Source organism: Megascapheus bottae, chromosome 11, assembly GCF_031878675.1.
Source record: "Megascapheus bottae isolate mThoBot1 chromosome 11, mThoBot2.hap1, whole genome shotgun sequence".
NCBI lineage: Eukaryota > Metazoa > Chordata > Mammalia > Rodentia > Geomyidae > Megascapheus > Megascapheus bottae.
This window is the reverse complement of record NC_143519.1, coordinates 59,201,650-59,273,738: the sequence shown is the minus strand read 5'-3', so window position 1 is coordinate 59,273,738 and position 72,089 is coordinate 59,201,650. Positions and strand designations below refer to the sequence as shown.

The 72,089-nt window shown below is 39.5% G+C and overlaps 1 protein-coding gene and 2 pseudogenes across 11 annotated transcripts; 2 read left to right on the top strand and 1 right to left on the bottom strand.

The window, feature by feature from the left end:
• Positions 1-23,310: 23,310 nt before the first annotated feature.
• Positions 23,311-25,420, bottom strand: LOC150057186 (E3 ubiquitin-protein ligase RNF139 pseudogene; annotated as a pseudogene).
• A 4,588-nt stretch (positions 25,421-30,008) lies between these two features.
• On the top strand, positions 30,009-57,138 carry LOC150057184 (uncharacterized). Of its 11 annotated transcripts, none has more exons than XR_016537148.1 (13): positions 30,009-30,152; positions 31,744-31,837; positions 33,804-33,877; positions 36,285-36,420; positions 39,446-39,641; positions 41,561-41,693; positions 44,155-44,292; positions 47,188-47,261; positions 47,621-47,735; positions 51,137-51,271; positions 53,091-53,319; positions 54,832-54,906; positions 56,492-57,138. XR_016537148.1 is itself a non-coding variant. In XM_090342363.1 (10 exons), exons 1-10 carry the CDS (start codon positions 30,066-30,068, stop codon positions 48,121-48,123), a joined length of 1,059 nt encoding a protein of 352 aa, XP_090198489.1. In that variant the 5' UTR covers positions 30,009-30,065; the 3' UTR covers positions 48,124-49,170. The 11 variants fall into 11 exon arrangements, 3 of the variants coding, with proteins under 3 accessions (XP_090198489.1, XP_090198491.1, XP_090198490.1); XR_016537147.1 differs by lacking the exon at positions 51,137-51,271 and adding an exon at positions 49,249-49,381 and having other exon boundaries at positions 30,012-30,152; XR_016537144.1 differs by lacking the exon at positions 51,137-51,271 and adding an exon at positions 49,249-49,369 and having other exon boundaries at positions 30,015-30,152; positions 47,621-47,795; positions 56,492-57,137.
• LOC150057185 (mitochondrial carrier homolog 2 pseudogene) lies at positions 51,601-52,570 on the top strand (annotated as a pseudogene).
• Positions 57,139-72,089: the final 14,951 nt, after the last annotated feature.

Here is a 72,089-nt window from a genome sequence, read left to right as displayed (position 1 = left end):
TTGGGCAGTTGTCAGCTAGAAAGATACCCATTATCCTGGTGTTTACGTTGTAATCAATTGGAAAGAAATTTTGCCAAAAGTCCAAGACTCATTTTTCACACTTAACAAATAACTATTCTTATGCCAGACTCAAAGGAACATAGGCTCAATGGTTTTTCTCATTTGTCATAATCAGTAGAAACCTTGGGCTCCCCTAGCAGAGATTTACAACAGAACAAACTGAGTAACATAAGGCCATATAGTATGATATTAAATGAAAGGACCTCCAGGATATAGAAAAAAAAGGCCATATAATGAGTGATTGTTGTCCTTAATGTACTATGTTATCTCTCATCTCTTTTGCTGTTCCAGGTTTATCTCATATTATTACAGTTTTTCACCTTGTTGTCTGATATATTGTACATATGCTTATTTTGTTATTTGAATAGGATAGGGAAGAGGGAAAAACAAAATGAGGGGCGGGCAGGGTTGGGGGAGGGAAACGGGGACCAAGACATGAGAAAGGGTATCAATGTTTGTGAAGTAGTGCACCTTCAATCTGCTGAATATAATGTAACATTTCTAGTAATTACAATAAAAATATATGGAAAAAAAGAATGATTGTTGTCCTTAATGTACTATTTTATCACTCATCTCTTTTGCTATCCCTTGGTTATCTCATATTGTTACAGTATCTCATTTTCTTATCTGATATATTGGATATATTTGTATTTGGTTATTTGAAATTGGGTAGGGAAGTGGGTAAAACCAAGATGGGAGGGTGGGGGTGAGGGTAATGGAGACCAAGACATGTGAAAGGGTATCAATGTATGCGAATTAATGTACCTTCTATGTGGCAAATATCATTTAACCCTTTTATTAATTACAATAAAAGTATTTTAAAAAAAAGAAATAGCTCTTCTTACCAGATACTTCTCCTTTAGGTAATCAAAAGCCTGGGATTTGGTAGGTCCATGTTCAAAGCCAACCCATCACGAAAGTCTGGGAGACTCCCTGTTCACAATAAGTAGCATTAAAGGAGGCAGGAAGTGTGCCTTATGAGATGAGGTCGAAGCCAGGCATGGTGTAGAAAGTTGAAATCGAGAGAGAGAGGAGAGAGAGAGAGAGAGAGAGAGAGAGAGAGAGAGAGAGAGAGAGAGAGAGAGAGAGAGAGAGAGAGAGAGAGAACAAGCAGCAAGTAGTTGTCCTTTTAATTTTTTTAAGCTTATTATACCTTTTTTCTTCCTAAGTGAAAGTTGTACATTGTGGTAAAACTTTCAGTATTTAAAACTAACGCACTGAATAAAATTCCATTGAGCTTTCTTGTCAGTGAAAGCTTTTTCTTAATGCATAGATCAATAAGCTCTTGTGTTTTTGTGTATCTAGGAAAATATTCTGTTTCTTTTTCTATTGCTGTTGATCCTAAGACTTTAATTCGAGGCACTGAGATGTTTTTCTTTTTTTTTCTTCTTTCTTTTTCTCTTGCCAGTTCCAAGGCTTGAACTCATAACTAGGGCCCCAAGCTCAAGACTCAGGACTAGAAAAAAAAAAGAAAGAAAATGAAAGAAAGAAAGAAAAAGAGGCATTTTCCTTGTGTTGTAACAGGCTAGTGCTCTACCACTTAAGGCACAGCACCACTTTCAGCTTTTTCTATGTATGTGGTACCTAGGAATTGAACCCAGGGTTTCGTGCATGCTAGGCAAACACTCTACCACTACGCCATGCTTCCGGCCCACTGAGGTGTTTTTACTCTTGGTTACCACTCACCTATTTGAGCCACAGCTCCACTACTGAATATTTGAAAGTTTATTAGAGATAAGTCTGCTAGATGTTGATTCCTAAACAGATTTCAAATATGGATTCTGAGATCTCGGCCTCCTGAGTAGTTAAGATTACAGATGCGAGCCAGTAGAGCCCAGCTGACCATTACTTTTTCTTTTGCTTAATTCAGTATTAGGATCCTTCTTATCATACAAATATCATCTTTTGATACATAAGCAAATTCTCTCCTGGAAAGTGTTTCTGTATTTTATTTCTATTAGTACTTTAAAAAAAATATGTATTTCGTTTAAGTCTATGGTGTCTTTGCTTAACTTTTGTTGAGTTGACCTGTCATTTGTTGAGAGTGGTATATTGATGTCTCCCACTATGATTGTGTTTGAGTCAATCTTGTTCTGTAATTCTAAGAGAGTTTGTTTGACGAATTTGGGTGCTCCCGTGTTGGGGGAGTAAATGTTTATAACTATAATATTATGGGCATGGATTGTACCCTTTACTAATATATAATGGCCATGTCTATCTTTATGTACTGATTTTACTGAGAAGTTAACTTTGTTGGAGATTAAGATTGCTACTCCTGGTTTTTTGCATGGTACATTGGAATGGAAAATTCGTTTCCATGCTTTCACTTGGAATTTGTTTCTGTCTTTGGCAGTGAGGTGGGTCTCTTGGAGGCAACATATGGATGGGTGGTATTTCTTAATCCAGTCTGTTGCTCTGTGTCTTTTGATTGGATTGTTCAGCCCATTCACATTTAGGGAAATTATGAAGAAGTGGTCAGTGTCCAATGTCATTATTTATTTTTACTTCTAAGTTTCTTTCTCTCTCTTTCCCCCCTTTTGTGTTTAGTGAATTATAGATATTTGCTTCTTGATGGGGGTTCTTGATGCTCTACAATTTGTTCTCGATTAATTAGTATTTTTTGTAACGCTGGTTTAGTGTGCACGTATTCATAAAGCTTCGCTTTGGAGTGAAATATTCTTGTTTCTCCCTCAAATGTAAATGCTAGTTTTGCTGCATATATCAGTCTGGGTTGGCAGTTGTTGGTCTTCAGGATATCAATGATGTTTTTCCAAGCTTTTCTTGCATTGAGAATTTGTGTGGAGAGATCTGCTGTAATTGGAATTTTTTTCCCCAATGTAGTATAGCTCTTTCTTTGTTTTTGCAGCATTTAAGATCAATTCCTCGGTATTTGGGTCTAGTGTCTTTACTATGATATGTCTACATGAGTTCCTTCTAGGATCTTGCCTGTTTGGAGTCCTGAAACCTTCAATAATGTGAGTATTTTCCCTTTGGAGGTTGGGGAAGTTCTCTGCTGTGATTTTGGTGAATAAGGGTTGCATACCTTTGTCCTGTTCTTGAGTTAATTGCTTGCTGAAATATTCTTACCAGCCGTACTTCTGTATATCTGTAAGGTTTTTCTATAGTCACATGCTTGAATGACATGAACAATGACCTGACAACAACCATGGCAGCAACAACAGTGGTTTCACATGAAAATCCGAAGAAAAGAGCTCAGTGATAAAGACACTGAAAACAACAAAGTTAACTTTTATGAACTGAAACATTTTTCCTTAATTAATTTTGAATACTAATTAAGGAATAGTAGCCATGAGTTATAGCTAAAATAGGATCTTTACATCTTTATCTTATGTATTTGCTTTTTAATTTTTCCTCTAAACTTTAAGGAGCAGAAAGAACTCCAGGTCTGAAATGAAAAAATTATCTCATTTGTATATTTGATGTATGGCATTGAATGTATTTTCTGAAATACATATACATTTTCAAATACTGTTATTTAATTTATAGATCACACACCAAATAAATGGAGCAGATGATTCTAATGTCTTCTCTCAGTTGTCTGAATTGGTCTCAGAAGAGTCTGCCTTGCCTCATTATGAGCATTTCTCCATAGAAAATATACCACTGAATACCTCTAAGGTCTTTTATTCTTCCCCGAGTTCTAAGGCTTGAACTGAGACTCAAGATGTGTCCCTGAGCCTTCTTTGCTCAAAGATAGGGATCTACCCCTGGAGGCACAGCCCATAGTTATCTTTCTCTGAGTATCTTGAAGAAGATGAGAGTCTTATGGACCTTCCTGCAGTGGCGCCCTTCTCCTCTGTGCTCTCCCATCCTCACTGGGGATCATACCGCTTCCAACTACAATACTGCAAGAACCATAGGTGCCTTTCACATTCACCCCAACTCCAGAGACCATGGTCAGTTTTGTAAATGCTAATCCCATATTTAGTGTACACCAGATCTTTTCAAGCAACATGGCCACAATGTTATAGCTCTCACTTCTCTAGATTTCTCATACATCTTCTCATATCCTCACCGGGGGATTCTTGTAGCAGAGCTTTCAGTATTCTCAAGGTTTTTTTAGGTGTTACTGATGCATGATGAACTATAAATGGTATGAAATTTACATTTTATGCTTTCACCTCTGAATTCTGTGTATGTTTAATCATGGCTGCTAAAGAAGTGAACACACATCAGTCACAAAAGTCTCTTCCTGCTCATTTATGTGGCTTTCTTGTGAACTTTACAAAAGCCAGGCGTGGTAACCCATATTTGTAATCTCAGTGTATCTGTGGCTAAGACCAGATTTGAAGTTCCAGACCAGCTGGAACTACATAGTGGGAACCTGTGTCAAAAATCAGCAGGGGTGGGCAGGAGTGGAAGAAAGGAAAGGTACAAAGAAGGGAAGTTCAAAAAGCTTTGTAACTTCTCATTGCCTTTAGCCATTAATTGAAGCTTCTGTTCTGTTTTCACAAGCACACTGTAGTGTAAGATTTGTTGTGAGTTTTAGCATTCTAGTTTGTCCATGCCTTCAATGCACATTGGTGTCCTTTTACTATATCACTGAAAACTGCTGATGTTTGCTGTCCTTCAAGGGGAGATTTGTGATTGTGTATACTTTTTGGTGAACTGCATTTCCATACTTTGCATCTACAAGAGTTCAGATTACCATAAGTCTAATAACTTTCTTTTTAGAGTGGATACTTCTGGCATTAATATGATCAGTGAGTGTGTGTGTGTGTGTGTGTGTGTGTGTGTGTGTGTGTGTAGATGTGTGTAGTAAGGCTTGAAATCCAATGTACAAATCTTGCTTGTTTTTTATTTATGGTGGCCTCTGTTCCACTTGAGCCTCCATTTTCTGGGTTTTGGATGGCCCATTGAAGATAAATGTCTCCTATATTTACCTGCCCCTGATAGCTATGAACCAACATTCTCTGAGCCTCCTGAGTAAATAGGATTATTAGAGATCAACTACTGGCATGCATATCTATTGACATGTGACTTTGATCTTTATTCACTTATAAGAAATGTCAGAGGAAAACAAATGACTTATCAATAGGATTACTCTGATAAAACACTGATGTTTAACACATGGGTTAACATTCGCTATGCTCATCAACCTTCTGTATGATTTCAATCTTTTATATCTGTAATATGCAATTAGATTTTTTGACCCCTGCTTTTGGCAATAATTAGGTCACTTACAAAAAAGTTGGTTCTTCCTTTCTTGGATTTATAAATTGTTGGATATTTCAGGACAGGATTTATTGAGGGTTAATTTTGATTTGCATTTCCTTTATGGCTAGGAATGTTGGATTGCACATCTCGGTTTCTTTGTCATTCTTAGCTCTTCCTCTGAGAAGTGTCTGCTCACTGTTTCTCATTCATTCACCTAACATGGAAAAGAAAGGAATGGTACAGACAACAGCTGCACTGATATGACTTTGAAAATAGCTCCTTGGTCTCTACATATCTTTATACAGATGTGTATTTATATGCAGATATCTAGCGTTTGATAGAAGACTTCACAAGTATGGTTCATTTTTGTTTGCTTTAGTCATGGGCCTTGAACTCATGGCCTGGGCTTTGTGTCAGTTCATCAGCTCAAGGATAGTACTCTATTGCTTTGAACCTCAGCATCAGTTTAAGTTTTCTGATGGTTTACTGGAGAAAGGAGTCTCTCAGATTGACGCAAGATCAAATAGCTCTTCCTTATCTAAAATCTCTGTCATACCCTGGGACTTATTGTGAGTGGCATACGTAGACTGTGATCATCTGACTAAGCATTGTGGTTGCAAGTACTTGACCTCACAACGGAAAATGTCTTTGACTTTGTCTACTGTTTCTGTTTCATTTCAAAATTGAACATAATTGCATCCCTGAGCAAGATATGGACAGGGTTTCGAGTATACTATGTATTGTTATATTCCAGAATGGCTTAACAGTCAGAGGACAAGTACATGGATATGCCAGGTATTTGGCTAGGAAGTTCAAGTATGATAATATTTGTTAGTATATTGTCATCATTTTCAACATTGCAAGTACACAAAATGTTAATTTGGACAGTATCAGAGAAATCATACTTTTTATCTACAGTGATAGGTATTGAAAGCATGGCCTTGTGCATGCTAGGCATGTGGTCTGCCAGTTGAGCGACATCTCCAGCTTAGGTTTCCCCTCTACCACTTCTCTCCGGTGGTGAGATATGAACTCAGAGCCTTGAACTTTCCAATTTAGTTTCAAAACCGAACACGAGGACATAGTGATACCAATACTCTGTCTTGTATACTGGTATTGTCTCAATATTCTAAAGCATTCAGATGACAAGGACATGGACTCAGCAGGTGCTTAGGTCCAGACAGGCACTGAGGACATTACTCCTTTCAGACCTGTATCTCCCAGTGCTGTCATGTAAATTGTTAGTGCCGAGGCTCTTACTTGCTGATTATTTGTTCTTGTACTTTAGAAAATGCGTACAACCCCTTTGAATTGGGTTTCATACACAGGTGGTTTGAGGAGGATTTTTTTAAGAGTTCTACTTCTCTGCTCAGTAGAAGAAGAATCCATCTCCTCACTGGTGTCTCAGTCATTCCCCCAACTTGTCGAAGGGCAGAATGGCACAGACAAAGGCTGCACTGCTGTGGCCTTCAAACTAGTTTCTTCTCTGTACATCTTTATACACCTTCTATCTATATTCGGGTGTCTGAACTTTTTTGGCTGACTCCTCTGGATGTATGTGTACTCTGCTCCTTATTATCAGCACTGAATTGTTAGATTCTACACAGTCAAATACTATGTGAATTTCTACACATACTTGTCCCCCCCAAATACCTATAATTCACCAAAAACTAAGTCTACAAGGCTGTATTTCCTACCTTTTCCTAGAAATGAGGTTTCTTGTTCCATTTAAGTATTCACCTCTGCTAAACAAAGCTTTTATGAAAGGATGACCAAGAGTTCATGCCTTACGAATATACACCAATGTTTCCTGTGGTTTTGTGGCTTATTTTCTAGTTCACTTGCTATGTGGGATACAAAGCTCATTTATCATGTGCATCTCTGCTTCCATGGCGCTTCTGTTCCTCCCTGCTGGCACCACTGTTGGCTCTCTGTCCAGCCTATCTGATGGATAAAGGATCTGCAGAACTCCCATCCAATCTGATGGAGGGCCTTTCAGTATAACAGAGGTGTGGGGTACAGAAAACTGATTCGTGCTCCATTAGCTACTCTGTATGTGAAGTCCACTTCCATTCCCACCAGTAAGTGTGAGCTGCATACATGCACTCTGGCCATCTGCATTTGACCTTGTAGCTCCTCCTATTTGACTTCCAAAGAGAACAGGAGAAACTGTCTTTCCACATAGTCTACTTTCGCTTATTTTCGAAACTCAATGTTAGGATGTACTGTTACTGATAGCCTGTCATGTGTACTGTCTATGGTTACAATACCCCATAAATTGTTTAACACTCAGGTGAAGACTACATGCACTCACTTGGCATTGATAGCTGGCCATGAATGGCCAGCTTACCCTTTTGGTCATCAATACCTTCACTGTGAAGGCATATAAGTCTAACACAGGTCATTAGTCCTCTGCGTTCAGGAAAAAAAATCCTATTTTCTATATACAGTGCTGGGTTTTGAAACCCTGGCCTCTCTATGTTAGTCCACAATCTTCTATTTGAGCTACATCTCCACCTCTTCTATCCCTGCCACGCCTCTCTGCAGTATTGAGGTTTGACTTCAGAAGCTTGTATTAGATGAACCTGTATAGCAGTGAGTTGAACTTTTGGCGTGAACCACTGTGCCCTCAGCAAGGCCAGGAATGGATTGATGAGGGAATGGCTCAACTTGATGATAATATTTACTGGGAGGGGTGGAGCCAAATGGTGCAAATTGGAAGGCATAAGAATGTCTTTGAAAGGCCATTTCCAATTCACCAACATAATGCTGATGGGAAATGAATAGTTCAAGACTTCAAACATCAGCAAGAAATAGAGACTCCTGGAGCATAATGCCATAAAAGCAATGTGCATGCATGCACACACACACGCACACAACACACACCCACTATAATTTCTTTGAGAATGGGATTTCACTAGAATACCCAGTCACAAAAGTATAATCAACGATTTTTCTTGACATAGCTCTTGTTCACATAATTGTCCTCATTATTCATATGAAAGAATGAAATTATACATAGTCAAGTACCATGTAAATTCATTTGAATTGATTTTGCACTCCCATTTACTTCAGTGTATCTAAGCACCATTTTATATGGTGTGTATGGAAAAGGATATTTCCTGGTTTTTTTCATAGACATGAGACTCTACAAAAGCAAAGTTTTATGCTGCAGTGATGAATATTTCTATCCTGGTTAACCAAACCATTGTTTAATGTCCTCTTGTTTAAATCATTTTAAAGCTAATATACTTCGTAGGAACTTATGCCCTTGCTCTACCTCTAAAATTCTGCTTGCATGTTCCCTCTTCTCACTCCTTGCTGTGCTAATGTTTCCTGTCTGACCTGCCTATCTGATAGAGAAAAGGAACTGTAGGTCAGAAGCAGAACTCTCATTGAATGGGGCAGTCAGAGTAGGAGAATGCTTTGGTATTAAGTGTTGATCCTGGGTTTGTTTGCTCCTTTGTTTCTTAGGGCCTTCTCACTTCATTGGCTTGTGACTTCCATATGTCCATTGTGGCAATCTTACTAAGCATTGTGTTTGCTTAGCAGTTGATTTCACAACAGACCATAAGCACTTATCCTTTGTCGTCTTCAGTTGTTTTCCATTTGTTTTTGTTGTATGGGAACTCAGTCAGTGAAAAACAGAGAAGCCAGATTTTGAGAGGCAGATTTTGGAGTCTTTATTGGAGAGCCAGTGACTGTAGGGAGACTTCTGTCTCCAAGACCTGCAGCCCAGCACAGAGCTTACACAAACCTTTAAAAGACAAAAACCACATGACTTGGGTATGGAGCAGTCATTCACTGGAGCCAATCTTCCCTAAAGCCAAACAGCATGACATCTCCATATTCTCTGAAGACAAGCTCTCCTTAAATTGGCTTGTTTCACTTTGAAGCTTTTGTAGCTGGATGAAAAGCTCTTATCACCCAGCTAGGTGTCAGGATGGCTGTGAGAACAAGGTGGTGGTGTGTAGACCCAGTCTCCTTATTTAATTTTCACATTTCAAACTATTTGCATGCTAGTGGTTATGGGCTGTTATATATCCTGTATATTCTTATCATATTCCAAAATGATTTAACACAAATGACAAGTCAACTCAACAATGCTCATGTCCAGTTGAGGAAGTGGCAATGGCTGTTAACAAGCTGTTTTCACCATTAACAAATTCAACACATACATGCAAAAAGGATCTGGAAGTAATTATGGAAGAAATCATACATCTTTCCATAGTGGATGGTCCACAGTAGTGTACCCTTGGACTTGAGCGTGTTTGGTATGTGCACTGCCACTTGAGATCCATCTGTAGCTCCTCCTCCACAGCACTTGGGTATTGAGATGGCAATTCAGAGCCCTGTAATAGACCAAGCTCTCAAGATAGAGTCATTATTTCACACGTGCTTGATTCCTCAATGATCCCCTTTGTGCTTCCCCATAATTTGATCTTGAGCATCCTGCTGTCTAACATCTAAAATAGTTTCTCCTCTAATGCCTGAAGCCAGGGGAAACAATTTTGAAGGAAACTCAGGGTAGACATGTGTCAGCATACAAATCCAATTCTTCAGCAAAATGGTGCCTGGAAGTATGGTGCCTGATTTTAGTGCATCAGCCATGAGGTAGAAGGTAGAATATCTGCAATGCCCTAGGCCAGAAGATATACTGGTAGAATACAGGCACATGTGCACACACACAAATACCTCAGGATTCTAGCCTTTCCCATGTTGCACCACATCATCTCCTGTCTATGTCTGGCTGGTGTGTAACTCCTGGCTCTGAGCCCTGTTCATCTGTCTCTGTTTTGGATGTGGTGCCACACCTATGGGAAACTCTATACCTTCTGGCTAGTGTCTTCCCCTTCTGGAGATGTATGAATCAGGAATTTGACACTCATCTGGGGAGAGCGGGGGCACACTGGGATGACTTCCATCCACTTCCTCATTCCCTCTTTGACCTCAAGAATCATATGTCCTTGTAGACTCCCTCTGTGTCCTTACTGGATTCCATGCACATCCTCACCACACTCATTTCCCTTAGGCTCACCCTATATGGCCGTAGGTTCATTGCTTTTGAGCTAATGTGATTCTCTGCTAGGAAAATCCTAGATGTATACTAATAATTACAAATGAGGGAAACCATGCAGCCTAGGTTTCTTTGAGTTGGCTTACTTCACTTAATATGATTTTTTCCAAGTCTTTCAACTTCCTTAAAAAATGGGGTGATGTCATTCTTCCTGATGGCAGCATTGAATTCCATTGTGTATACATACCACAACGTCTTGCTCAAATCTTCAACTGAGGGACATCTGGATTGGTTCCATATCTTAGGTATGGTAAGTAATGCTGCAATGAACGTGGTGGTGCTACTAGCTTTAACATGTACTTTTTATGGACATTTGGGAAAATGCCCAGGAGTGGAATTGCTAGGTGATAGGGGAGCTGTACATTAAGCCTTTTGAGGAATTGCCACACTGTTTTCCAGAGTGGTTGAACAAGTTTACAGACCTACTCACAATGCAGTAGACATCACTTCTGAACACATCTCTACCGGCAACTGTTACTATTCGATTTCTTGATAGTGGCCATTCTATCTGATGTGAGGTGGAATCTCAAAGTTGTTTGGATTTAGATTTCTTTTTTTTTCTTTTTTGCTACTACGGGGCTTGAGCTCAGGGCATAGAACTATCCTTTGGACTCTTTCAAGTCTAGCACTCTTACTACTTGAGCCTCAGCACCACTTTCTATGTATGTAGTACCGAGGAATCAAACCAAGGTCCTTGTGCATGCTAGGCAAGCACTCTACCACTAGGCCAATTTCCTGGGCCCTACATTTCTTTTATGACAAGAGATGTTGAGGATTTCTTCATGTGTCTATTGGCCATTCTTATTTCCTCTTCAGAGAAGTTTCTCTTTAAGTCTTTAACCCACCTTTAAATGGGATCCTTGTGGGTTTTTTTTTTGAGGATTTGTTTTTAAGAGAGTCAATACTTTGAGCCATTAGTATATTTTTGTTATGAGGTCCTTGTCTATTGTATGCCTAGTGAAGTCCTCCCACTCTCTGAGCTTTCTATTTGACTTGCTAGCTATATGTTTTGCATACAGAACCAAACCAGTTACTGCAGTCATATTTGTTCAAACATTCTTTATTATGTTGTGTTTCTGGGCCTTTATTAACCTGTGCTAAGGAGCCCTAGTGTGTCTCTTATTTATTCCTGTAAAGTTTCCAGGGTAGACACCCTTTACCTCAAGGTCTTTGAGCCACTGGGAATTAATTCTGGTGTAGGGTGATATATAAGGGTCCAATTTTGGCTTTGTACAGGTGCTTAATCATTTCTGCCAGCACCATTTGTTGACCAGGATATCTTTCTTCCATTCATATTTTTGCTCTCTTATCACAGATTAGTGGCATTAATTTCTGGGTCTTCAGTTCTATTCCCTTGGTCCTCTGGCCGGTTCTGGTACCAGTACCATGTTGTTTTGATTAGTATAGCTCTGTAATGGAGTCTGAAGTTTGGTATTGATATTCCTCCATCACCAATCATTCAGTCTTTCAGCTCTTTGTACCTTCATGTTGCAGGAAAAGAAAAAAATGTAATCTAATAGAATGTAAGAAAGGGCTGCCTCCTTTCCTTGAAAATCTGTTCAGGGCACTTTCCCCAATTCTCCTTGCAGGTCCTGGAGACTGCTACCCACCTAGGAAAAGAGAAAGGTCATGTGGTGGGTATCCTTGTGATCAACATTCTTCTTCCCATCTTTCTCCTTCTCTACCAACCAAGGTGTTCAAAAGTCATGGTAAAGAAAACAGGAAGGAGATTAGGAATGTAAAGAAACGGAGGGAAGTTAATAAAGGAAGCCTTGGGAAAGGAAGCAAGGAAGAAAGGATTTGGGAAGTAAGAATTGGCTTAAAAGGTTGTTTCCAAGGAGAGAAAGGAGGAAATGAAGACTACTGGGTTGAGGAAGGACCAGCTGGTATGAGTATGTCCTGGTTTGAGAAGGTAGAGCTTATTAGTAAAGTTAGTGAAGATGGTATGCAAGAAGAGGAAAAAGGGAGTTCCCACACACCCCTCCACAGAACTACTGCTGCCACAAGTTTCCCCCAGAGGAAGCTGGGGAGAACTGGTCAGGTAAGAGGGGATGTTACATCCCATACAGAGTCAGTTAGTGCTTCCCATTTCAAAATTAACCAGAGTCCAGATATCAAAAGTACAGACTTCATGAGCATGCCTATCTAATACTCATTCCTATCTGTCTTTTAACTGGGAAGGAACACATATCTACCACCTATTAGTTCTATTTATACTGAGTCTGCCATCCATATTCTTTACTCCAGAACATAACCAAGGCCTCCCACCTGGCCATTACCATTCTAATCCAGTCACAGATTCTGACTGGTTATTCTTAGATAGCCCTTGGCAAGATTGTCATTTTCACCATATTGATTCTTCAAATCCAGGAGGAAATCAAAGCAGAATTAAATGAATTGGCGTCTAGAAGAACTATAGAAAGAATCAACAAAACAAGGAGTTGGGTCTTTGACAAAAAGTAACAAAATTGACAGACCCTTAACAAATCTTACCAAAATGCCGAAATAAACAAAATCACAGATGAGAAAGGTAGTATCAGGACAGAAATTACCAAGATCCAGAGCATCATGAGGGAATACTTTTCAAACCTTTATACCAACAAGTTCTAGAATCTAGAAGAAATGGATGAATTTCTAGCCACTATTAACATACCCACACTGAACCAAGAAGACCTAATCCAACTAAACAGGCCTATGTCAAGCACTGAGATAGAAATGGCAATAAGAGACCTTCCACCTAAGAAAAGCCCAGAGCCAGATGGATTCACAGCTGAATTCTAAAAGGTCTTCAAAGCAGAGCTCACACCAATACTCCTCAAGGTCTTCAACGAAATTGAAAACAAAGGCTATTTGCCAAACTCATTCTATGAAGCCAGAATAACTGTCATCCCCAAACCAGACAGAGATTCATCAAAGAAAGAGAACTATAGACCCATTTCTTTGATGAATATTGATGCAAAATTTCTCAACAAAATACTGGCCAACCGTCTACAACAACTCATCAAAAAAATTATACACTATGAGCAAACAGGATTCATCACAGGGTTGCAACACAGCAACAGGAACAAGACCAAAAATCACATGATTGTCTCAATAGGTGCAGAAAAGGCATTTGACAAGATCCAACACCCCTTTACGCTAAAAGCTCTGGAGAAACTAGGAATCCATGGAACATTCCTCAGTATAATAAAGGCTGTGAATAACAAACCCACGGGTAGTATTATACTTATTGGCGAAAAGCTAAAGTAGCTTTCTTTTTTTCCTTATTCACTTTGCATCATAATGATAGGTAGGCTTTGGAGAAAAACCAAGGGAATCCAAAGGGCAAATCAGGAATGATGTCATTGAGCAGTTTTAATAAGTCTCCACTAGCACTGTCTCCTCCAGCTCTACTAAGCACCCAAAGAAATCTAGTGTATGTGTGTGTTTAAATTTGTCTTCTTTTGCTAACTGCTAAAAAGAACTTAAATGACATATTTAAGTTAAAAATGCATATTTATAAACTTGTCATGAACTACAGTATAAAATTTGGGGGCTGGGAAAGTGGCTAATGGTAGAGTGCTTGCCAAGCATGCATAAAGATCTGGGTTCGATTTCCTAATACCTCATACACAGAAAAATCCAGAAGTGGTGCTTGAAAAAAGTGGCCTTGAAAAAGCCCCAAAACAGTGGACAGGCCTGAGTTTAACCCCCAGGACTGGCAAAATAAAAAGAACGATTTTAACAAAGAAAAATTCAGATAAAAAAATAGAAGAGTGAATGTGATAATATTAGCAAATGTGTCATTTATATACATGTATATATAGTAATATCTTCAAAATTAGTCGAAGTTCTTCAGGGCAAAGGAAAATGCTATTAGAACAAAGATCTGGCAAAGAAGAATGTACAAAATGATTTAAATACTAAAGTCCTATGTTATGCTCATCTCTTCTCACACATCAATATCCTCAGCAATACAGGAGTAATTACAATCTCTGAAGAGAAAATCCTTAAGGATACCAGCTGCATATAGGATGGGAGGAATCCAGAGTATTCTAAGACACCTGCATTAACTCTGAAATAGGATGACGTTATATGAAAGTGGACTTAGAACTCAGGTGTCTAAAATTCTACATACTAGGAAGGTGTATTAGGAATGAATTAGAAGCTACTCTGGGCCACTTGGCAACATCCTGTGTCCAAATAAAGCAAGGAAAACAAAAAGCTAGGCATAGGTGGGTCATATATGTAATCCTAGATCTCAAGATGTTCATATCCAAAAATCATGGTTTGAGGCCAACCTAGAAATTCCATGATACTTGCTCCAATAAGCCAATTAAAAAAATGGAACTGGAGATATGGTTCAAGTGGCAAAGCAATAGTCTTGAGCAAAAAGAGCTCAAGGACAGCACTCAGACTGAGTTCAAGCCTCAAGACCAGCAATAAAAATGAATGCATGAATGAATAAATAAAGAAAGCAGAATAGCTAGAGGATATAGCTAAGAACTAGAAGGCATATCTAATAAGCACAAACCCTTGGCTTCAACCTCCAGTGAATACTTCCCCAAATGATAACTTTATATTCAATGTAAATAAATCCTTGTAAAATCTAGGAAAGTAAAATTAGGAGACAAATGTATTTGATATCCAAACAAATAAGATGAATATAGAGGGTGCAAAAATAAATGGAAAGGCAGAAATGGGAAACATTATGCAAGTGAAAACTCTGATGAGTAGAAAAGTTTACCAATACTACTAAAAATCGAGTATCACTTCTACTTTGTGTAAATATGTGAAGAAGCACAGTGTACTAAAAACCAATACCAAACTGTTGTCTACAGGAAAGCTCTTTTAAATTTAATACATTTTAGCATAAAAGAGATGGATTGGAAGAGTAAATACTGGCCAAAGAATTAAAATGTTCAGTGATAGCCAGGCACTCCTTACTCACATCTGTTAATCTTTTGCATTTAGAAGGCTGAAAACTGAGGATCAGAGTTCCAAGCCAGTTTTTGAAGAAAAGTACAAGATTCTTATCTCGAATTAAACACCTGAAGTAGAAAATAGAACAATGGCTGAAGGGTACAGTGTCAGACTTATAGTGGAAAAAATTAAAAAGTCAGAATCAGAGCCTAGGCCTGAGTTCAAACTCCTGGAGCCACCCCACAAAAGAAAGGAAAGAAGGAAGGAAGGAAGGAAGGAAGGAAGGAAGGAAGGAAGGAAGGAAGGACAGAAAAGAAGGAAGGAAAGAAAAGAAGGAAGGAAAGAAGGAAGGAAGCAAGCTAGCAAGCATGCTGCAATGTAAGATTCAGTGAAAAAGGAAGGATGCAATGAAAGTAATAAAATAGCATGTTGAATTCTGTGTGTGTGTGTGTGTGTGTGTGTGTGTGTGTGCATAGCTAGGATGACAGACTGCATCTCTGCCAAATTTAAAGATAAAAAGCCTTTTAAGCTGGGCACGGTGGCTCAAGCCTGTAATCCTAGCAAGTCAGGAGATTTTAATATGAGGATCACAGTTCCTTTATTGCCATCCTGGGCAATAAAGTCCATGAGACGCTTATCTCCAAAATTAACCACCACAAAACCAGAGGTGGTGTTGTGGTCAAGTGGTAGAACACTAGCCTTGAGCTGAAGTGCTCAGGAACAGTACCCAGGCCCAGAGTTCAAGCCCCAGGACCAAGAACCACAGCCTTTTAAACAAGCCATGTGGAATTGGCTCATGCCTGGAATCCTTGCTGAAAGGAGGCTGAGATTGGAGGATGACAGTTCCAACTCATCCTGGGAAAGTGAAGTCCTTGAGACTGTTACTGCCTAGTAAATACTCAAAAACCTGACATGACAGAGCCAATCTGAGTTAAAATGCTCAGAAACAGCACCCAGGCCTTGACTGAATTCAAGCCCCTGGTGCTCACACACACATGGATGCCTGGGGAAAAAAATCTGATGTATCCCTAAGCTGAGTTCGAACGCCCCAAGAGCTAAAGCTTGAACTGATAGAGGTGTTTTACTAGATTCTTTCCCTGGAAGTCAACTCAGTCAGGGCAACACATCTGGTGACTGAGGCCTCCAGGAAGGGAAGGGGGTGGGGCTATGCTAGGCGGAGACAGTCGCACAGGTTGTTTCTGATTGGCTGAGGGGAAGAGCGGCTTCAGGAGCTGACCAATGAGAAGCGTCCTTGGTAGGAGGCCCCTGGCGAGGGCGGTGGGGCTGTGTCTCCCAAAGGCTCCAGTTTTATTCCCTCTCTGCTGCCCGGTGGCCCAGTAGGTCACAGCCTGGGCTCTGCGGTCCGGAAGCTGAGCTGCGGTCCCGAGCGCGGCCTCTCGGGCTCTTCCCTGGACGCCAGTGCCCTCCACCCCGGGCCTCGGCCCCGCTGCTGACGTTTCCGGGTTAGACTCCCACAGACGTCAGGGCCCGGGCTGGTTTCAGAGCCGCCGCGGGGGTGTGGGGTGCAGTGCCTGTGGATCTCCGCGAGGACAGCGGGGTGCGCGGGGAGCGGGACGTGGTGAGTGCGGACGCCGGTCGGCGGTCAGGATCCTGGGCGGGGTGGGGGGCGGATCCGGAAGGCAGGGCCTCAGCTGGGTCTGGTAGGCCCTAGGGGGCCGGGTAGTGAAGAGCTCCTCCAGGTAGGGAAGGGCTCCTCAGCCCTCCAAGGCCTGCGAGAAGGGCTGGGGCGGGGCGGGGCTGGCAGCGGGCACCTGAGTCCTAGGAGTCCTGCCACCCGGTCCTGGCCATCCTGTCTGCTCCAGAGGAGGTGAAGTCACCACAGGCTGGGGCTTTTCCATCCTGGAAAAGACTCCTGGTGTAATGGTGGAGAGAACTGATGATTCATTTGTGACATCTGAATTTCCACCTGTCTCCCACATTGCCACCCTCCTTGGAAAGGGGGATCCATACGCACCCACGTGGTGGCGGTGGATGTTGGGGAGATCTGTTGTCCTCTCTGACCTGTAGGGATTTCAGACTTGTTTTATGATATTGGTTGTGTGTGTGTGTGTGTGTGTGAGTGTGCTCACACGCGCAGGTGTGGGCGCTAAATTCGGGGCCTGACTACTGCCCCTGAGCTTTTTCACTCAGGCTGGTGCTCTACCACTTGTGCCACAGCTGCCCTTCCTGCTTTCTGGTGGATAATTGGAGATAAGAGTCTCACTGATGTTCCTGCCTAATCTAGCTTTGAACCAGAAACTACACATGTCATCCTCCGGGGTAGCTAGCATTGCAGGCTGCCTGTGTCCCTGGCAACAAGCTAGATGTTGACTTTTGATTATCAGGGTTTTTTTATTGTGATTAATAAGGGTTACATTATATTCACCAGATGAAAGGTGCATAACTTCACAAACATTGATACTCTTTCTCATGACATGGTCCCCATTTCTCTTCCAACCTCCCCCCATCTTGATTTCCCCTCTTCCCTATCCAATTTCAAATAACCAATTAAGCACACATAAAATATATCAGATAACAAGGTGAAATATTGTAATAATATGAGAGAACCAAGGGATGGCAAAAGAGATGAGTTCCTGGTGCAGGTCTGCCAGGTCCAAGCCCCTAGCCCTGCCTCTAGGAATTCATGCAGACCTCTCCCTGAGGGTAGGTGGGGCCTCACCTCTTAAGAGTTTTCAGGAATTTCCTATCCTTCACCACAATTCTAAGGTGCTAACTTTGGACAAAGTTTTACAGCTTACTGGTCATAAGCTACATCTATGTCATACTTATAGTTCTCATCCATGACTCTTTTAGAACCCACCAAACTTCAGTGGACTGACTGTTTTTATTTACCTCAAATATCTTTCCTTTTAGATAGAAAAGAGTCAAACCTTCATTTCCACCAGGTATGTGAGGATGTTTGTGGGTGTTGAATGAACCTAGAATTGTAACATATACAGAAACATGTTTCCAGAATGAAGGGTTAAGAAGAAAAAAGGGGTTAGCAAGCAGGAACCAATAATCAGAAAGCCCAAGTTAGAACACTGAACCACTTTGTCTCTTGATGCCAACTTTGAAGGAGAAATGGGAGAAAGAAAGACAAAATTGTAAGGATAAACAGATTCTTTTTCTCAATGATTTACTTATATAGAATATTAGTCCTGTTTCTATATACATAACATGTCAAACTCAACTACCATGAAATTTCTAAAATGGACTCACATTTTTGTTTTGTTTTGTTTTCCCTTTTAGAAAAAAAGAAGGTAAAGATCACATGCTTTTCTTCTACTTTCTTCATTTCAATTTTTTTTTTTTTTTTGCCAGTCCTGGCCTTAAGCTCAGGCCTGAGCACTGTCCTTGGATTTTTCTCAAGGCTAGAGCTCTACCACTTGAACCTCAGCACCACTTCCGGCTTTTTCTGAGTATGTGGTACCAAGGAATTGAACCCGGGTCTTCATGCATGCTAGGCAAGCACTCTACCACTAGGCCAAACTCCCGGCCCATTTCAAATTCTTAACTGAAACATGACATGTAACAATAGCTGGTCTTAACTTCTATAAAAGGCTATACCAGCGGCCGGGAGTTTGGCCTAGTGGTGGAGTGGTTGCCTAGCATGCAGGAAGACCCAGGCTGGATTCCGCAGTACTACATTCACAGAAAAAAGCCGGAGGTGGTGATGAAGCGCAAGTGACAGAACTCCAGCCTTGAGAAAGTCCAAGGACAGTGCTCAGTCACTGAGCTCAAGCTCAGAACTGGCAAAAAAAAAAAAAAAAAAAAAAAAAAAAAGACTAAATCACATTAAGTTTCTTTGCCAACAAAGACAGTTACAACAATTCTTTTATAGTGGCCTTAAACATAGGCATGAGAAAAACTTACTGAAGGAATTGAAAAGGAAAAGGAAACCATAGAGAAAAGAAATGGATGATAAATGTAACAAATAATTTTGAAACACTCAGATCTGAGAGTCAACTATTTAAAAAGCCCCAAAGGACAGAGTGAACACAATCTATTGTTCTAGTCAGCAAAATAAGACAGAAATCTCACACGTAAGAAATACTGTTTTGCATATGCATTTCAGAAGTTTCTGTTAGGAAGTGAGTGGAAGATAGAGATTTTCTTATTCAGGACTTGAGAGCATAGAATAAAGAAACAGATTTCTTATAATCGATTACTTCAAGCTGAATGTGCATGAGATTATTAACATGTGCAGTATCACTGTCGGTGAATGTAAGACCATGCTCACTCTGGTCTCTCTTTCTAATGTAATCTTTCTCTCTATCCACATTGGCCAAAAGATGAATTACGTAGACATTCTTTATACGTTGTAAACACATCTTGTCTAGCCAGCACTCTAGTGGTAGAGTGCTTGCCTAGCATGCATGAAGCCCTGGGTTCAATTCCTCAGTGCAACATACATAGAAAAAGTCAGAAGTGGTACTGTGGCTTAAGTGGCAGATTCCTAGCCCTGACCAAAAACTGTCCAAAGACAGTGCCCAGGTCCTGAGTTCAAGCCCTAGGAATGGCAGACAAAAGAAAAAGGGAAAAAAAGAAAAGTAACTTGTCTATGTTGTTTCCTTGTCAGAGTAACAGTGACTTCATAGAATGAATGACAGAGTTCCTTTCTTTCCATGTAGTGGGACATTATTGACACTTCTTTTAGTCTGGAAGAATTCTATAGTGAATCTCTTCATTCCAGGGCTTTTCATTACCTTGGCACTGTTACTTCTAGCAGTGAGGGGTTCAGGTGGTCTCCCTGCAGTTTCAGTTCTCTCAGATCTCACCCATGTAGGGGGAGCAATGAGAAAACCTCACAGGCCACTATTTGTTATTTTCTATCCAAAAAAGTGTTCAGATAATTTAGTATTTTTTCCATTAGTTTTCCCCTCATTTTCCATGCTAGTGTCTGAAATGTTTTAAGAGTCATAGCTCTACTTCTGGCTTTTGGGTTTTGGTTTTTGGAGGACTTTTTTTTTGGGGGGGGGCTAATGATAATATTATTGAGTTTCCTGTCTGAGCTTACTTCCAATCAGGATCTTTAGTGCCCAATGTCCCAAGTATTAGGTTTACAGATGTGAGACATTAGCAGACAGAAAATATTATTAACCTAATCTAAAATATATTCACAATAAATACAAGTTTTAGGTATGTAGGTATGGACATAGGTACTTACAGAAATAGATAAATAGATAGATCCTTCAATAACTCTTCACTGAAACACAGAAAAATTCATTCTCATTTTTGTGGGGTGTGAAAAAGAAAAATGGAACTTGTATTTAGGTCACCAAGTTGGATTAGTAGGCATTCTGCTGTTGAGCCATACTTTAAGCCCTTTTTCTGCACTGATTATTTTCTTTGAAAGGTAATAAGATCAATATTAATTGATGCCTAACAGCTTGTTTTGAAGAGAACTCCAAAAATGATTTTAAAAATTATATGAAATTGGATACTGTAAGAAACTGGCATTGTTTTCTAATAATTTCACATACATAGTTATTATTTTGATATTCACATTCAAATAGGAATAGACTTACAAAGTGTTATTTAGCTCTCTAAAATAAAAGGTACAGATTGTATCGTATTGTAAGTCATTAAAATGTGTGAGGATAAAAAGCCAGACCATGAACACATTTTATACAAGGGACTTGGCTCTGGGTGGGGAAATGGGGACCAAGACATGAGAAAGGGTATTAATGTATGTGAAGTAATGAACTGTCTCTCTGGCGAATATAATGTAACCCTTCTATTAATTACAATAAAAATATGAAAAAAACAAGGGACTTGGCTCTACATAGTTCAATTTAGCTGTCCTTTCAGCCAAAGTCTGGAAAAAATGCTTAAAATATCATAGAAAAATTATTCAATCTACATTAATGAAAATAATGATGCTTTTTAAGATTAAATACAACTCAACAGAATGTCTATATGAGAGCAGAAATGGAATTAACAAGTACATGTCTGATGCCAGAATTATCTGTATTTTATTTTCTTTACAGAGTAGACAGACAAATGAAAATATCAGAGGAAATTTCCAAGAGAACATCATGAATGTCAGGCAAATTTTCTAATAAAGACACTTTTGAGGGCCGGGAGATTGACCTAGAAGTAGAGTGCTTGCCTAGCATGCATAAAGTCCTGGGTTCGATTCCCTGGTACCACATACAGAGAAAAGCTGGAACTGATGCTGTGGTTCAAGTGGTAGATGCTAGCTTTGAGAAAGCTCAATGATAGTGCTCAGGCCCTGAGTTCAAGCCACAGGACTGGCCATAAATAAATAAAGAAAAAAAGAAACTTTTGAAGTTCTAGATTTTTGCAGAAACAATATACATTAAAATGTAATATATTGCATATATTGTTCTATCATTCAGTGAAACTTCAATTGTATTTCACACTTGTATTTTCTAATGCTATATGTACCTAATTGCACCAGTTATTTTAAGACAGGGTTTTGGTTTTTGCCCAGGGTGTATCTGGACAGTGACTCTCCTATTTCATATTCTGCCATTGGCCACAGATGAAAGGAGCATGACACCATGGCTGGCTTTCTCTGTTAAGATGGAGCCTCAGTAACTTTTATGGCATATAGTCTGCAATCATCATCCTCTCAATCTCAGTTTCCCACAGAGCTGAGATGGCAGGCATGAGCTACTGCGCTAAACTTTAATGTTTTTCTCTTAGACTTCATAAAAGTGAGAACAAACTTCTGGTGTCTAGTTCATTCATGATCCAGTGGTGAAGCTAACAGTTACTGATGCTTATAGTTGAGTGACCTGATGCAAAGACAAACCTTCTGTATCTCAGATACAAAAGAAGCGTCCATGACTCTTACAGTAATAACTCAGTACTTGATAGTCATACCGGGTCACATTTTCTTCCCTTTTACTTTTTACCTCGTTTTCTGCTAGGAACTTGGATTCCTCCCTCTGGTTTTTAAGTTTTGTTTTCATTTCTGCTGCATATAGTATTTTTATTTCCTTCAGGAAATGCATTAAGTGGTCAGGTACTGGTGCTCAGGCCTGTAATCCTAGCTACTCAGGAGGCTGACTTCTGTGTATCATGCATGGAAGTCAGCCCAGGCAGGAATGCCATCCTTCTCTTCAATTAATCAGAAAAGAAGCTGGAAATGGAGGTGTGCTGCGCTTAGAGTGTGCCAGCCTTGAGCAAAAATAGGCAAGCAAGTGAGAAAAGCCCTGAGTTCAACTGCCAGCACAGCCACCCCCCAATATATGTCATGAATAGAAATCCAGAGGTAGCCCAGTGGTAAGCAAGTAAAAGGCCTTGCTTTGATTCCCGGGATGAAACACACACACACACACACACACACACACACACACACACACACACACCCCCCCCCCACTTGAATGGCCCTTAGTTACCATTAGTTCATCTTTGGCTACTGATGCGCTGTAAAATGTAATGACTGGATTTCAGTTATTCCCTTCATATAGAAATTCTTTGATAAAACTGTCTTTGTCTTCATATTCTGCTTTTAGAGTGTGTAAAATAGTATGGGTACAGCTTGTAACACCTCAGGCCTCTTTATAATTTACATGTTATTTACACTCCCTTAGGTGGCCATATTTAATGGTTTAAATAAGATGTAAGAAGTACATTTGGACAACTTACAGTAGGGTATTTTTTTTTTGTGGGTCATGGGGCTTGGACTCAGCCTGGGCACTATCCCTAAGTTCTTCAGCTCAAGGCTACCACCCTGCTGCTGGGCCTGGACATAGTCCCTGAGCTCTTCAGCTCAAGGCTAATGCCCTACCCAGCTTTTTTTACATATGATGAAAATTTACATTTTGTAAATTGTGAGAAACTTTACACATATGAGCAGATAGTATTATACTTTATATTGCAGTATGAGAACATCACCAGGTAACAGTAGTAGCTCACGCCTGTAATTCTAACTACTCAGGAGGCTGAGATATGAGGATTGTGGTTCAAAGCCAGCCTGGGCAATAAAATCAACATGACATCTTTTTTTTTGTCATAAAAACGTGAAAACATTTTATTCTATGTACAATAATGTACACAAATTTAAATAGGTCACCAAAGAGACCAGAAGTAATTAAAGAGGTATATTTACAGTAGCACATCATAGTAAATGGAAAACCATTCACAGATTCAACATTGATACTGTTTTTTGTGCTTGGTTACACACTGAAGTGAAGCATATTACTTCATTTTGGATGAACTGAATTTTAAACGAATACCTCAATGATTAGTAAATGCTATTTTAATCAGTGTCATCATTAACAAGTTCTTCAGCTGCTGCGCTTGTGGGCCGAATCCCTCCATTTCTTTCTCTTTGAACATCATCATCATCATCACAATCAGTACTGTCATCTTCATTTAATTTTCTGTCAGATTCAGCAGCTTCTTCTCTTAGTAGCTTCCTCTGGATTTTGATTTTCATTGGGTGCAATAAATCCATTGTTGTTAGACACATTTGAATTATCCTTGCTATCATCTTCAATGTATACTTTTTGATGGCACATTGGACAAGTATCTTGAATGTACAGCCACTTCCGAAGGCAAAGTGCATGGAAATAATGATTACAAGGTGTAATATGAGCAGATGTTGTAAACTCATGGTAGCAGATTGCACATATCACCTATTTCTTGCAAGCGGCTCCCTTTTACTTCAAGAAGTGAATTGATTTTCTTAACGGCAGTTCTACGGTTCATGAATGTCTTCCAGCCATTTTTTGCTTGTAAGTAGATGTTAAAATAAGCATGTAGGCACATCATACAAGCCCGAATTTTACTTCCTGACTCAAACATCATATATAAGCCCCATTTCCAAACATCACTACTCCAAATATAAATTCAATAATATTGCCTGTTGAACGAACGTAGTAGACATAATCATTAAGCTTTTCCCAGAGGACATTATAGTAGCCATCAATCATGAATAATGTATAAACAGTGAGAGAAACAATTACTTTTAAGCAGAGTTCCACACAAAAGGCTGTTACTGCAAACAACCATGTATTTAGTGCATAGTGATGCCAGAGAACATAACTGAGTAAAACAGGAAGGACAAACAGGCAAGCAGAGACAAACAGCACTGGAAAATGTCTATGAAAAGATGACACATGGGAGGCACTGAGAGACATTAATACAGGATCTGTCATTCCATGGATGAAATGCAGGACTGCAGTTAATAAAAGGCACATGTTTCTACTTAAGCGAATAAGTCTCTCTTCTAGCCTTAACCCACTTAAACCAGTCTGAAGAGCCAAAATAAAAAATAAAACAGGTGCTACAAAGCCAAGCCGCCTGTCATCTTCTTCAGTTGATCCAATAAAGGTCAATATTCCAAGGCCCAAGTAATGGGCTACTGAAGAAATTACAGCACTCATGCCCAGTACAGTTAGGGTAGAATCACATCCACTCATTATAAGGTTACAAATGAGGTCCCCGAAATCATCCCAAGAAATAAAATAGGACTCAATTTCATTTGCCATCCTTAAAATGTATATTAACAGTGTAGCCTGGGCTGTAACTCTTGTTAGCCAGAAGACTCGAAGTAGATCTGGGAAACGAATCCTCTTCCATGTGTCTTCCATCAATAACTGTAATCCATAAATTCGATACATGTGCCTCACTAAAAGATAAACATATCGTGTAGAATAATAAAACCACTTAAGTTTCACTGCCAAGACCAGCACTGTGTTTCATATGAGGATCAAGGATGAGGTAAAAACTAAAGTCTCTCTGAGGTGTAATGGTAGCTCTGTGATTAACCCTGTTACAAGAACCAGCAGATCCAAAATAATTACCTGTGAATAGATGGACTGAGTCTGGAGTCGTGTGATGTACCCAATCCAGATGTGAGCTGCAGAACAATGAGTGCCCTCCGCAGTGAGCGCCCTTTCGGAGGAAGCCGCTCAGCCCCGAGAGCTGACGTGCTGTAGGCACCACAGAAGTCAGTGTGCAAAGCAGCGTAATAACTCACCAGCACTGAAGCTGCGGCTCACAGAAAGGCTGCGCTGTGCACGTAAACTTGAAAAGTGATCGTGGTGACGAGATGGGAACAATACTGGACACAAATATCCCGAGGAGCCGGAGGACGACCTGGAGCCATGCAGAACCGGCTCTGGCTGGAATCGTAGTAGGAGTTGAAGATGGCGTCGATGATGTCAAGGCAGGGCACCGGAGCGCCACCTCGAGCGCTGTCCACATCTGCTGACGGGCCATCCGCACCCGCTGCTGCGGGGCCCCTCCGCCACCGCGCGCGGGGCAGGGCCTGGGCCAGAGGCCGGGAGGGGCGGGGCTCGGGCGGCGGCTCCGCCCCGACGCCCTCCTCTCCTCTTGGGCGGCCTGCCCTACCACCAGCCCGCATCTCCCGAGCTGGAGCAGGCAGCGGAGGCGGACATGACATCTTATATACATAAACTACTCCAAAAAGTCAGAAGAGGCACTGTGACTCAAATGGTAGAGCACTAGCCTTGAAAGCGAAGTGGTTCATGGACAGTGCCAAGGCCCCGATTCACACTTCAGGACTGCAAAAGGGGGGGGGGGGACAGGCCTGGGAGTTTGGCCTAGTGGTACAGTGTTTGCCTAGCATGCACTAAGACCTGGGTTCAATTCCTCGGTACCACATACATAGGAAAAATCCAGAAGTGGTGCTGTGGCTCAAATGATGGAGCTCTAGCCCTAGCCTTGAAGAAAACCCAAAGACAGTGCTCATGCCCTGAGCCCAAGCCCAGGATTGGAAAGAGAGAGAGAGAGAGAGAGAGAGAGAGAGAGAGAGAGAGAGAGAGAGAGAGAGAGAGAGAGAGAGAGAGAGAGACGAACTCATCGTGAAGGGAGATTTGGGTAAAGCAGCTAGATGGGTAGTATAGGTTGGCAGTAGACTAACAGAAACGGAAAAGAAGATTTTAGCATTTCAATGATTGTAGTTTCTTCTCTATTTCCCTTCCCCTCTTTCTTTCTCTCCCCCTATTCCTCTCCCTCCTCCTGCTTTTCTCCCTCCTCCTTCCCTTATCTTTTTTTTTTTTTTATTATGGCATCAATTTAGGGCCTGGGCCTTTTGTTTGGCTTTTTTCGCTCCTTATTGGTTGTTCACCCCTGGAGAAACTCCCTCAATTCTGCCTTTGTTGCTGTTATTGTTCTTTTTAATTGGAGATGACAGTCTTGTAGCCTTTTCTGCTGAAGGTGGCTTTCAACCACTATTCTCAGACGTCAGCCTCCAGAATATTTAGGATTACAGTTGTGAGCCACTAGAACTCTGTAAATGATTGTGTTTTCACACCGAGAATTATAGTCCTAGTTTGTAAAATGTTACTGGTCATCATTAACCCCAAGAATGTATCTGATCTCATTTGTTTGAAAGAGAAAAATAAAATTACATTCTGCATTTTGAGGATAATTTGCTTTAAGCCTTTAGGTTCAAAACTACTAGCCACATCCTGGTAGGTCAGGCCTGTTGTCCTAGCTACTCAGGACACTGAAATTTATGCATCAATGGTTCAAAGCCACAAGGGCAAGATAGTCTGAGAGACTCTTATGTGCAAGTAACTATCTAAGAGCTGGAAGTGGAACAATGGCTAAAGTGATCATGTACTAGCCTTGTGTAAAAAGCTCATGGATAATACCCAGGGCCTGAGTTCAAGTCTCAGCACTGGCACACATGCACAAGTATTAGGACAAGATAAATAGGTGTCAGGCAGTCACTACATTATTGGGATTAGCTAGGCAAATCTGTGAAAGCTTTTTAGTGCTTGGTCAACACATGGTTTTCCAATGCTAGATGTTTTGAGTCCATTTTCCACTCATGAAACAAATACCTGAGAATGAACTTCCAAATCAGAGAAGTTTATTAGCAGGGCATTGTTGGCTCTCACCTGTAATTCTAGCTGCCCAGAAGGCTGAGAAGTGAGGATTGCAGTGCAAATTGAGCTTGGTTTGGAAAGGGTATGAAGCTCTTATCTTCAGCTAACAAGAAGATGGAAAGAACCAAAAAGAACAGAAATCCTGGCCAAGTGTGAGAATTCAGCGCTGCAACTGCAGGAGCTGTTTCGTGGCATCCAGCTTCTTCCGGATGGTTTACCAGAGTTTGGCTGGATCTTGCTTAACTGGATCTTCCCTCAGAGCTCAGTTGGATGCCCCTACCAACCTGGGGCTGGGCGCATACATGTGGGCTGGAGTCTATCCAAGCCCCGCCCCCCGCGGCTCCACCCACCTGCGCTTACACACGCCCCTCCTGCCCAGAGGACCATGGGAGCTGCTTGCTTGGAATCCCCTTGGAAAGCGCTGTGAGAGGCCAACGGACCTATAACTCTTGGTAGACCTACTAAAGGAGCATTTGGAGTTTGCTTGTACATTGATTAGGCAGAGCATTACCTACAATTACATATACATACGCCTTATATGGCATACATATAATGTACATGTTATATAATTTTAAATACATAATATTAACATATTTATAAATATATAATGTACATATTTTTATATAATTTTTGTATGTACTTTTTTTTTTCCTATACCTGGCTCTTGTACTCAGGGTTGCAGCAATGTCACTGGGTTGGTTGCTCATGGCTATTGCTATACCACTTGAGCCACAAAATGCCACTTCTGGCTTTTTTGGTTAATTGGAGAGAAGCGTCTCATGAACTTTCCTGATCAGGTTGGCTTCAAATGGTCATCCTTAGATCTCAGTCTGCTGAATATCTAGGGTTACAGGTGTGAGCACTAACAACCAGCTTAAAATATTCTTAATACATAATTTTGTCATTTTCCATATGTGATCAATTACATGCAAATGATAACTTTAACAAAGATGTTAAGATTTCCACAGAGTATTGTTTTGACAGTTTATAAGTTAAATTGATGACGAGGTCACCATTTAAATTTATATGTCATGTTTTCTATCATAAAAGATTAAACTTTCTGAGTATAATCTAAAACTGTAAATGTTTTAAAATAGTCAAGACTCTTCTTTATTACAGTTTTAGATACAGAATATTATATCTTTAAAAAGCTGTGTACTTAGGTACCTCATTCATGAAATCCTAGCTATTCAAGAGACTGGGACCTGGCTTCGTGGCTTGAAGCCAGCTTAAGCAGGAAGTCCAGAGTTAGCCAGTAAAAATTCAGTAGTGGAGAAGAGTGGTTCAGCCTTAAGTGACAGTCTAGGGGTAGCCTCCAGGGCCTAAGCTCAAGTTTCCATGCCAGCACCTTCCCTGCCAAAAATCCACCATAAAACAATTTGTATGTTGTCTAGTTACTGTATGGATTTCAAACTCATGATCCTTCTGCCTCCAGAGTAGCTGAGATTAAAAGCATGTGACAGTGTACCCAACTTCTCCTTCTTGTCTTCCTCCTTCCTTCCCTTCCTCCTTCTTTCCTTGCTTTCCTCCTTCCCTCTTCCTTTCCCCTCCCTCTTCCCTGTCTCTCTTGTTCATCATATGAATGAAACAATGCATAATGCTCTGTTTCATATAAAAGTTCTTTCATTCTGAGATACTTATTACATAAACCCTCTGCATTCTTTTTGTATTTTGGAGTATTATTTCATCACATTTTATTTATTCATTCTATTCATGGACACTGGGAATGTTTGTATTTTTGGCTGTGATGAATGCAACTGTTATGGATATTCCCTCTTTTTTTCTGTTTTGCTTTTGTTATGACTAGTGAGGTTTGAATTCAGAGTCTTGTGCTTGCCAGACAAAGTTTGGGGTTGATTTTTTGTTTTTGTTGTTGTTGTTTGGTACATAGTGGGGCTTGAACTCTGGGCCTGGGCACTGTGTCTGAGCTCTTCAGCTCAAGCCTAGAGCTCCATCACTTAAGCCATAGGGCTGCTTCCAATTTTCTGGTACTTAATTGGGGCTAAGAATCTCATGGACTTTTCATGCCCTGGCTGGCTTTGAACTGAGATCCTCAGATCTCAGCCTTCAGAGTAGCTAGGATAACAGGTGTGAGCCACAGGCGCCCAGCTGATATTGATTTTTTTTAACCAGTAGAGCCATACCTCTGGCTAGTTTTGCTTTTGTTATTGTTTAAATAGGCCTTCCTTTATCCCAGGCCATTGTGGACTACTATTTATGCTTCTCACAGAACTGGGATGACAGGCATGAGTCACTATGTCTAGCTTTTAATTATTGAGATGAGGGTTTGTGAACACTTCACTTTGTCTGGCCCTGGACTATGATACTCTCAATCTCAGCCTCCTGAGTAGCTAGAATTAGAGGTTTAAGCTACTGAGCCTGGCTGACACATTCCATTAGTAGTAGTCTTGTTTAGATATGTTTTCATTTTTCTCAAGGAAATACTGTAGAATCTAATCTCTGGCTCATAAAACATACATGTTGATTTATTGAAATTGATAGATTTTTCCCCAAATCATATTATTAGACACTCCTTCCAAAAATGTATGAATATTCCACTTGCACTGGCTGATTTTTTGTGTTTTTGGCTTTTTAAGTTTTATCTCTCATGCTAGAAGTATAGTGGTTTTTGCCTTGCATTTTAACTGATGATGTGTTAATACTGAGCTTCATAGAAGTCAAGGTAATCAAATGAAGGGTATATATGTATGGTATGAGTATGACTAGGAAGTGAAGCTAATGTGTTAGTAGTTTGGGGAATTTGACAAAATCTGAAGCCAAAAATATGAAACACTTGGCTTGGAATAGGAAAATTATCTGTCGAAAAGTTGTAAACTATATGGTATTTGAAGTCAAGATTACTTAAGTGTAGCTTACTAGTGTATACAGTATGTATGAAGCCTTTGGCTTCAATTGCCAGCATCAAATAAAAGACAAAAGGAGGAAGAAAAAATAATAACGTTTTATGCCAATAACATGTTTACGCTGCCATTTGTTCACAGGTGCAGATGGTGCAAACTGTGCCCTTGGCACCAGAGACTGGTGATGACAATAGCTGTTCTATTAAAGGAAACAACCCGAACTATGACACTGACGTAAAAAATTCAGTCCAGTTTTTTTTTGTTGTTGTTGTTGTTGTTGTTGTGAGTCACCAGGCTTGTACTAGGCCTGGGCACTGTTCCTGAACTCTTTGGCTCAAGGCTACCACCCTACCCTTGAGCCAAGCCCCACCTCCTGTTCTCTAGAGGTTAATTAGAGATAAGAGTCTCAGGTCCTTTTGTGCCTGGGCTGGCTTTGAACTGTGATTCTCAGATCTCAGCCTCCTAATTAGCTAGGATTATAGGTGTGAGCCACTGTGCCCAGCAAGTCCAGTTTTATTTTTTTTAATATTGATCTTTTACTCAGTGGCAAGGCATATGCATATGCACATATTCCTTTTTTGTGGGTCATGGGTTCCTCAGCTCTTCAGCTCTGTCACTTTGAGCCACAGAACCACTCCTAGTTTTCTGGTAGTTAATTGGAGATAAGAATCTCATGGACTTTTTTGCTGGGCTGGCTTTGAACCACAATCCTAGCTCTCAGCCAGTACCCAGCAACATAAAGATTTTGAGCCAGGCACCAGAAACTCATGCCTGTGATCCTAGCTACTCCAGAGGCTGAGATCTGAGGATCACAGTTTGAAGCCAGTAGTGGCAGCAAACGGTCAGAAGTGGAGCTAATAGTCAAGTGGTAGGATGTTAGCCTAGACTGGAAAAAGGGAATGCATAACATTTAGACTCTACATTCAAGCCCCAGTACTGTGAAAAAAAAAGACAATCTTGTATTTCAAGTTATCTACTTTTTGGACTTTAGATAACTAAGCTGATTTAAACATCTAGAAAAGTTCTATTAGTGAAGAAACTAATTCTCGGCAATAATACTAATTGCATCCAAAGGAAAAATCATGAGAAAATATGTTTATTTATTATGAATTAGATACTTTCATTCTTTACCTATAGTCATTGGAATGTCTTAAGTTAAAAGACTGAGATTAGCCAAACACACCTAAGGCTAGTGTTGTAGACTCTGGGTTAGAAATGCCAAGTACTTATTTTTCCTTTTAATTATTACACAAGCATTTTATTAAAATCTTAGAAGAGATTAATAGAAATGAATATAAAGGAAAAAAATCTAAAGTCATACAAATTGTCACCATCCAAACAATTAGGCACTAACTCATATCCTTCTTTAACCATATGGTTTCCTGATGCCTTTGAATTTTAATATGTTCAGCTGATTCCTTCCTATATACAAATACATATGATTTATACTCATTATCTATCTATCTGTCTATCTATCTATCTATCTATCTATCTATCATCTATCTATTATCTGGACTCTTTCTTTGCTTTTTTTCTCAATGACTCACTTTTTTATCAATGAAATAAGCATCCTAAGTATGATTTTGTATACAGGAAAATATGTCTGGACATGTTTGGATTACTGGTCAGTGCCCTCCACATCCTAAAAAGATATACTGGATATAGAGGGCATATATGAGCCCCTGTACTCATGCGCTTTTGTTTCACATATATACTTCTCACATTTTCCCGTTCCACTCCTTCTAAAAGAGGAAGTTCAAGCATCTCGTCAGAATGTGATTCCCACATCTTCCCACAGCTTATTGTTCATTCCATTATTCTGCAGACTCCTTGCTTTGTTCTTTTAAAGAAGGGTGCTGCTCAATCCTCTGAGGCTGCAGATCTAACAACACGAAGTCCAGTTAAGGCACGAGTACTAGGTAAGAAGTCCAATTTAATTCTAAAAATTTATTTGACAAATTTTCTTTGTAACATATTGGCTGCCATGTTTCATAATCAATAAAAATGATAGCTAACAAAGGTAAATTTAAAAGGTGGATCCAAGGAACAATTACAATGGCATACTTCATTTTTTTTTTTTTTTTGCCCATACTGGAACTTGAGCTCAGAGCCTGAGCGCTGTCATTGGGCTTTGTCAAGGCTAGAGCTCTACTATTTGAGCCACAGCACCACTTCTGGATTTTCCTATGTATGTGGCAACAAGGAATCAAACCTGGGTCTTTGTGCATGCTAGGCAAGCACTCTACCACTAGGTCAAACTCCTGGTCCCCCTTTTTCCTTATAGGCCAAAAGTCACTTTGCAAATTGACCAATTTTTTATCATCAAGTTCTTTGAATAGGTTCATTAGAGTATGCCACAGAATTGGATTCCATAATGAGTTTCAATTTAATGTGTTCTGATACAATAGGAATGTCATGGGATCACTTACAGGGGAGAAGAAGTGATAAGCTCACTTAGACAAGAGACTAGATTTAGGAAAATAAGGTATGGATATAGAAATGGCAATGAGCAGATGAAGAACTTTGTTGGAAAAGGAAAGACACAGTGGACAATTATGAGAAAATATCAATTCACTTTCTAGAACAGCATCTTTTTTAAGAAATATAATAAATCACTCTCTCAGAAATGATGCTTAAAGTTGCGAGAGCTATTATTAATGGAGAGTCTGATCTGAAACACAATCCTAAAGGTGCATGGTCACAAGGCCGTTCCTCCCTGGTCTTGTCAGAGAAAGTGACACAGTAGGAACCACCTTGCCACTAGGGAAGTGAAAACCATCTAAGGAAATATTGTTCATTCTGAAAGTTTTAGATGCCGTGCAAATTTGATAAAGAAGTAAACTTCACTTCAAAGAATGCCCGATCTGGGCAAGTAGGGAAAAAAGGCATCTTTAATGAATGTTACAAATAGTAGATTAAGTCACAAAAGAGGAAAACTGATTGCCAAATAAGAGAAGAAATAGTTCTTGAAAACACTTGCTGTTGAGGTGAAAACAATTGGAATGAGCTGCTGATAGGTTACTTAAATGAGGCAGATAAGAATAGGGTGATTGTTGTTCTTTTTTTTTTTTTTTTTTTTTTTTGCCAGTCCTGGGCTTGAGCTCAGGGCCTGAGCGCTGTCCTTGGACTCTTTCTCAAGGCTAGAGCTCTACCACTTGAGCCTCAGCACCACTTCCGGCTTTTTTTTTTCTATGTATGTGGTTCCGAGGAATTGAACCCGGGTCTCCATGCATGCTAGGCAAGCACTTTAACCACTAGGCCAAACTCCTGGCCCTGATTGTTGTTCTTAATGTACAGTTATTTCTTTTTTCTTTTTTTCCCCCTTATGGTTAATCTCATGTAGTTACTGTATCTGGCTTTGTTACCTGGTATTTTATATATACATTTATTTGTATATTTGCAACTAGAGAAGAGGGGAACAAGATGATTGGGAGAGGTGGGTGGTGAGAAATGGGACAAACATGAGAAGGGTTATCAATGTGCAAGAAGTAATGTACCCACTACCTGACAAGTGTAACTATAACCCCCTATACATTACCCTGACAATAAAATAAAAATAAAAGAATATGCACTTTGAATTTGCTCTTTTTTATTATTTTTTTTACATTTTATTTTTAGCCTCTTGTGTTGGTTCACTTGTATCAAATAAATTAATCACAGAAATGTTTCCATGTCTTCCTCTCAGATGATATTCAGTATATATTCAATTGATGAAAATCTGGGTCATTAAAGTAATTCCTGAAGGGAGAAATAAAAGTATTTTGCTCAGGGTTACTTTGAACACTTGAGGATAAACTTTTGTTATGTCTAATTTAAGAATAGACTTCTTTCTCTATCATTTATCTGACTTCAGTAGATGACTGGTGAAAAATATGGTTTTCTCAGCAGGCCATGACTCTCAGTCGATTGCAGCAGAAGAGCAAGAGAGTTGTGAGGGCAGGGAACATAAACAGCCTTTGGTATGTTCATCATTTACATTCTATCTTCTCCTACAAGTGTATTTTATTTATTCAATAATATAACCAAAGGAATTTCTTTACCTCACAGACTACTCTAAACAATCAATAGTTCAAAATAACAAGTGCTCTATAATTATTTTACTAAGTATGAATATTGAGACATTATTGTACCTGAAGGAGATGACTGACAAGGAAGGGTTTATAATATTACAACAGAAACAGATTTTTTTTTTTGCCAGTCCTGGGCTTGAGCTCAGGGCCTGAGCACTGTCCTTGGACTTTCTCAAGGCTAGAGCTCTACCACTTTAGCCTCAGCACCACTACTGGCCTTTTTTCTATGTATGTGGTACCGAGGAATCGAACCTGGGTCTTTGTGCATGCTAGGCAAGCACTCTACCACTAGGACAAACTCCCGGCCCAGAATTTTTTATTTTAATGAATGGAATCAGAAAATATAACTAAAAATTTATAGATGGATTTAATGATAACTTAGCATATGTTGATATTGGGTAATCTGCCGTGGTTATACACATATGAATGACGTAGAGATTACCAAGTTGAAGAAAACCATTAGCCAATGCATCCTACAGGAACTTAGGGCTTGGTTTTTTTTATAGCACATTAAAAATTGTTATGTGTTAGACACTGAATCCATTTCCCTTTCTGAATAATTACCTTTGGAGAGATAGTCAGGAAACAAACAGGATGAATATTTACATGAGAGAGAAGGAATCTGTCAGCAAAGAATTTTCATCTCTAGAATCCCTTCCAGTGAAGATGTTAAAAAGGATTTCATTTTTCTTGCTTGCGGAAATGGAAGCCATTAAGAAGAAAATTCTATATTCAGACAGTGGGTTCCCTAATATGCCATTGTATCAGACAAATGAATATCTAGGATACATTATGCAGGGAGACAGAGCAGAGAATGCCTAGGTTCATCATTTTATCCTTACAGTCATAGATTGAGCAGTTGATAGTAAGATACTCATTATCCTGGCATCTACATTGTTACAATGAATAAGAAAGGAATGATGGCAGAAAGACAAGACACATTTTTCACATTTAAGAAATAGCTTCTTACCAGATACAGAGGCTGGGAATTGGAAGGTCCAGGTTCAAAGCCAACCCCCACAACAGTCTGGGAGACTCCTGGTCAACAATAAGTAGCCAAAAAGGAGGCAGGCAGTGTACCTCATGGGGTAGAGTCCCCGAGTGGTCTAGAAAGCTGAACAAGAGTAAGAGGGGCCCTCAGTGTAAAGGTTGGAACCAGCTGAATCTGAAAACCAAGGAAACAAAAACTGTCCTATTGCTTTCATTCTTAAAACTTATTATAACTTTTCCTCCTAGGGAAGAGTTGTATATTGTGATAAAACTTTCAATATTTAAATCTAATGTAAAGAACAAAATTTCCATTGAGCTCTCTGTGATTTACTGCTTTCTTCTCACTGAAAGCTTTTCCTTAATATATAGGTTCTGTACTTCTGTCTTTGTGTATCTAGGACAATACTCTTCTTTTTTCTTTTGATGTTAATCCTGAGTTGTGATCTCAGGGCCCCTGCCCTGAGGGTATTTTTTTTGCTCCAGACTAGCAGTCTCCCACTTGAGCCAGGCTCTATTTCTGGATTTTTAGTGGTTCATTGGAGAAAGAGTCTCACAGACTTTGCTGCCTAAGCTATTTCAAACTGCGATTCTTTGACCTTAGCCTCCTGAGTAGTTAGGATTACAGTTGTGAGCCATTAGAGCCCAGCTGACATTACCTTTTCTTTTGCTTAATTCAGTATTAGGATCTCTCTTTATTATACAAATATCATCTTTTGAGATGTAAGCTATTCTTCTCCTGGAAAGTGTTTTTATATTTAATTCTATCCCAGTGAAAATAGTAGTACTTTTAAAATTATGTATTTGATACCCTATCCTCCAAAGCTCATGGGATATGCACGGTTGCTGTCTATGTTCTTGAGTTAGTTGCTTGCTGAAATACTCCCACCAGCCATAGTTCTGTGCATCTGCTGGGTTTTTCTATAGTCACACGCTTGAATGACATGATCAATGACCTGACGACAACCACAGCAGCAACAACAGTTGTTTCACATGCAAATCAGAAAGAAATAGCCACTGCAAATAACAGGGTCCTTTTTAATGAACAGTAGCATTTACCCTTAATATTGAAAAAGTAATTAAATCATAGCTAGTATTCATACTTAAAATAGTATCTTTTTATCTTTATCTTATATATTTGATTCTTGATTTTTCCTCTAACCTTACATGAAATGAGTTCATTTCAGAAGGATCTTTAGTGCAAATATAAAAAGATGAATAATTACCATATTTGTATATTCAATATATGGCATTAGAAGTATTTTCAGAAACACATACACATTTTGAAATACTGTTACTTACTTTATAGACCACAGACCAAATCAATGGAACAGGTGGCACTAATGTCTTCTCTAAGTCGTCTGAATCAGTCCCAGAAGAGTCTGCGTTGCCTCATTATGAGCATTTCTCCATGCAAAGTAAACAACACAGAATGGAAGGTGAAGGTAGGGCCACTGAATACTTGTAAGGTCCTTTTTTAACCAGTCCTGGGACTTGAACCCCAGCTTGGGTACCGTCTCTGAGCTTCTTTTGCTCAAGGCTAGGACTCTACTACTTGAGCCCCAGCCCCATTACTCTTTTTCTGAGATGAGACCATTATGGAACTTCCTGCCTTGACTGGCCTTTAACCAAAATCCTCAGAACTCAGATAGCTTAGAATACAGTTGTTATGAGTCACCGGCACCTGGCTTCTAAGGTCTTTTAGATTACTTACACGAGTGCTGCTTATCACTGTTATACAATACTAATGTGTTATTATTGCATTAGTGTCACAAATATGCCTCAGGTTAAAGTAGAATGAGGGCTACACACTTTGCCATAGAGAGATGATTCCCACTGCATCGCTCTCAGTGGAAAATCCCTCCTGTGTCTTTTCACTGTGCTTCTCCTCTATGCTCTCCCATTCTCACGGAGGGTCACACCTACAATACTACAGGAACTTTAGGTACCTTTCACTTTCACCCCAACTTAGGAGACCCTAGTCAGCTCTGTAAATGCTAATCCCATATTTAGTGCCTACCAGATCTTTTCAAGCCTTGGTTCAAAAGCCAGCTACTGTTTCTCATTGCTACAGATTTCTCTAGATTTCTCATGTACCTTCCCATATCCATACAGGGGTATTCTTGCAGTAGAGCATTTAGTTTTCTTTTGATTTTTTAGGTGTTACTGATGCCTGATGAACTACACATGATATGAAATTTACAGTTTATTTTTCACTAATGTATTCCATATATGTTTATTCATGGCCACTAAAGGAGCGAATAAACATCACTCACAAAATCTCTTCATGCTCCTTTTGTGACTTTATTGGGAGCTTTCCAAAAGCCAGGCAGGGTGACATGTATTTGTTTTGTTTTGTTTTTGGCCAATCCTGGGCTTGAGCTCAGGGCCTGAGCACTGTCCTTGGACTTTCTCAAGGCTAGAGCTCTACCACTTGAGCCTCAGCACCACTTCCAGCTTTTTTCTATGTATGTGGTACCGAGGAATTGAACCTGGGTCTTCATGCATGCAAGGCAAGCACTCTACCACTAGGCCAAACTCCTGGCCCTGGCAACATGTATTTGTAATCCCAGTGCATCTCTGGCTAAGACTGGATTTAAAGTTTCAGACCAGCTGGAACTACATAGTGAGGCCCTGTGTCAAAACAAGTGGGGAGGAGGTGAGTGGCAGAAAGGAAAGATAAAAGTAAGGAAATTTCCAAAAGTTATGTAAATTCTCATTGCCATTAGCTATTAACATCAACATTACTGGTTTCCTTTTCTCTGTTTTTACAAGTACACTATAATGTGACATTGGTTGTGAGTTTTAGCATTTTAGCTGGTCCCTGCCCTGCTGCATATCCAAGTCCTTTCATTGCATCACAGATGCATGCTGATGGTTGCTATCCTGCCAGGGCCAATTCTATTTGTGTATCATCTCTGGTGAATTGTCTTTCCACAGCTCATCCTGAAGAGTTCAGATCACCGTTTCTCTAACAGCTTTCATTTTTGAGAGGATACATTTTTGGCTTTATTTTTTAAGCTCTTAATATGATCACTGTGTGTGTGTGTGTGTGTGTGTGTGTGTACACGTGTGTACGCACATGTGCAGAAAGTCTGGAAGTCTGAGGCTCAAATGCTTGGCATTTTGCTTTTGGTTGGTTCTGTACCACTCGAGTCTAGGCTCAACCCTCTGGGGGTTTGCTAACTAACTGAAGATAAGGGCCTCCTGTATTTATTTACTTGCCCACCCTGATCCTGTGAGCCTCCTGAGTATCTAGGATTATAGGGTTGAGCTACAGCATCCAGATCTATCAGCATATGATTTCTTTCTTTTATTAAGTTCTCCCAAATGCAGAATAAAATGTATCAGTTGGGACTACTGAGAAAACTACAGAGTAATCACGGTGGTTAATACATGATTAGTTATGCTCATCAACCTTCTGTATGATTTCTGTAATGTACAACTTGATTTCTTGAGCCCTATTTTTGGAAGCAAGTCACTTTCAGATAAAGTTGGTTCTTTCTGTCTTAGTTTCATAAATTGTTAAGATATTTCAGGACAAGATTTATTGAGGGTTAATTCTGCCCTGTTGAAGCAAGGCCTTTCTGATGTCCTCTGTTCTATAAAGACATCAGTTCCTGGCAGAGCGTGAACAATAGGTAATTTTCTGTCATCTCTTCATGTGTTTTATTCCTCAATGCCAGGCCCCTTTCTGAACACATGTGATCTACTGCTCTGCTACATATGCAAGGGAGTCCTGTGTAGCTCTCCTGAATTCCCCTTGTTCCTCTCTGAACTCTCCAGTGCGCTGTCACATGACACTCATCCTCCTCACTTCCTTCAGCCTGTTTTCCTCACCATTGCATCTTGGGAACCTGGAGTATGCACCACCTAGCTCTCTTCTTTCTGTGCCTTGGTCTGTACCCCTCTCACAGAAGGGCCTGGGCACTGGGAATATTTTCTTCACTGTCTCTCAAGGACACCCCTCTGCAATAGTTTAGCAGTGCATTCACTGACTGCATTCTCTCAAATATGTTGTCTTCAAAGTGCTTTAGTGTGGTTTGCTTGAATATTTTTGGATTGGCTTCAGGCAGAAGCATAGCTCAACACAGTTTACTCCATCTTAGGTAGAAACAGACTGCCATGAAGCATCAATAACTATTGTAGATTGGATAAATATCAGCTCATAGTCTCTCTTCCTGTCTCCTTTTTAGTGTTTAATTATCAGTGTAGCTATTTTCTTCTGGAAAGTACTCCTATGCCTAATAAATTCCTAGAACAAGGAGAAAATGCATCTAGTTAATCGACAGTGGTCATTTTTCTGCCTTTCCACTGCCCTAGGCTCTAAGCTAACCCAGAACAGGGATGTAACCTGCAGAGCTTTGTACAATGGTTTCATATGGGGTAGAGTGTCCAGAGTGAGAATGAGAGATTATGGATACATCTGGTCCTTTATGTGCCCAAAGAATTTTTTCTGTTTTCTTTCAGGTCAGCTATTTCAGACCCAGGATGCAATTCACTCATATAAAATACCTTCACAACTTAAAAAAAGACAGCGTAAAATACATATAAGAATATGTTTGGAAAATATATTGAAATGCCAGGAAAAGGAGCGAGCAGAAAGCAAAGTATTATCACAGTTACAGTGTGAAGAAGAACAGGAAAGAGAATTTTGTCATTGGAGGTATGTATCTAGTTGTGTGGAAACATTTGAGCTCCATTTAAATACATACAGAAAAGAACCTTTGCTGTGACTGACTTCCCTCTCACTTTTTTCAGGGTTTTGTTTTGTGGTGCTTGATATTTTTTGATGAGTTATTTACCATTGATACATGAAGTAATTAAAGGAATATTTTTATTGCCAGTCCTGGGGCTTGAATTCAGAGCCTGGACACTGTCCTTGGGCTTTTTCCTCAAGGCTACCCTCTACCTCTCAAGCGACAGTACCACTTCTGGCTTTTCTATGTATATGGCACCGAGGAATCAAACCCAGGTGTTCATGCATGCTAGGCAAGCACTCTACCACTAGGCCAAACTCCCTGCTCCAGGAATATTTCCTGAACCTCAATTTTAATGATATAAACAAAGTAGAACAGACATCTCAGTATATTGCAAAAACTTTTTTTTCCAGTCCTGTAGCTTGAATTGGGCCTGGACATTGTCACTGAACTTTCTCAAGGCTAGCACTCAGCACCACTTCCAACATTTTTTCTGTGCATTTGGAACTGTGAAATCAAACCCAAGATTTCTTCCATGCTAGGCCACTTCCATACTCTACCTCTAGGCCACACTCCCAGCCTGCAAACTCTTTTTGAACCTTAATTTTTTAAATTAAAACTGATGCTGATGAAGAATATTCTTCATATAAGTAATTTTATATATTTCTGATTATTTACTTTCAATAAATGTTATATGTAGCAAATATGTCTACCTACGTAAAATATGAGTAGATAAAGACTTTGATCAATATTTCAAAAATACTCATAGAATGTTTCTATTCTTTCACAATTCCTTACAATATACAATTGTCATTTCTACTCAGTAAAATGTTTTTAAAAATTATATATTTATTTTTCTACAGCTGGTTCTGGGGATTAAATCCAGTGCTTCAACTGTGTTAGATTCTTCTGTTTCTCTGAGGCTGACAGGAGCAGTCACTTATTCTCACTCAACAACAATGAAAGGAAAAGTTGATTAGAAAGTAGTTCTTTGGGGTGGGCGGGAGTGTGACTTAGTGGTAGAGTACTTGCCTGGCATGCAGGAAGCCCTAGGTTTGATTCCTCGGTGCCATATATATAGAAAAACCAGAAGTGGGGCTGTCGCTTGAAAGGTAGAGGGCTAGCCTTGAGGAAAAAGCCCAAGGACAGTGCCCAGGCCCTGAGTTCAAGCCCCAGGACTGGCAAAAAAAAGAGTTCTTTAATTATTTTATCTACTATCCCTATTATATATGCATATCTAAAAATTAATCTATGCTGAAAAAGTTACTGTTTTATTTTAGTAACTATTGTATTATTTAAGTTTATCATTTCAGTTGTTCCTCGTATTCATACTGATATTAATCAGTGACACTGTTACATAAAGGAAACATGGAAGTGTGGTTGCAGATATTAGAAAACAGCTTGGCTTGGGGTTCTGCTACTGGGTAGATACATGTTGTGTGAAAATATCTTAAGGGGCTACCTTACACTGCAAGTCATTCTTTGAATTATTGGAAAGATTGTATAAAGGTAAAACTTTTTTGTAGAAAATGTATGCACATTTGTGCACATTAACCTTAAAACTTATTAGCTACATTGTGTTACCTAGTTTAGTTGAGAGAACAGTAGGATTATATAAAAATGACTTTCATCTCTTATGAATAATATTAGAGTTTCATTTTCATATTTTATGCTAGTAAAAGTAGCTTCCTAAGTAACAGAATTATCTTTCATTGTTCCTTTTCTACTGTGGTAGCTTTTGGAAGAGATTTAAGTGACATACTACATAAGGCTAGAAAGGAAGGGATCATAAAAGTTTTATTATGGTAACATGTGAAGAGATATCGGCCAATGAGCTTTACATTTTCTAACAAAAGAAATTTTACACCTGTATTCATGTCTTAAGACTAGATGACAAGAAGACAAATGCACATTGCTCATCTAAACAAAACAAGGAAAGACAAGATAATAAAGAAGGCAATCAGCAACCTTGTGCATGTGATATGGAATTAGAGACTTTACGAAATGCCTTGATTCAGGTAAATAAATCTGCTACAGACATCCAATTGCTATGTTTATTTCATTTATTTCATTGCCAATATTATTTTTTGTATCCCTTTGATTTAGTATATTCAGCAGGCACTTGCACAAGGAACTGCATAATTGGGCAATTTCATCACTGCAAAACCATCAGAAGGATGCACTTCCACACACTTAACACACCTGCTTCATCAGTAGAGTTGCTATCCTGTGGGTCCACCTTTGTATGCCTGGCCTGTGTTTGACCAAAGCTCTGTATGTGATTTGTTATTGTTTCACTTAGGCAGGACACAGTGTGTCTCCTTCTAGAAATAATGATATTTAAAACAAATAATTGGGACTAATTCTTAACATCTAACATATGTTTAGTATATATTATCCCTTCCTTCTTTCCTTCCTTCTTTCCTTCTTTCTTTTTTTCTTTCTTTCCTTTTTCATCCTCTGCTCCCCTCTCCCCTTACTTTCCCTCCTTTCTTCTTTCTTCTTCCCTTCCTTTTCCCTTCTTCTTTTTTTTTTTTTTGCTAATCCTGGGCTTGAGCTCAGGGACTGAGCACTGTCCTTGGGTTTTCTTAAAGCTAGCACTCTACCACTTGAACGATAGCACTACTTCTGGCTTTCTTCTATGTATGTGGTACTGAGGAATCGAACCTAGGTCTTTGTGGATGCTAGGCAAGCACTCTACCACTAGGCCAAACTCCTGGCCCCTCCCCTCTTTTTTTGAGCAACTGAAATTGAATTTAGAGTTTGAATTTGTTGGACAAGTACTCCACTGCTTCAGTCACATTACCAATCCTTTCTTTTGTTTTTTGCGTGATTGTCCTGAGGCTTGAACTCAAAGCCTATTCACTGTCCCTGATCTTTTTGCTCAAATCTAGCACTTTATCACTGAGCCACAGCTCCATCTCTGGTGAGGTGTGTGTGTGTGTGTGTGTGTGTGTGTGTGTGTGTGTGTGTGTGTGTGTGTGTGTGTGTGTGTGTGTGTGTAATTGGAGAGAAATATCTCACAGACTTCTATGCTATGGCTGGCTTTGAACTATAATCTTCAGGTCTCATCTACATGAATTGTTAAGATTGCAGGACGATCCACCAGTGCCTAGCTGCCAGTCCTTTTTGTGATTTAGTTGCTTTTCTCTTGGTATCCATTTTGCACAGAGATGGCCACAGACTATGGTCCTTCTTATCCTTGCCCATCATGTACTGGGATCTCAAGTACATTCCAACATGCCTGGCTTGCTGGGTGATAAGGGAGACTCATCACATTCCCTCCTACACCTCCTTCCAAAGTCTACCTCTTACATACCTAGTGTGAGCTCCTGTGGCAGACACTCGTTTTCTATGTTCTTTCTTTCTTTTTTATTTTATTATCAGGGTGATGTATAGAGAGGTTGTGGTTAGATTTGTAAGGTAGTGAGTACATTACCTCTTGAACATTTTCCCTCTTCCCATGTTTTTCTCCCACTTCCCATACCTCCACCACATCCCAAGTTGTAAAGTTCATTTGCAACGTATTTTCTTGTGAATATTCCTTTTACACTGCTTCATCCTTTGGCCTTTGTCTCAGCATCTTGCTTTTCCCCTTTCCTTCCCTGATTCAAATAAATAAATAAATATATGTATAATACAGCAGGTACCAAAGTCAGATACAGCAACAACAGGTGATAAACAATAAGGGAAAAAAGAAAAAAAATAGAACAATAAAAATAAAAAAGCAGAGTAAAGAAATAGCTTCACATAATACATTAAAGGCATCAACCACAAGGACATATCTCTTTTTTCCATATCCTGGAGTTCATTTCACTTAGACTTATATTTCCCTCCTTCAGTGTATATGTTCTAAAGGAAGGAGTAGAAGGCATATTGATTTTAATCACTGGAATAAATATTAATATAGGTATTTTAATGTTAAAGCTTTGAAAGTATAATTACACTAGTCAAATATTTTGTAAGGTGATTATGTTTCACAGTAGAATCTCATCTCTGACCGTATTAAAGAATTATTTTTGATTGTTGTCAACATTTTGTCATAGGAGAAATTAAAGTCTATGTAAAATATATTGGATAAAGGACCTTAAATTGTCAGATGCGCAGGTTAATACTTGTAATTTCTGTTAGTCAGACGGCAGAGATGAATACATCACAGCCTGGTAAAAATCAGGAAGCCCCAATCCCAGGAAATAACTGGGGCCTGGTGAAGCTTTCCTTTAATGTAAGCAACACAGGAAGTATCAGTAGGAATATCATGGCCCCAGCCGTGCCCCCCACCCAAAAAAAACCAAAATAGCTTAAAAGTAGAGATGTGGCTCAAATGGTTGAGCAATTACCTAGCAATCAAGAGGCTTTGAATTTGAGCCACATTACAAGCAACAAAATGGTGAATTAAAATAAGCATTGTTTCAAATTTAAGATCTGCTCCTCCCAGTTATAGTATGACACCAAAAAATTAAGAAAATGTATTTCTAGCTTTCAGAAGAACAAAAAGAAATCAAGAGGGAACTTTCCAAACTAGCAAAAGACAGAAGACTAGAAACTGAAATCTCATCAAATTGTCTTTGCCTGCCCAAGGAGATACAAATGGAGCAACAAAAACTGAATTCTGAGGTATTCCCTTTAGTCATTTCCAAATATTGTATGATTGTGCAGATGGACACATTTTAAGAACCAGCTCTGTGTGTTATGGAATTGCATGTGTGTATGCAATTGTTGGTCTCATCACATGAGGTATAGTGCAACAATGACAGGATGACATTCCCAGTGGCCTCAGACAAACAAGAGGTTTTTGGGGGGGAAGGGGGAGGGGGAGAGCCATCCAGGGTTCCCTTGCCCAGCAAGTCACAGGCTATGTTCAAAATACCGCTATTGCCAAAATCCAAAGACAGCCAGGCACAAGTGGCTCATGGCTGAAATCTTAGCTACTCAGAAGACTGAGATTTGAGGATCGTAGTTTAACGTCAGCCTGACAGAAAAGTCCCCATTAGACTCATCTCTAATTAATGACTCAAAACTAGAAATGGAGTTGTGGCTCAAAGTGTAGAGTGCCAACCTTGAGCAAAAGAGCTCAGAGACAGTGCTCAGGCCCCAAGTTCAAAGCTCAAAAAAAAAAATCCAAAGATAAAAGAGAAATTTGTAAATATTTTCCAAGAAGAAAATGGGTATTTTATCTTTTGTATCAAAACTCTTGAAATCAATCACTTATATTCTAAGTTTTGATGTGTGGATGTGGACGTTAATTTCTTCCTTCACTTGTAGATAAGAGAACAGGGAGCTGGGATGAAACCCTACTGTAAAAGTCATTTCCTTCCTTTGAGAAGAGCCAGCCTCTACCTCACATAACCTCCTATTTCAGTCAGAGAGCTTTTGGGAACAGTGATGTGTCACAACAAACACTCAAGCTGAGTCCCTTCCACAAAACCTCATTCTCATCCCCGACTCCATATTCATTTGGTTCAGTATTTCAAGATAACTTGTAAAGAAATGATTTATGAATTTCCCCTGAATTGCAAATATATCACATTAATTTCTCTCTCATTTTATACCTAGAATAAAAGGCCTGAAATGTTAAGCATACATAAAATCTATAAGTAGTTGATAAAATATCTACATTATGCTATTGGATTTCTTTTTAAAAGAATATTTATGTTAGCTGGGCTCAGGGGCTCACACCTGTAATCCTACTCAGGAGGCTGAGATCTGAGGATCGCAGTTTAAACTCAGCCTGGGAACTAAAGACCATGAGACTATTATCTCCAATTAACCACCAGAAAACCGGATATGGCACTGTGGTTCAAGGGGTAGGGCAGTAGTCTTGAGCTGAAGAGCTCAGGGACAGAGCCCAGGTCCAGCGGTAGGAGAGTAGCCTTGAGCCAAAGAGCTCAGGGACAACACCCAGGCCTAGAGTTCAAGTCCCACAACTGACAAAAAAACATACTTTTACTGAACAGTTGTCATTATTAAGGAATTGTTACTAATGGAATTATTTATTCTCAAAAAATTGACATACCAAGGTTTTTAAGCAATAACTCTTAAGCAATTATATATCAAAACCACATAAGGTAGTATAGGGTACCTATACTGTTACTGTACTAAGGTAGCTTTTTAAATAAATGCGCATGGTTTTCTCACAGTGGTAGAGAGCTTGTTTCCTTTACTAGATATTACCATATCATCTCACCTACAGAAAGAACTGCCAAAAAAAAAAAAGTACTGCCTCTCCATTTTCTGCTAGGTCCCATTTTACTTTGCACCTTTGCATCTGAGTGCTTGCTAAAGTTGCCCATCATGAGCCCTGTCTTAGAATGAATTGCTTTGAGGGGAATCTTGACTTTAGAGTAGAGTTCAGCATTTCAGGTGCATGGCTTTCCCCTGCTTCTGATTGTCAGCTCCATTACTTGCCATCCAATGGAGAAGTGCCATTGTGCTTTCTGCTGCATGATCATGACCCCCTGAATAGCACTGAGAACAAGACATCTATCTCTTGCTTCCTATGCCTAAAACCACTGCTGCCTATGGCACCTGTAGATACTTGCTTTAGCCATGGGGATTGATTCTGAAACCTTGTGCTCTCCACTCTCTGTCACTGTTACTGCTGTGAAGAAGGATTGGTCTCCTGAAGACTTCTCCCACCCACATGCCACTTCCTAAAGGATGGCATGTTATCAGAATATAAAATGTGATCATATGCAAATGCAGACAGTTCTCTGTGCTACTGGCCCTTTCTGGATGTTTCCTAGCTTAACATTTCCACAGCCAGTGAATTCTATACTGTTCTGATTTTCATAGCACCAATGGAGAATTGAAGACACAGGCATTACCTTGCATGATAACACATACTAATTAGCTGAGGAGGGTGGTTCAGAAGCAGGCACTGTGCAAACTATGAACATACTACCACTCACACTCTGAGATGCAGAGCCCATTTATTACAGAATAACATGCTATTCCATCCCAAGCGTAGCCTAGTTCTGCATATTTGTATATGTGAAAGTTTCATATTCTATACAATGTGTTAGTGCTTTAAATTCCAAATATAAATGTTTTCCACAAACACTTCCCCATTTTGCCAATTAGAATGTCTGATAAAAAAACAAAGCTTAAAAATAATGTTTGAGCAAGAAGTAAAAGGAGAATCTCTTCAGGAGGAGGACTGGGATCATGTAGAGAGTAACAGGAGAAGCTACTAGGAGACATGATTAACATGAAATATGTGCAAAGAAACCCATTGTTCTAATACACACTCAAAACGTTTTTAGGCTACAAAAGTTCTAGAACAGGGTCATAATTATGTCTGTACAAGGCTAGCCAGTATAATTGTAGGCTCTGTGGACCATGTGAATTCCTTGAAACTGCCTTAGCGAAGTACACAGAATGAGCCCTAAAGTGGACCAGAACAGCATGGGGATGAAGGGGTCTCACAATGCTTGAAACATGCCAGCACAAAAACAGTTGGTGTACAAAAGTGCACCAGAATGTTGCTAAACTGTTTCTCATCTCTTTTAGTTGCGAGAAGGAAAGGAGGAAGGATGCACAGAAGCTGTACCAAAGGCAAAGGAAATGGAAGATGAAATGCAAAAGTATAAATTGAAGCAGCATAAATTACATACATCTGTGTGAAGCTAAGGAACCTGCATTCTGAGTTCCTAAAATGCATATCCAGGGGTTTGGGAAGTAGTTCAGTGGTTGGGAAGATGGTTGGCTAAATGGGGGCTTTTATAGGATCCACAACAGAACAAGAAGAGAAACATGATATGTGTATAACATCTCAAGTTAATCCTAATTTTGCACATTTTATATGAAACAAAAGTATGATTACTAAAATCTTTTGAGGCATTTCAGAATTTCTGTAATCATTTATTTAGAACCTTGTTTAAAATTATATGAAACATTTAAAACTGGATACGTGGAAATAATTATTTTAAAACCTGCCTTGTAGGCTTGTACTTCAAAATTTCCTATTGAAAGCTACCATAGAAAAGAAAACAAAGAAAATTGAAAGACTTCAACAAAAGCTGAAAAGACAAAGGGCAAAACTGGCAAGCTCTCCTTTGGTGAGTCTCTTCCCAAAGTCTACCACACTAAAGAGGAAGACTTCTTTTTCCATTGTCAGAGTAAGGAATGTTTAAGTCAATTTGACAAAGGTTATTGATGGCCGTATTTCTTTTCTCATCGGTTGTGGGGCTTGAACTCTGGGCCTGGCCACCGTCCATATCCAGCTCAAAGCTACAGCTCTACCCTTTGAGGCATAGTGCCAATTCCGTTTTTTTACTGGTTAATTGGAGATAAGAGTCTCACAGGACTTTTGTGCCAGGGCTAGCTCTGAACCTTGTTCCTAAGATCTCAGCCTCCTGAGTAGCTAGGATTACAGGCATGAGCCACTGGTGCAGTATTTCTTGTATTCACATTGGTGCTTCTTCCTCTTTACAGCTGTTGTGTTGACTTGATGGCACTTGAATTCAAAAAAGTTGATGAAGTTTGTAATAAGATGCCAAGGAAACTAGATCATTGTAAATGAAACTTTTATGCTCACTTAATTTTATCAATGGTTAAATTTTGCCATCTAGAAATTGGTGTAATATCAGTATCAGAGAGTATTTTTAAATTAAAAAAAATAAATTTATTGTAAAGATGATGTACAGATGAGTTACCGTTACATAAATCAGGTGATGAATACATTTGTTTTTGAACAATGTTACTCTCTCCTTCATTTTCTCACAAGTTGTTCCCTCCAGATCTCCTGACCTCCCCCCCCGTAGTTTAGTACATTTACAACATACAGTTTTTGATATTACAAGAAATTTAAGTAAAAAACAAACTTGTACTAGAGTCCTGAGTTTGTCTTTATAATCTAATATTTCAGTGATGTTTTGCAGAGGAATCATTTGTAATCTGAATTCCTCATGAAGAATGCATGGTATGTCCCTAGGGAACACTTTTCCCTCTAGAATGTTTTTCTCTCTGGCATCTGAAAAGAAAACCTAGCTGAGCATGATGCTACATACCTACATGAACTCAGCCCATGGGAGCCAAAGTGAGGGCAGCTTCTGTAGGTGGCTGTGGGTGCATAGGGAATTAACATTTCCCTATCTCAAAACAAACTGGGCATGCTCATAATCATGTTCATAATCTCATGTCTAAAATCTCAGCTACTTAGCATTGTTTAAGCATTGTTGCTTAAAAAGTATTCCCAGGTTTTATTCTTTGTTGTTGTTTTTGTTTCCTTTTTTTGTCTGTTGATTTATCTGTCGTTGTGGGGGTAAAGGAGAACATAAAGATGGGGAACAAAGAGTGAACAAATGTAGCAGTGGTACTCAGTAGATTGTATGTTGAAAATGAGTTGTACAACTTGTGGGTAGGAACGGGAAAGAGTGACATTGTCCAAGAAGAAATGTACTCATTACCTGACTTATGTAATGCCAAGCATTCTGTACTTCCCCTTTCTAATAACAATTAAAACTGAATATTAAAAACTAAAAAATGAAGAAACTATTTCACTTGGTTCATCAGACTTTCCAGGTCTTTCTTAAACAGCTCATCTCAGTAGAAATTTTTGAATCATTCAAGATGCCGATGTATGGAGAGAACTGAAAGCTACATAAGAATTTAGCAGGAGAAAGTGTCTCCCGTCACCCATGCTTGCTCCTGTAATGATCAAGAACACAAGATGGCATGGGGAGGACTCGATGCGAGTAGTGAGGTAGTTGTCTCCAGGAACTGATTCTGGATATAGTAGCTGTTTGCATGCAGTTCCATTATACACATAGACATTTGTGATGACTGATCTCTCTGAAGGCTGAAGAAACACTGAAACATATGAATTAGTGCCATTTAAGTGGCATACTTTGATACACAGGACAGGAAAATACACTGATAAAAGGTCCTCCAAACCAGGTACTGATGGCTCACTCCTGTAATCCTAGCTACTCGATCAAGGTTCAAAGCCAGCCCTGGCACGAAAGTCTGTGAGATTCTTATCTCCAACTAACCACTAGAAAGCTGGAAGTGCGCCATAGCCTTGAGCTGAAGAGCTCAGGGACAGTGCCGAAGCCCAGAGTTCACGTCCCGTGACCAACAAAAAAAGAAAGAAGAAAGGAAAAAAGAATAAAAAAGTGTCCTCCATGAAAGAGACTGCCAGGTTACATCAGATACATCAGGTTCTTAGAGAAGTGTATTAAGGAATTGAAAGTTATAAAACATGTAGTTCTACTAGTCATGTTCAAAAATAATAAGGGATTTGTTTTTGGTAATTCCCAAAGATGTGAAGTAGACATGTGGCCTAGGTTTATTAGCCACTTTGATCTCTTCTAAGATTCAAAAGTTCAATCTGAGATCTATCCAGCTGTATCCCTAACTCCTCCAGAGGTGCTCATGTCAGAGCCCATTAGCCAGGGATTCTGGGTGAATTTATTTCACAGGCACTCGGTTAACATGGAAAAACCAATCAAGAATAGGCTCTAGATATCCAACCCTGCAAATAATGCGGTTGAATATATGTCTGAAAGAAGCTTTAGAACAAGACCATGGCAAAAATAGGTCTCTAGAAAACTGCTCACCAAACAGAATAGGTGCAAGTCCTATAAAAAAGTCAGGGATTGTGGGTGAAAGCCAGACAAAGAATGATATTCAGTGGGCTGGGAGTTTGGCCTAGTGGTTAAAGTGCTTGCCTAGCATGCATGAAGACCCGGGTTCGATTCCTCGGTACCACACATACATAGAAAAAAGCCAGAAGTGGTGCTGAGGCTCAAGTGGCAGAGCTCTAGCCTTGAGAAAGTCCAAGGACAGTGCTCAGGCCCTGAGCTCAAGCCCAGGACTGGCAAAAAAAAAAAAAAAAAAAAAGAATGATATTCAGCATCTTCAGGAAGTTTGTCCTCCTACACATGAGACCAGAAAATCACTGCTCACAGCAACATGAGTTAGAATGAACAAGCAACATGTGACACCATCTACAGAAGGGACCTTGGCATGTAAAGGATTTTGTAGGTTTGTCTGCAAGTACAATGGCAGGAACAAATACCATAGAAGTGTAAATGATCTCCTTAAATAGGTAAGGGCTGGAAATGTACATGAGGGAAATGAGTTTAGCCTTGAAAGGCTATGGAAACCGGAAGGGGTGGGACCAAATGTCAGAGATTGCTGCAAGTTCAATAGGAGTGGCCAGACGCACAAGGGAAAGGTGTGGCCACTGTTTGTAAGTGGAAGTGATGAGCAAAGCCAGACGATTCCTCTGCTTGGGATGGCTTTCCACGCATGCTCCTCAGAACTCAGCCTCCTGATTGTCTGGGCTTACAGAAGTGAGCCATTGAAATCATTGTTACAGTAGCTGTTTTCATGAAGTTCTGGGCTTTGCATGGCAAATGCTGTAATGCTTAAATATGTATTTTAATTTGATTTAGAGCCAAGGGCATGTTCAAAAGGGTTCAGAAAATTTAATGGAAAATCAGATTGAATGCAGGCTTAAAATGTTGGAATCTCAAGTTTCTCAACTAAAACAAGGACAAGAGATGCACAAAATAGAGATTCAACATTCCAAGGAGTTCTGTGTACAGAGAATAACCCATAGAGAGACTCAACAATATGAACTCAGCAAGTAAGTAATAAAATGAGAATGACAGAACATAATCCAAGGTCAGTGACTGTGTCTCTAGAGAAATGGTTGATGACATTAGTAGGCTATGAGACATAAGTACTATGACTTTGGAATATAATTGTTAGTAAATTAACTTGTAAAATGTTACTCAAACATGGGTACTATTATTTTCTTTATATGGATTTTCCCACTTAACTCTCTTATATGATGAATTTATTCTCTTAAATTATCTGCTACATATTCAATGTTAGTAATTAAGAAAGATATTTTGTTGTAAAATTCTTTTGCAGATTTGATATAAATAGAAATGCTGAATACAACTGGTTTTTTTTGCAAGATTCTACCCTAATTATTTCTCATGGGGATGTAGCAGAAAAATACTATTAACTCCAAGGTGACAGACACTAGGGTTAGTCTTCTAAACTAAGACTGGAATTGGTCAATTCAGCGGCTGCATTTTTGTGTGTGGCCACTTGAGGGAGGCTGGAGATAAAATGCCTTTAGTGTCGCTCATCTGGGTGGGATATGTGCCTCTTCTTCCAACAATAGGACAAAATATTTTTGGGTAGCAAGTACGTCAGCTTCCTGGTCTCTTTTGTTATGCTCAGCACATTGCAAGCATCGACGGGAAGCATGGCTTGTTTACAGGCTTAACTCCAAGACTGTGTTCAGGAGCCCTTGGAACTGTGGTCCGTAGACACAGGAACTGGAAGTTTCCATAGAGAAGCCTCATGTTCCTTTGACCAAGTTATCGAAGAGACAACTCGAGAGATGATGGCTCATTGTGCTGCTACCCTCATTACACATCCCCTCCACGTGATCACTCTGAGATGTATGATACAGTCCATTGGCAGAGAATCCAAATACTGTGGACTTTGTGACTCCATAATAACTATCTTTTGGGAAGAGAGCTTGCTGGGATTCTTTTCGGGTCTCATTCCTCACTGCCTGGTGACATCATTTCTCTGTGGTTCTGTAACTCCCTGGCCTACCTCGTGACACCTATGCACTGGACAGTGGGGTTTCTACCATGAATGAAACGAAAAGTGATTTCCAAGCTGTCACAGCATTCTTTGCTGTATGTTGACCTATCCCTTTATGCTTGTATCTAATCTTATGGCTGTCGACAACTGCAGGCTTGCTGGTGGATCCCCTCCTTACTCCCCACTGTATACTTCCTGGATAGATTGCTGGTACATGCTGCAAAAACAGGGAAATATGAGCCAAGAAAATAGCTTGTTTTTCTGGAAGGCCTCCTGTGGGAACTCTTATTATTATGACCTGAGAATGTTAATTTGAAGATGTGAGGCAGGGACAGTGACATTTCTATAATCCCAGATGCACAGAATTATGGGAGAGAATGTTGATTTCTATACTGTGTGGCATGCTTTTTAAATAATCATTTAATCTTGGGAAAATGGAAAAAAATGCCTTTGGTATTTCTCTACTGCACTGAAAGGAGAAATGAAGAAGGGGTTAAAATATTTCCTTGTTCAGTGTGAAAGCAAGTGGAAGACAGAAGTCCTGTCAGGCATCATTGAAGATAGATAAAAGGAAGAAACTGCTCAAGAGCTTTTAAAATGATTTCTGATCCTGAATTCAGCTCTTATTCATCCCAGAGGTTGTGACTGAATTATAACTCAGTGACAAATGCTTGTTTCCGCTATAGTATATAGATAGATAATGAGACTGAATGTTTTCTAGTTCTTGGGAATATTATCTAGAAACTTTTAAGTTGTTTTGCTAAAAGGAAATTGTTCCTTAGGCGTTCTTTATTGACTAATGAAATGCTGGTATTTGTCCTTGGCAAACCTCACAGGACTGTGGACAGCATGAAGGAGGCCATTGAAGGAATTTCCTTGGTGATAGCACACACTCAGTCTCTTGCCCATACTCCTGTCACAAGGCCTAGCAGCGAGGGCTCTTCTATGGAAAACCTTCCACATGATGCAGAATTGAAGGGAAGTTTCCCTCCTCGAGAAAACCATGTGACTTCTTCCTCAAATGCATACACTTCAGTTGAGAGCCTGGACCAGTACCTGAGCAGGGTCAGTTGCATTTCAATACGTTCCACTGGCTTGCAGTATTTGAATGATTGTTGTTCAATTTTTGAAATCCTGACTTGTTTGACTGCTTTGTGTTCAGTTAATATTGCTACCATTCAGTGTTCATAATAGAATTGGAGATCTGGGCATTTTTTAAAACTTCAAGCTCTCATGCTGAATCTCTACAGTTATTTTGTTGTTGTTGTTGTTGGTATGTCTTTGTTGTTTACACTGGTGCTTCCAATATCGTCCATACCTGTGCTCTCCACTCTCAGAATAATTTCAACAGTTGTTCTGGTTTCATTCATAGTTATCAAATAGTATACTTAAGAGCATTTCATACATGTCCCATACCTTCTTCTGTTATGTCCTCACTCCCCACTGCTGTCCCTTCCCCCAAAAGTTCCTCTTGTACATTCCTATTATTCATCTTTAAAGTCTAGATTTACAAGATAGAGAGAACCAGTGACATTTGATTCGCTCAGTCTGGTATATTTGGCTTAACATGATAAGCTCTACTTCTATTTTCCTGCAAATGATATTATTTCATTCGTTATAGCTGACTGATTTTCTGTTTTGGCCACATATTGTATTTATGCATGTGCTCCTTGATGAACAGGTACTTGTTTTGATTTTGTGTTTTAACTCTTTTGAAGAGTACTAATATAAGCACAAAGGTACAGTGAGAAAAGATATGTTTTGTGTAACTTGCCTCCATAAGGATATGGAAATTGGCATTTTAACTTTCTGTGGAAGCTGCATCTGAATTGGTTTGGAAATGAACACTGCTGTCTAGACACATCACTGACCATGCTTACTACCTGCGTGACTTCACCTCACAGAACCTGATTGTCCTGCACCATCTCAAGCTTACCATCCACTCTTGAACTCATATGCTTACAATGTCAGCAGAGAATTTTATAGACCTGTAAACTTAAAAACTGAACTTTGTTTCATGGATAAAATTGTGTCATTTGTTGACCTACATTTTTTGTTGTTGTCAGTTGTGGGACTTGATATCTAGGCCTGGGCGTAGTCCCTGAGTTCTTTAGCTCAAGGCTACTGCCATATCCCCGAGTCACAGTGCTACTTCCAGTTTTCTGGTGGTTAATTGGAAATGAACAACTCACAAACTTTAGTGCCCAGGTGGCTTTGAACTGCAATCCTCAGATCTCAGCCTCCTGAGTAAGTAGGATTGCAGGAGTGAGCTATGGTACCCAGCTACAAAATTTCATAATTACAATGTTCTTGACAAGAAAAAGTTTTCCTAAATAACATTTATTATTCTCATTCTTTTGGAAGTGATGATATATTTCCGTTGAATTTTAAGGAAATAAGTGAATTTTACCATACTCTATTTCCAACTTCCTGTGCCACACTTGTGAGCTCTATTCTTTGTCTTTAAATTCTCAGTCATACCATCACTAGAATGCCTGATGGATAAGTGACTAGTAATAAATAACTTCTATGTTAGGGATGGTGAGCTTAAATTATCAATTTGTTTCTCCTATTCAGATTCTGCGCTTACTGTCCTCCTCTCATCTATAGGTGTCATGTAACCATTTCATCCCTCCTTGTGATACAGACCCGGTAAGTCCCCGTGTGTGCACCCCTGGAAATGTGCAAACTGTGACACATGCCAGTCACTGCTGAGTGTGTGAGAGTACATTGATGACAGTTTTGCTATTTATCCACTGTTTGAATATTTCTAGACCAAGATTAAAAATTACAGCAGCAAAATATTTATTGGAACACATAGACAAATATGTCATGTGACCCAGCTGTTTAGCCATTTACATCAGTGAGCCTTGGCTCAGAGCTCTGATGGGACACTCTAGATGTTTGAACACACAGAGAAGTCACACAGGTCTGGGTTAAAAATGAAATTCAGCCACATCTTCCTGTTCAGCTCCTGCCCAAATAGGCTTATAGAAGGAAAAAAATGAAAGATGCCCAAACATGTTTTAATATATAATTCATGATATCCTAGCTGGATAGTGTTTGTTTTGTTTTGTTTCAGAGTTTTTCATCTAAAAAAAAACAAGGCTCCAGGTATTCATGATACACAGTCATTTACTGGACTCATCTGGCACAAATGAGGAGCACACAAAAGCTTTCTACTTCCCCATTGTTAGGCTTAACACAAATGTGGAATATTCTCCTTAGCACTTAGCAGAAAGATTAGAGAATTATTTTTCAAGAAAATGATGATTGAGTATGAAAAATGAATACATTGACCCAAGCAAGATGTAGGGGAAAATAATTTACATAGTTGGAGGCAAGTAGGTTTTTGCTGATTTTTAATGGTATACAAATCATAGAATGTTTACATAGAATCTAACGGATATCATGTATGCATGATTATGCTGTGTGGAATTTGACTTTTGACTTTGAGTCTTTGATATTCTTTTATTGTTGGGATAATGTATAGAAGGGTTACAGTTACATTCATCAGTTAGTAGGTGCATTACTTCTCACACATTGATACCCCTTCTTGTGTTTTTGTTTCCATTTCCCTCTCCCCAACCCCTCCCAATCATCTTGTTTTCCTCTTCCTTTTCCTATTTCAAATAAATAAATAAACATATATATAATATACCAGGCAACGAAGTCAGATACAGTAACAATATGAGATTAACCAAAGGGCAAAAAAGAAAAGAGAAATAGTACATTAAGAACAACAGTCACACAAGATAAAGCTCTTGTTTCCATATCCTACAGATCCTTTCATTTAGTCTCATCCTATATTACTTTAGGTACCTAGGTTTTACACTATTGTAATCATCTGCTAGGAGAGTCCTAGATGTGTACTAATTATTACAAATGAGGGAAACCATTGAGCCTATAGATTCCTTTGGGTCTGGATTACTTCACTTAATGGGATTGAGTCTTTGATTTTCTTATTCTTTGAAATATCAGATTTCACGAGTCCTGATCTAGGAAGAGTTCAATACTCTTTTAGAATCTCTCTCTCTCTCTCTCTCTCTCTCTTTCTCTCTCTCTCTCTCTCTCTCTCTCTCTCTCTCTCTCTCTCTCTCTCTCTCTCTCTCTCTCTGTGTGTCTCTCTATCTCACAGACTCATACACACACAGGTACACACACACACACACACACACACAAAAATGGGTTTAAAGTTCAGAGTTGATTCATCTGTTTTAAATATTTTAAACTACAGTGCTCCTTTGTTCCTGGAAACAAGAAGAATGCCCAAGAGAAGTAAAAGATTGCTGTGATGCCAGAAATCTTTAAGAAAAAAGCAAAGGAATATCACAGAGCCTCATGTAAAATGTGACAAAAAGAAACTGTTTGCCCAAAGGATTCTGTGAAAGGCAAAGAGGAAGGTGTTCATGAGTACACAGGAATGTCCCAAACTGAGATCTGAATGCCTGGTACAGCACAAGAACCTGGCCAACTTCTAGATACCTGGGCAAAACCAAATTGGCCTTTCACATCAGAATCAGAAATTTCAATGTAGTAAGCCTAGAGTTCCTAAAGGTTTTACAATATGTCTGTTTTGATAGATTCCAATAACACTTTTGTTACGCTCAATAAAGCTTCCATTATCATGCTTGTTACACAACAAAAGACTTTTAATTTCTACTTCTTGTTATTACTGCTCTTACTCCTCAGTAGAAAGATGGTCAGAGGTGGTAGATGAGTTTGGGAATAGGTGGAGAAAAGTGAGATAAGATAATGTTGGGTTATTAATAGAAGAGAGGAACATTGTTTTCATTGGTGGTGGTGGTTGGTGGGGCTTGAACTCTGGGCCTGGCCATGGTTCCTGAGCTCTTTTCTCTCAAGGATAGTTCTCTACTTTGAGTCATAGCACCACTTTCAGTTTTCCCAAGCCCTAGATTTAAGCACTGGGACTGGCAAAAAAAAAAAAAAAGTTGGGACTGGCACTATCATTTTTTCCTGTGGAAGCACAGATGATAGTTTAAGTCTATAGTTTTCAAGAATACAATTCTAATTAATCCCAAATAACTACAAAACCAAACAACAACTAAAACTTCAAGCCTATCAAGTTCAGTTAAGTTTTGGGGGGCTTATTTATTTTTTGGTTGGTCATCGGGCTTGAACTCTGGGCTTGGACCTGGTTTTTGTCCCTGAGCTCTTAAGCTCAAGGCTAGCTCTCTACCACAATGCCACTTCCAGTTTTCTGATGGGTTTAATAGGAAATAAGAATCTCATGGACTTTCCTGCCTGGGCTAGCTTTGAACCTTGATCCTTAGATCTCAGCCTCCTGAGTAGCTATGATTACAGGTGTGAACCGCCAGCATCCAACAAGTTCAGTTTAGTTTATCTTGACTTTTCAGATTTATCTCCTACTCTTTTGAGGAAAGAGTATGGTGAGCAGTTATGATGGGACAGTTGGGTAGATGGACTCAACAGTTCTTGTTCTCTAGTGTGTGGGGGAACTCTGGTTACCAATAATTATACATATCAATACAGATAATAGAAAAAATTGGGGGTTTGTACTGATGGATATGCTATTTATACAGTAGGCCACAACTATTTACAACTATGTACCAAATAAAACACTTAACATTGTTGTAAATTGGTGAGTCTATTGGATAAATCCCAGAGTTTGATGATCGTAGCCCAGTGACCACTGATTTCTCAACTGCAGTTGAGGTTGGAGGTGGTGGGAGTCTGGGTTTGTTTCATTTCTGCTTTTAGGAAGCAGCCCTTTGCTGTTTTGAACTGTGATCTTCAGATCACATCCTTCTGAGAAGCCAGAATTACAGGCTTGAGCCACCAGTCCCCAGAATACTATTTTTGATGCAAACCCCAGAGCCTAGAGTTATTAAACAGACCTAGCTGTGATCATAGCTCAAATCTCCCTGGAAGGCCCAACCTTCTATCTCCCTGATGCTTTCTCTCTGGTGATCTCAGCCAGACACTGTGTAGAGTGCATCCCTGTTTCTATCCTGTGAAGAACAAGACAACAACTTCAGCCTCTGGGAACACACAGGCTCCTTTTTTGAGGCTTCTTCAGTTCCTCTTGTATCCCCATGAGTCAAAACAGAGGAGTGCCATGTACAGAGAAACTTGAAGGTCTTTTATTGAAGACAGTGGGCCTAGAGCTGGCTATTTCCAAAAAGATTCTCTCAACCAGGAAGGGGAGTTGAGCTGGGTTTTGAAAGTCAGCAAAGCTTAATTGGCAGCAAGGCTAGCTTCTGACCAATTAAGCAGACAACTGGGGCAATGAGGAACCAGCAAGAGGTGTGCTTTAACTCCAGGTGGCCAGAGGCCAGGACTGGGTTAGATAGTTCATCCCCCCCTTAGTGGTAACTAATAGAAGCACTGGTTTAGTTTGAAGTCATTCTCAGTTGTTAGGTAAGGTGGTATAATGGCTGAGGAGGTACCCTGGGGTAAAATTTGTCCTGGGTAGTCACAGCTGCTCTTGCCACACAGTTTGCATTCTGTACCACAGAGCTCCCGTCCCTGTAGAGGCTGACATCCACACATGGCCATGTGGTTCTTGCAGGCCAGGGTGAGTCGGCTGGCTAAGGTCTAGCAGGGCTGGACTGTCATGAATGGGAGCCTCTGGGTTGTCATCAGGAAGAAGTGGGGCTGGGTTTAGACCTGGTGCAAACTGGAGCTGAGGCTGGTACTACATGTATAATCATGAATCATCTAAGTCTCTATGGTATGAGGGGTGATCGGTGTCAGCTTTTTTTTTTTTTTTTTTTTTTTTGGCTGATCCTAGGGCTTAAACTTTGGGCCTGGGTGCTGTCCCTTAACTTCTTTTGCTCAAGGTGAGCACTTTACCACTTGAGCCATAGTACCGCTTCTGGATTTTTGAGTAGTTTACTGGAGTGAGAGTCTCATGGAGTTTCTTTCCCAGGTTGGCTTTGAACTGCAATCATCAGATCTCAGCCTCCTGAGAAACTAGGATGAGAGGTGTGAGCTACCAGTGCCCAGCTAAGACACATTTCAGGTATAATCACTGCATATTTCTAATACAGATTGGTTTACCCAAGAAAGTAAAGAATAAACTACAGCGCAGCTCCATTAACCTAAGAGTTAAATTTTAATATCAAAGATGTAGCCAGCAATGAGCATGCAGGTAACCATCAAAGACATTGTAAAGATAAGTCCCAAACTGCTCCTCTCAGTGAAGTCCTTTGTTGAGTCACAGCATAAAAGACTACTGGGACCTAACCTAAGAGTGTGCTCTCTAATTTAGGATGGAAATCCCTTCTGTAGTGTTCATGAGACCTGTAGTCTTCTCATTTGGTTTGTTTTCCATTTCATTGACTGCATCTCCATCATAATTCCCCCAGACAACTGTTCACAATGCTTGTATCTGGAACCCAAGAGGCACTGCAGCTTTCCACCTGAAATACACCAGCTTGTGTCTGTAAAGAAATTTAGCTGTGGAAGGCCAAATAACGGTTAAAAGAACATCAAATCCAGAACCTCATTGGAAACAGAGTCCACTGAAAAGACACTAGCTATAGTTTCCTTATATTATTTTCCTCATTTTCAACAATTTTCTGTTACCAATCATCTTATGCCTGCATCTTTTTTTTTGTCAGTTGTGGGGCTTGAACTCAGGGCCGAGGTGCTGTGCCTCTTTGTGTTTGAGGATAGTACTCTGCCACTTGAGCTACAGGGCCACTTCCCCTTTTTGAGTGATTAATTGGAGATCAGTATTTCATGGGTATTTTTTCTGTCCAAACTGGCTTTGAACCATGATCCTCAGATCTCAACTTCTTGAGTAGCGAGGATTACAGGTGTGAGCCACTTGCATGGCAGATATGAGGGCAATGATAGAAAATAAAATTTTGCCATTCTCCCCCAAACTACTCCAAAATAGGAAAATTATTTTTATTCATGATTGATAGTACTGCACGTGAAGTTCCCTGGGTGAATACAGTGGGAAGGAAATGCCAAAAGTAACCACAGATTGTTTGATTGTTTCCATTTATGTGATTCCAGACATGTCAGAATAGAAAATACTTCATCCAAAAGCAAAGGAGCAGAGCAACATAGGATAAGAGAAGAGGAAATAGAGATGATGGGAGCCAAGAGAACATTCTAGTAATTAATGCTGCATTTCAGAGACATTTTTACATGAAATGAATATCTAAAAGCACTACCATCAATAAGCACATTTCAGTTTTCTTTCTTTATCCTGTTTCATATGAATATTGTACTTTTTATACAAAAAAAGAAACTAAAGTCATATCATAGTAATGAATTGGGTATATGGTAGTTTAGGATAATATTTTACAGTTTACTGATCATAAGCTGAATCTATATAATAGTGATATTTCTGATTCCTGACTCCATTTTGAAACCCACTAAAGTGCAAGAGTATCACTCTTTTTATTTGCCTCAAATTTTCTTCCTTTTTTTTGCCAGTCTTGGGCTTGAGTTGAGGGCCTGGGCACTGTCCTTGGACTTTCTCAAGGCTACAGCTCTACCACTTCAGCCTCAGCACCACTTTCGGCTTTTTTCTATGTATGTGGTACCGAGGAATTGAACCCAGGTCTTTGTGCATGCTAGGCAAGCACTTTAACCACTAGGCCAAACTGCCGGCCCAAATTTTCTTCCTTTTAAGTAGAAAAGAATCAAGTCTCAAAAAACTCTGAAATTCAATTGTGTTATAGTACTTGCTCCAATGGATGTGTGAGGATATTTGTGAAAGGCAGTTGAACCTCAAATTATAACACATTCAGAAGCTTGTTTCCAAAATGAAGGGTTGCTGCAGTGGTAACAAGTAATATTAGCAATCTCAAGTCATTTTGTCTGAAGCCAAATCTAGGAAGACAGAATTATAAGGAAAAACAGTCCATGGGACTCTTTTCTTCAATACATTATCGTCTTTCTATACATATAACATGTCAAATTCACCATCATGAACTTTCTGAAATTGACCCATGTTTTTAAAAAATGGTTTAAAAATCACACCTTTCATCCTTTTTCTTTAGTTGAAGTTTTGAACTGAAATGTTATGTGTGACAAGTAGCTGGCCCAACTGATATAAACAACTAAATCATATTAAACTTCTTTGTCAATATATAGAGCTACATCGTTCTATCATACTTGCCTTGAATTTAGGCATGCGAAAAACTTATCATAGCAATTCAAAAGGAGCGGATCAAAGAAAAGGAAAACTGTAGAAGAAGCAAAGACTTGATGAAAGCAATATTTGTAAAACACTCAGATCTGATAGTCAAGTATTAAAAATGCTCTAAAGGAGATAATGAACAAAGTCTATTATAACAGTCAGAAAATAAGACAATTTCACAAATAAGAAATGGCATTGATAGGCTCTCTGCTGTTAAATGTAAAGACTAATGATTCAGTCCACAATTCCTTTTGGATTCTCAAAGGGGTTCATTTCAACATTATAAATCTCTTACTCTATTTTTCTCTTGGTTCTTTTCAGGGAATAGTTAGTTAGAGGTAGCGGAGAGGGAGAGACAGAGAGAGAGAGAAAGAGAGAGGAAGAGAGGGAGAGAGAGAGGGAGAAAGAGAAGGAGAAAGAGAGGGAGATAGAGAAGTTTCCAGTATCCTTCAAGGGCATAAAGTAACTCATCTTGCAGAGAAACACAATGGTTATAACCAATGTGAGAAAGCCTACCCTTCCTCTACTTACCTTAAAAGCCCAGGAAAGAATTCACACTGGAGAGAAATCCTAGGAATGTAAACAATATGAAAAAACATTCCCCTTTTCCAGGGTCCTTTAATGAACTTACACTGGAGAGAAGCTCTATGGATGTAAGCAATGTGGGAAAACCTTCATTCTTCCCCATTTCCTTAAAAGACAGGAAAGAATGTACACCAGAGAGAAACTCTGTAGATATATGCAATGTGGAAAAACATTCTCTTTGTCTTGTTAACCTGAGGCACAATAAAGTAGTAACACTAGAGAGAAACCCTTCGATGTGAGTGATGTGGGAAAACATTATTTCTAGTTATCTTTGAAGACATGAAAAATCTCACACTGGAGAGAAATCCTAAGGATGTAGGCAGTGTGGAATAATATTTATTCATCCCTGCTACCTTCAAAAACATGAGAGAACTCAGACAAAAAACCCTATATGTGTAAGCAGTGTGGGATTTTCTTCACACAACTCTCTCACCATTAGAGACATGAAAGAATTCACACTAAAGAGAAAAACCTATTTGCATAAACATTGTGTGAATAGTGTCTCTGGTCTAAGTGCCTTGCGAATCAAACTATACATGATGGTGAGAAACCATGTGGACATAAACAATATGGGGAAGAATTCACTCCTTGCCATTCCCTGTAAATCCTCCTCTTGTTTTTTTTTTTGTTTGTTTGTTTGTTTATTTGGTTTTTTTGTCATGAGGCAGAGCAGGAACCAGAGCACTGAACAGTGACCCTGCAGGTCAACCAGCTGCCCTTTGCCTCCTGTCAGGCCCTCTTCTGTGATGATGTATTAGGCAGTAATCCTTTCGGGGAGGAAATTTCATTTATTTGGTTATTTTTAAGTTTTATTTGTTATTGTTATTATAAAGGTGATATACACAAGGTTACAGCTACAAAAGTCAGATAATGAATGCATTTATTTTTCTTTTCAAAGTTTTACTAGTCAGGGGGCTTGGGCACTGCCTTTGTGCTCTTTTGCTCAAACATTTTACCACTTTGAGCCACAGCACCATTTCTGGTTTTCCGGTCGTTCGTTGGAGATGAGTCTCATGGACTTTACTAACTGGGCTGGCTTTGAACTGTGATCCTCAATTTCCGCCTCCCAAGTACAAGGATGACAGGCATTCGCCACTAGTGCCCAGCTGTCACAGGTTCACTTCTTTTTAGACAGTGTCAGTCTGCCCTTTCTCTCTCCATTTATTGTTTGTGCTCATATTTGTATTTGAAATCAGCCTTTGGCATTGTCCCTTAGTTTTTGTTATCAAGGATAGTGCTTTACTCCTTGTGTCACAGCTCCACTTCTGGGTTTTGGATATTTTGGTCTTATGGTCTTTTCTTTCTGGCTGTCCTCAGATATCAGCATTCTAAGTAGCTAGGATTACTGACAGCTGGCACTCTAGAGCACAAATCTTAGAAGCATGGATGGGCATGGAGGAATCTTTCTCCTCTGGGTCTTGGTGTACCAACACAGGAAGGTTGGCTCATAGGTGGTGATCACCTGATGCCAGGGCACCAGAATGTGATTACCTGTAATGCAGAAGGGCCTGCGGGGCCATATCTGGGAACACTTTGGCTGCCACACCTAAGGTAGGTGCTTCTTACATGAAGATGGAGGCCCCGGATGGTGTTCAGCACACTACAGTGCCCATGACAACCACACAGAGAACGATCCCATCCCAGGGTCCACAGTATTTCCTATAAAGGGGGTGCAGGAACAGAAGCCCGTAGACCAATCAGGAGCTGGGTCACACCCTTCAGAAAGCCACAGAGACCAGGAAGCTTAATAGGAAGCAACGCTGTTAATCCCTGCCACCTGAATTGTTACTTCTTTTCTCTGGGCCTCAGTTTCCAAATGTGCAATATGAATATCCCAGTTCCCGGTTTGAAGTCTTTAGAAGGAAGACTAGGTGAAGTAGTCTGTTAAAAATTCAAACATCCAGTTCCCAGTGCCTGAAATCTGAGCTAGTTTGGGGCTTGAGATTTGAGGATTGTGTTTTAAAGCCAGCCTTGACAAAAAAAAAAAAATAAAAGGAAGCTCAGGGACAGAATTCAAGCCTTAGGACACACATGCACACACACACGAAAACAGAGTTTGAGAGAGGAGTGCTGCAGCTCTGGATAATTTACAGGAAGCGACTCAACTTGTCTCCTCTCTTCCAGATGACATCCAGTGGTTGGCAGGATCTAGTTCTCCCATCCTATGCTGAGCCCTCAGTGAGGAAGCCCCTAGACCTTAGCTGACTGGCCAGAGGCCCTGGCATTGGGGCTGTGCTGTCCCCGCCCCCTTCCTCTGGGCTCCGCCCCCACACTCTCAGGCATGCCCACTTTGCATAGGGGACAGTGGGTGACAAGGCCTTGGGTTCCTTGACTGGAAACCTCCTTGCTCTGCTCTCTGGGTAGTGGATGCACTTGGGAGCTTCAGGAGGATGCAGCACCTTTCTGCCATGCTGCTCACTTCAGCGCCCGGTAGGATCAGGCCAAGTCTAGTTCCTCAGGGCCCCTCAAGGCCCACAGCCTTCCATGTCCCACAGGAGGCTCAGAACCAGGCATGGGCCCCCTGGGCTTCTGGCAGAGTCCACATGACAGACGTGAGCCACAGCATCCAGCTTTTTATTGAGCTGAAACTTGTGTTATTTTGCTGTGATGTCCTTGGACTACCATACTCACTTCTCAGCTTCCTGTGTAGCTGGGATTATAGATGTAAGTCACTGCACCTGTGTTAACCATTCTTCTCTAAGTCTTTCTGCACATATATTTTTTCATTTTTTTCAAATTAACATTTTATATGGACATTTTATGTTTTTGTGTTCTTCTTTGGATTTATACTCAAAATGTGATTATGATTTGTGCTTCTGATATGCCTCACATGGTAAAAGTTTAAATCCAAATCAGACTTACAGAGCAGTAGGAATGAAGAATCCTATTTTGTTTTTAACCCTTAGCTTCTTACCAAATGAAAATAATTCTAAAGTCTCCAACTTCATAATTTCATATTAATATCATTAATGCCCAAGATAAGGGTGTAAATATACCGTGTAGTGTCCAAGTGTTACCTTCAGTGTATAGACTGAGGGAGATAAGAGTCTGACATAACCTAACTTCTTGTGTCTGAAGGAGATAATTGAAAGGGTGTTTAATATTGCAAAACAAACAGAATCTTTCATTTTAATGAGTGGAATCAAAACAATACAATCAAGTGTTTATAGACTGATGTAAATACAGCTTAGCATAGATTTACATTGGACATTCTGCTGTGAGTATACACAGATAAAAGACCCTGTAGAGACTATAACGAAGTTGAAGGAAACCATTAATCCACATATCCTGTAGGAACATAGGAATTGGTAATTTATGCCATGTTAAAATTCTGTTATTTATAAAATTATGTATAAAATTGTGTTACATTGTATATTTGCTATGTATAGACACTGAATCAATTTCTCCTTCTGAAAATTTACCGCTGGAGAAACAGTTAATCAGTGAACAAACAGGATGCATATTTACATTGTAGTGCTGTATCAGCAAAGAATTGTCTCCAGAATCCCTTCAATGTAGGAATTGAGAAGGATTTTTCTTGGTGGCTGAAAGGAATACCAGTAGGAGGAAACATTCATATTGAGATTACGGCTCCTCCAGAGAAAGAATACTGACAGACATGCCTCCAGGGACGCAGAGCAGAGAGTGCCTAGGTTCATCATTTTATCCTTACAGTCAGGGAATGAGCAGGAGGCAGCTAGAAAGATACCCATTTCCTTGGCATCTATGTTGTCATAATGAACAGGAAAGGAATGATGGCAGAAGGAAATATTTCTCACATTTAAGAAATATTTTCTGAGTAACACACCTACTATCTGGTGAATGTAACTGTAATCCTTCTATACATTACAATAATAATAATAATAATAATAATAATAATAATAATAAAGAAATATCTTCTGGGAGTCGTGCTGTGGTTCAAGTGGTAGAGCACTAGCCTTGAGCTAAAGAGCTCAGGGACAGCATCCAGGTCCAGAATTCAAGCCCTACCACCGGAATAAAGAAATATCTTCCTACCAAACACAATTTATACTTTTGTTAATCAAGAGGCTGGGAACTGGAAGGTCCAAGTTCAAGGCCAATTCATCACAACAGTCTGGAAGACTCCCTGTCCATAATAAGTAGCAAAAACGGATGTAGGCATTGTGCCTCAAGTGGTAGAGCCCTGGAGTGGTCTAGAAAGCTGAGCAAGAGTAAGGGGTCCTCATTTTAATGATTGGAACCGGCTGAATCTCAAAACCAAAGAAACAAAGAATTGCCCTTTTGCTTTATATCTTAAAGCTTATTATAATTTTTTCTCATAGGGGAAGGTTGTACATTGTGGTAAAACTTGCTCTATTAAATCTAATGTGCAGAACAAAGTTTCCATTGAACTCTCTGATATGATTTACTACTCTCTTCTCACTGAAAGCTTTTCCTTAATGCATAGGTTAATATGCTTTTCTGTCCTTGTGTATCTAGGACAGAGCTCTCGTTTTTCCTTTTGGGGTTGCTCCTGAGTCTTGAATTAGGGCCGAGGCACTGATTATTTTGTTCCAGGTTAGCAGTCTCCCACTTGAGCCACAGCTCCATTTCTGGATTTTTAAGTGGTTCATTGCAGAAAAGAGTCTCACAGACTTTGCTGCCTAAGCTGGTTTCAAACTTTGATTCTTTGATCTCAGCCTCCTAAGTAGTTAGGAGTACAGGTGTGAATCACCAGAGCCCAGCTGGCATAACCTTTTCTTTTGTTTAAATCACTATTAGGAATTCTCTTATCATGGGAATATCATCTTTTTATATATAAGCAATTCCTCTCTTGAAAATTTTTATATTTAATTCTATCCCAGTGAAATAGTAGTACTTTTAAAATTATGTATTTGATACCCTATCTTCCAAAGCTCATGGGATGTTCTTGAGTTAATTGCTTGCTGAAATATTCCCATCAGCCATAGTTCTGTGTATCTGCAAGGTTTTCCCATACTCACATGCTTGAAGGACATGACCAGTGACCTGACAACTATAGCAGCAACAACACTTGTTTTCAATGCTTATCAAGAAGAAATTGCCTAAATGATAAAGCCAGTTCAAACAAGGTCCTTTTTACTGAACAGTATTAATATTGAAAAAATAAGTTAGAAATAGTAGCCATTGTCATCAGAAAGAAGGATATCACCCCATTTGTAAGGAAATGTAAAGACTTGAAAAAATCATATTAAGTGAAGTAATCCAGACCCAAAGGAACATAGGCTCAATGGTTTCCCTCATTTGTCATAATTAGTACAAACCTTGGACTCTCCTAGCAGAGGATTACAATTAGCTCAAAACCAAGTTACAAAAGGCTGCATAGGATGAGGCTAAATGAAAGGACCTCCAGGATATGGAAACAAGAGAAATATAATATGTGATTGCTGTTCTAAATGTACTATGTTATTTCCCATCTCTTTTGTTGTCCCTTGTCATATTGTTACAGTATCTTACCTTGTTATTTGGTATATGGTATATACATTTATTTGTTTTTTTGAAATAGGAAAGGGAAGGGGGTAACAAGATGAGGGGAGTGGGTGAGAGGAGGGAAATGGGGACAAAAACATGAGAAGGGGTATCAATGTATGTGAAGTAATGCACCTTTTATCTGGGGAATATAAGTGTAACCCTTCTATTAATTACAATAAAAAAAGAAAAAGTAGAACGTATAAAGGAAATAGTAGCCATTATATATAGCTAAAGTAATATCGTCATGTCTTTATCTTATATATTTGCTTCTTAATTTTTCCTCTAACCTTTAATGAAATGTGTTCATTTCAGAAGTATCTTCAGTGCTAATATAAAAAGATAAATAATTACCATATTTATATATTTGATATATGGCATTGAAAGTACTTACAGAAATACATACACATTTTGAAATACTTTTACTTTATAGACCACACACCAAATAAATGGAACAGTTGATTCTTTTTGTTATTTTTTATTATAATGTTTTGAGGGGTTACAGTTACATTCGACAGATGGTAGGTGAATTACTGGAACAGATGATTCTAATGTCTCCTCTAAGTTGTCTGAATCAGTCTTGGAAGAGTCTGAATTGCCATATTATGAGTATTTCTCCATACAAAATATACATCAAATGGAAGGTGAAGGTAGGGCCACCACATTGAAAGGAGGATGAAGTTTGGACAACTAAATATGTCAGAGGTCTTTTATCCCTTTTTTTTTGACCTGGGACTTGAACTCAGGCTTGAGCTCTGTCCCTGAGCTTCTTTTTGCTTATCACTAGGGTTCTACCACTTAAGCCATAACCCCATTACTGTCTTTTTCTGAGAATCTTATAGGATGTGAGGGACTTATGGACTTTTTTTTTGCCTTGGCTGTCTGTCTTTGAACCACAATCCTCACATCTCAGCCTTCTTAGTAACCAGGATTAGACTGTGAGTAACCAGCACCTGAATTCTGAGGTCTTTTAGATGACTTACACCACCACTGCTTACCATTGTTACACAATACCAATGTGTTATTGTTGCATTAGGGTCACGAATATGCCTTAGGTTACAGTAGAATGAGGGCTACACAGTCTGCCATACAGAGATGCTCCCCACTGCATCGCTCTCAGTGGGAAATCACTCCTGTGTATTTTTCATTGAGTGCTTCTCCTCTGTGCTTTCCCATTCTCACAGAGGGTCACACCACATACAAATACAGTACTGCAGGAACCTTAGACGCCTTTTACATTTACCACAGCTCTGGAGACCATGGTCAGTTCTGCAAATGCTAATCCCATAATTAGTGCCCACCAGATCTTGAAAGTTTCACTTCCTCTTTCCCTATTTGGCTCCCCTTTATGCTTGCTTCTTGCCTTATTGCACTGGCTAGGAATTCTAATACTATGTTAAAGAGGAGTGGAGAGAGTGGGCATCCTTGTCTCATTCCTAATTTTAGAGGGAATGGCTTTAGCTTTTCGCCGTTAAGTATAATACTAGCTGTGGGTTTGTCATACACAGCCTTTATTATATTGAGGAATGTTCCATGGATTCCTAGTTTCTCCAGAGCTTTTAACGTAAAGGGGTGTTGGATCTTGTCAAATGCCTTTTCTGCATCTCTTTAGACAATCATGTGATTTTTGTCCTTGCTCCTGTTGATGTGTTGAATTATATTAATCGATTTGCGTATGTTGAACCAGCTTTGCCTCCCTGTGATGAAACCTGTTTGATCATAGTGTATAATTTTTTTGATGAGTTGTTGTAGACGGTTGGCCAGTATTTTGTTGAGAAGTTTTGCATCGATATTCATCAAAGAAATAGGTCTGTGGTTCTCTTTCTTTGATGAATCTCTGTCTGGTTTGGGGATGAGGGTTATACTGGTAAGCTCTTAATATGGTGTTTGTGTGTGTGTGTGTGTGTGTGTGTGTGTGTGCGCGCGCGCTAAGACTTGAAATCTGAGGCTCAAACATGGCTTTTTGATTATAGTTAGTCTTGTTCCACTTGAGTCAAGCCTCCATTCTCTTGCCTTTTGCTGGTTAACTGAAGATAGTGCTCTCTTGTTGTTACCTGCTCCAGGTGGCTACAAACCCTGATCCCCTGAGCCTTTTAGTATCTAGGACTATAGGGATGAGCCACTGGCATGTCATTTCTTTATTAAGATATATTGGCATGCTGTTTTTTTCTTTATTAAGTTCTTCCAAATGTCACAGGGAAGCATATCGCTTACAGTTGGGACTACTCAGATAAGACACGGGTGGTAAACACATGGGTAACTTTAGTTATCGTCATCAACATTCTGCCTGATTTCTATCATAAATTGGTACTGCATAATTTGAATTTTTGAGCCATAATTTTGGAAACAACTGAGTCACTTACAAACAAGTGGATTCTCTGTCTTAGTTTTATAAATTGTTAGCAATTTCCAGGGTTGATTGTTAATTCTGCACTAATGAAGCATGTTAATTCTGCACTGCTGAAGGAAGACCTTTCTCATGTCCTCTGTTTTGTAAGGTCATCATTTGCCTGCAGTGTGTGTGAATAACAGGTAGTTTCCTGTCCCAGCTTCCTGTATTTCTATCTCAATGCCAAGCCCTTTTCTGAACACATGTGAATCCACATCTGCTAGCCATAAATTAATAAACTACCCTAGGCAGCTGGTCCTTTAAAGAATGAGCAAATGTCAGTGCTACAGATGAAGAACTTAAGAATGAGTTCCTCCTAAAAGGGCTCCTTCCCTTCCTCACTGCCTCTCCATCCACTACCCACGAGGGATATGCATCTGTCCTCATTGGATATACAGCCTTGAGCTGGGACCCCTCAGCCTTCAGAACCATAAACTTCTCAGAGTCAGGTCTTTTATTATAGCAACAAAAACTAAGACATCTACCATTTCCTCACACTCCCACTATTTTCTAGGTCAGGAAATGCAACTGATTGGAACAAGTAGAGACAATTTTGAAAAATACATACAAGTGTAATATTTGATTTTTAACAGACTGTATGAGTTTGTAATATAGCAATCTGATATCCTCAAATATACTTGAATGTTAACTGCTGAAATTAGTATGTAATTTGCCTTTGGTTTTGAGTTCAGTTTTTGGTGGTGCTGAGGTAGTCTTTACCACACAGCTGTGTCCTCAGCCCACAGCACAGCTTCTTCTTATTAAATGCCATTGCACAATATCTCATTGCAATTGAACAATTTGGGAATTCTTCCCTTATGAGTTGGGGTGCTGACCAACAGAACTTACTCTTCATTGAGAAAGGCCTGTCTGTTCATTACGAACCACATGTTGGGCCTTACTGATTCTACTTTTGAGTGGAAAAGCAATATTCACTTCTGTGGTCCTAAAACCATTTTGAATCCCTGGCTGAAGTGAAATAAGAAAAAGATGACATAACAGATGAGGGATGTGTCTCAATTACATGGCATCACAGGCCGTAATTTACCATCTTGTACCCATAAACTTGGTTTCACCCAAGTGTTAAAATTGTCACATAGAAGCCAGGAGAGTGGTGTTGGGGTAAAATGCTTGCCTAGCATGCACAAAGCCCGAGAATTGGTTCTTCAGTACCAAATACACAGAAAAGGCCAGACGTGGTGCTGTGGCTCAAGTTGTAGAGTGCTAACATTGAAAAAGCCTAAGGAAATTGTCCAAGCCCTGAGTTGAAGCCCCAAGACTGGGAAAAAAAATATGAAAAATTGTCACATACACTGGAATGAGTTATAAATATGAATGTTCTGCTTATTCTATTTTTAGTGTTTTATCTGTAAATTTTTCCACAATAATTCAGACTACTATGTATACTGTATGATGAAACTGTATGGTAAGAAAAGTTTTAGTGACTTTTCCCATGGTGACAATGAGATTCTACCATGTCAGCCAGTCTATTTTTTTTTAAAGATAAAAATGAGTTCAATATAGCCCGGAAGTCATTAAATATAGACAGTTTTACTGGTAAACTGTTTATATTTTCATTGTTTCACTGAAATATAAAAGCTCCAACATTCACTTTGGTAAAGATGGCATGCTATAAATTTGATTGTGCACGGATGGAAAAAATGAGGTCTGAACATTCAGTAGAATATTTTTCATTTTCTCCATCTCTCCTGTCTCTATTTTAACTGCTGCGCTTTTATGATCCACAGTGCCACCCCTGGAATTTTGCTTATTTAGAGGTAAGAGTATCTCAGAATTTTCTGCCTGGAATGGCTTCAAACCTGGTACAAGTGTGAATTACTGGCACCCACTAATTCTCACTAATGGGAAATATGTTCACAGCCAAGAATTGTATGCAGACAGATTGATGGATGGATAGGAAAACGGAAAGACAGATTTTTCCAACAATTCTTTATTGAAAAAGACACTCAGCCAAGTTCTCTTTTGGGGCAAAATGAACAATGGAGGCCTCAAGTTTGCTTTTACCAGTTCTCCTGGTCATACAGAAAACCCTAGTTCTGCATCATTATTTTGAGATTATTTTGAGGTTATTTTTGATGTTTGCCTCTAGTGTGGCTAGACAGTGATCCTACATTCTGCTTCCTCCCATAGCTGAGATGATAGGAAGGTGCCACCATGCCCAGGTTTTCTGCTAACATGAAGTTTAACATGAACTTTTTTGCCTTATGATGATCCAGAACTACAATC

Bases quoted from the DNA above. Each gene is read 5' to 3' on its own strand.
- LOC150057184 (XM_090342363.1), top strand. From the start codon at position 30,066: ATGGTGCAAACTGTGCCCTTGGCACCAGAGACTGGTGATGACAATAGC. The intron at 30,153-31,743 runs GTAAAAAATTCA...ATTATTCTGCAG, and splicing joins ACCCGAACTATGACACTGAC to ACTCCTTGCTTTGTTCTTTT. The intron at 44,293-47,187 runs GTATTCCCTTTA...CATCTCTTTTAG, and splicing joins AACAAAAACTGAATTCTGAG to TTGCGAGAAGGAAAGGAGGA.